The sequence below is a fragment of the Amaranthus tricolor genome, chromosome 2 (genome assembly GCF_026212465.1).
Source record: "Amaranthus tricolor cultivar Red isolate AtriRed21 chromosome 2, ASM2621246v1, whole genome shotgun sequence".
Classification (NCBI taxonomy): Eukaryota; Viridiplantae; Streptophyta; class Magnoliopsida; order Caryophyllales; family Amaranthaceae; genus Amaranthus; species Amaranthus tricolor.
The window spans coordinates 9,260,313-9,328,401 of record NC_080048.1 but is presented as its reverse complement, the minus strand read 5'-3'; the positions used below and the strand labels follow the sequence as shown (position 1 = coordinate 9,328,401).

Here is a 68,089-nt window from a genome sequence, read left to right as displayed (position 1 = left end):
GCGCAAAAATGCCAAAAACGCTTAAAAACCCTTAAAATCGCAACTTAACACTTAATTTCTAGCATATGACTATGATTTACAATTCTAACCACTTCAACTCAATAATATATACCAAATAGTGTTGTCTGCCAAGTTTCGTGCAAAACAAACCAAGTTTAAGCTACTTTATGCGCAAAAGTGCCAAAAACGCTTAAAAACCCTCAAAATCGCAACTTAACACGTAATTTCTAGAATATGACTATGATTTAAAATTGTAACCACTTCAACACAATAATATATACCAAATAGTGTTGTGTGTCAAGTTTCGTGCAAAACAAACCAAGTTTAAGCTAATTTATGCGCGAAAGTGTCAAAAACACTTAAAAATCCTTAAAATCGCAACTTAACACGTAATTTCGAGCATATGACTATGATTTACAATTCTAACCCCTTCAACACAATAATATATACCAAATAGTGTAGTGTGCCAAGTTTCGTGCAAAACAAATCAAGTTTGAGCTACTTTATGCGCAAAAGTGCCAAAAACACTTAAAAACCCTTAAAATCACATCTTAACACGTAATATCTAGCATATGACTATGATTTTTAAAACTAACCACTTCAACACAATAATATATACCAAATAGTGTTGTGTGTCAAGTTTTGTGTAAAACAAACCAAGTTTGAGCTACTTTATGTGCAAAAGTGCCAAAAACGCTTAAAAACCCTTAAAATCGCAACTTAACACTTAATTTCTAGAATATGACTATGATTTACAATTCTAACCACTTCAACACAATAATATATACGAAATAGTTTTTTGTGCCAAGTTTCGTGCAAAACAAACCAAGTTTAAGCTACTTTATGCGCAAAAGTGCCAAAAACGCTTAAAAACCCTCAAAATCGCAACTTAACACGTAATTTCTAGCATATGACTATGATTTACAATTCTAACCACTTCAAAAGAATAATATATACCAAATAGTGTTGTGTGTCAAGTTTCATGCAAAACAAACCAAGTTTGAGCTACTTTATGCGCGAAAGTGCCAAAAACACTTAAAAACCCTTCAAATTGCAACTTAACACGTAATTTCTAGCATACGACTATGATTTAAAATTCTAACCATTTCCAAAGAATAATATATACCAAATAGTTTTGTGTGTCAAGTTTCGTGTAAAACAAACCAAGTTTGAGCTACTTTATGCGCAAAAGTGCCAAAAACGCTTAAAAACCCTTAAAATTGCAACCTAAAACGTAATTTCTAGCATATGACTATGATTTACAATTCTAACCACTTCAACACAATAATATATACCAAATAGTGTTGTGTGCCAATTTTCGTGCAAAAAAAACCAAGTTTGAGCTATTTTATGCGCATAAGTGCCAAAAACGCTTAAAAACCCCTTAAAATAGCAACTTAACACGTAATTTCTAGCATATGACTATGATTTACAATTCTAACCACTTCAACACAATAATATATACCAAATAGTGTTGTGTGCCAAGTTTCGTGCAAAACAAACCAAGTTTGAGCTACTTTATGCGCAAAAGTGCCAAAAACGCTTAAAAACCCCTTAAAATAGCAATTTAACACGTAATTTCTAGCATATGACTATGATTTACAATTCTAACCACTTCAAAAGAATAATATATACCAAATAGTATTGTGTGCCAAGTTTCGTGCAAAACAAACCAAGTTTGAGCTAGCTTATGCGCGAAAGTGCCAATAACACAAAAACCCATAAAATCGCAATTTACCAACTAATTTCTGGCATATGAATATGATTTACAATTCTAACCACTTCAACACAATAATATATACCAAATAGTGTTGTGTGCCAAGTTGCGTGCAAACAAACCAAGTTTTGAGCTAATTTATGCGCGAAAGTCCAAAAAAAGCTTAAAAACCCATAAAATCGAATAATGTTGCATTGTGTACCTTTACTGCTATCCATTTCGGAAATGTGGCTCTGGATATAGATCCCGTTTGTCCATGCACTTTCTTCATTGTGCTGAAACGCATGGGAAAAGTAATAGTATTTATATAAATATATATAACACTTTATGAAATCAAATTGGTAAAATAATTAATATTACGTACGCATTCAACAACGCTTTGAATTTTGTGTTGCGAGGCGGGCTTTGAGGTTTTTGTAATGAGTCGAAGACGTGCACTGTGTTCGTTAAAGGACAAATGACCAAAAGTCTCCAATGAAAACTACAAACGCAAAGTTAAAATCAACAAATTAGAGATTATGTGAACTTAAAAATCAAAAGATAAGTTCAATTTCAAAAATAAAACTTACTCTTCCACATATGGAGCCAGAATGAACGTGTGTTTAGATGCAAGGAACTTAGTCAAAGAAGTTTCAATATTTGCTTTGACGTCATTTGGATCATTTATACTTTTAGTACCCGAAATCGACTCAGGACAAAACCATCCAATTTTTATTAGAGGTTCGCAGGAATTTAGCTCCTCGTAAGCCGCACTAAACACACGAATAAGAAAATTTGGTAATATTTTAAGACGAGTAAGTTTAAGGGAATTATCAGTGCGAGAATGATTTTAAATACACATGACATAAAATATTCTCTATTTAATTTCTCTCCTCTTTTCCTTTTCTCTTAATATAAAAAAATAAAAAATAAAAATAAAACCCTCCTCTTTCTCTCTCACACTCAAATGAACTCAAAAGAATCAGCAACCATTTCGTTCTTCCTTCCATTCGCATAAACCCAAAAATCAGCAACATCACTCCATTAAACACATCAGAATCTCAAGAACCCTTATCTTCCTCCTTTCTCTCGCCATTCCCTTTGAAAATGGCAGTATCACACTGAACTTCTTCAACTAATAGTCGATCTCCTTCCCTTCACGACATTCTCTTTGAATCTTCAAACCCGTATTTCTGTAAATTTCTATGAAGAAAACGTCAATGGCTGCGAGGGCATGACCGTTCTTCTTTCCTCTGATCTTCGAAAGACCTGCGTGCGAAATTAGTGAGTCCTTTTTCTCCCCTTCGTGATTTTCAAGGTAGATTATCTATACTTCTACATTCTTGATTGTTTTGAGTAAATTATGGCTAATTGATCTTTCTTGCTCCTTCCTCTGAAATTCGAAGCAACATCAATTATCTGTTCTTTGGTGTCTTTTAAAAACAGTCACAACAGGTGCAATCTCCTTCCTCATTCATTCCCATGACTTTCGAAAGACCCTAAACAACACAAACCTTTCGATTTGCTTCTCAAAACAGGCGGTAATCAACATCTTGGGTGGGATTTCGAAATTTCGAACCCATTGTCTTCGAATTCTGCCGAAAATCAGGGAAAACCAAAATCAATTTATGTTGGCTCTGAATTCTGCCAAAAATGATGAAACCAAATTCAATTTTGCTTCTGTTTTTAATTGTGCACCAAAATCCTTATTTTGCTTCTGATTCTTGTGAATTTTATTTCAATATGATACCTATTATTAGTGCTCATCAAGATCTTGTAGCCTCATGAAAGTGATATGAAAATTTCAAGAATTAGTATGGGTATGCTTGTTCATATTGAATTAGATGGACTTGTGGGTTGAGATTAGATTAATGGATATGGAGTTTTAATATTGGTTAAGAAACATTTGTTATTGATAAATATAGATCAATGTGAATTGTGGATTCTAATTTTAGTAGAAGACTACTCTAATGACTTAATTTTCATTAGTTTAGTATTCTTGGATGTTTCTTTTAAATCTTGTTGATTGAGGATTAGAACATGTACTGTTAAGATAAATATGAATTCTAAAATATGACCTTAGTTTTATCTATAGTCATAGGAGGAGATGTAATAAGTTATGTGTTAGTAAAGTTGTACCGAACGCTCTTGAGTGATGTTATGATCTTGTTATTCTTCAGGAAACGATTTCTCTGCGCGCTCTTTCTAGTTGATAGCTGCGAATCAATCACAGCTTTTTGAAGCGTCGTCTTTGGTGAGTAGTAGCAGTCCCTTAAAGGGTCTGATCAGACTACATTCTTGAAATAAACTTTTTACTAAAGCTTTTGAATTGGAAATTGTTGAGACAAATGTTGTTGTGAATGTTTATGCTGATATTATGATATAGTCAATGGATTGGGCTTGCGAGCTGGTCATTGACGGAGTTGAGGAACATTGTTCCCTGCTCCCTGTTTTGAAGCGAATTGTCATTGAGATATTGACTAGCTTCACCCGAGAGCGACATAGCCTTAGAGCTATGGGGCACCTCTCAAACTAGACTCCCTGTGCGCACATAGATCTAGGGAACTAATGTTGCTTTTAAACCTATGATTTGGATTGTTACTTCTCATTTAGTTTAATCTGATCCCCTGTTGTTTCCATTTTTTAGTTTGATCACAGATCGGAACCGGTCGGGAACGATGGGTTAACGGTGTTGAATAGCGTTCCAAGGATGTATATTGAGCTGAGCACATAGGAATTTGTAGATCTGTATTAGGATTTTGGATAAATGTATATTTGTTTTGGCTGTGCTGGTTATATCGGACTTGTAGAAGAATTGTATGATTATCTTGTGTTTTATTTAGATGTTGGTTTTGGGATTTAGCTAAGTTAGTCATGTTGAAGAGCTTGTGACCCCTTTGCTTAAGTTTTGGAAGTGTGATTTCAGTTTCTTGGGAAACGAACCCAGTGATGACCCTGGTTACCCAGTCAACGGTAAGTCGGGTTGTTACAAGATCTTTTAGCTCCGCATCAGTCAAAATTGGAGTGATTGGCATCAACTTTGACCCAGTCGACACCTTTGCTGAGGAACCGATCTCTCTCCTAGATCCCTTTGGACTCTTTTACTATTTCAATTTATACAATTAAATTAGTGTAAGCATGCAATTAAAAAAAATAAAAATAAATAAGGTACAAATGATTATTACCATGTTAGTGAATCGGACCCAAGCATATGGCCATGTGACGAAACTACCTAGGGCGTCTGATAGTTTCTCAAGGCTCCATTCTGGCATAGAAACTGGGAGTGAGAAATCTTCAAGCCCCTTTAGAATAGTTTCCACGGTCACACTGATGTGGCCACTTGTAACAGGCATTGAATGCACTGTTTGGCCCTCTTTGGTTGGCTGGGCCACACCATATGCAACCTCAGTTAAGTCGCCATCACTAGTAACACCTAACTGAGGCAGCAAAAGAGAATAAGGAGTCGCCTCCTGAAAATTGTTAAGTTTAGTATAATAAGCATCATAATAAAATATTAAAACGCGTTGCAATTTAAATTAATAAGTGCTTATGTACTTAAAAACTATGTACCTGTACCACTGGCTCCGAAGTTGGCTCCGGATTTTGAGCAACAGAGTACATGGTCTCCGGTGTGGGGTTTTGCCCTTCAGGAGTAGTAATGGGCTGGGGTGCTACGGGGGTAATGGGCTCGGGTGTTGGCTCGACAGAAGCGTTAGGATCCCCATGTTCACTTTGCTGATCCTCGACAATCAGGTTTGCCAAGTCAACAGTGGGTGCTCCCATCTTCTGCAACACGAGTGCCACCTTGGCGAGAACGTCCTTCGTAATTTCTGGTCGGAGGGTTGCTACTTCATCAGGTGGCATCGTTCGGGATTGAGTAGCAGCACACTCTTTGCCGAATGCCTTCTTGAACCCCACGTGGACGCCTCCTTTTCCAACTACCCGCCCTCTATGGTCTTTCCCAAAGACCATATGCAATGCGTCAACATTGCCTCTTGGGGTGAACTCCCCCGTAGCTTCTTTTCCTTCCAGCCCATATGTTCAAATAAAAGTGACATATATAACAATTAGTATATGTAAATCAAAGCCAAAAAATACAAAACAAATCAAGAATATACTTAATAATTTCAAAACTCACCACAGCATCAGCAACCTTCTTCGTTCCCGAATCAGTGATTGTAACTTACCACTTGCATCTCGGGAATGAAATCCGCAATACCAATCCTACACCCGATCTTCAGCAGGAGTATTCAAGGATACGGAGGTAGTCGTAGATGAGGGCGTGGCTGGACTTTGATTTGGGTATAAACCCGCATCCACCCACTCTTTTCGGACCTCATCGTACGTTTTTTGGCCCAAACGATGGTAAAACTTCCTTTTTCTTGCTGATTCAGAAGCTTTACCACGCTTTTCCTAATTAATCAATGGAAATCGAATGTCATATATTAGTTTAATGATTGAATCAAAAGAAGTAAATTCAAATCAAAAGCTATAATATAATATGTAATACTTACAACTTCAATAGGAATTGTTCTTTTGGCAACAAAAGCCTCCCATTCCTTCTTTTATATGTGACCCCATATTTCGTAGGGCATCTTCGAAGGTGCTTGCTTTCCACCTTCGTTTCCCGTTTTGACCTTTTTAGTCGTACGGGCACGCATCTTCGTGATGTAGCCAATTACTAGCTTGGATTTGAAATCTCTGAATCTTTCAGCAACAGCTGAAAGAAACACATTCTTCTTCTCCTCATCGCTCTCGATGTGAAAAAGATTCTACAAAAAATTTTTTTATTTATTAGTGTCAATTAAATTAATTTTAAAATGAAATTAAATGAATAAAAATAGTAAAGTTGCTTACCACAGTATCATTCCATAGAGAGTTCTTCAAACCCTCTGGAACCTCATTCCATGCGTACAATATGGAAATCTTGCGGATACATAGGCCCACTTGTTTTCCATATTGCCTACGCCATTTTCCACAGGATTGACCCAATGCATTGTATTCCAAATGCATGGGTTTTGTGACTTTGAGGTTTTTTGTAGGACCTCGCCCTTTACTTTTCTTACTGGTAGTGGGAGCATCCATTGGTTGGGCGTCTTCAGTCTCATAATCATTGTTAAATGGTGGAGCGTCTTCAATGTCATGACTATTTTGCTCATTATCCGAGGTCTCAATCTCGGGGACAATTTCGTCTCTGAAAAGATGCATTGTATATCAGTACCTGAAAGTGTATGAATAGAAATAAATTATAACACAAGCTAAGTAATATTAAGAATATGACTATGATTTACAATTCTAATACGTTCAACACAATAATATATACCAAATAGTGTTGTGCGCAAAGTTTCATGCAAAACAAACCAAGTTTGAGCTACTTTATGCGCGAAAGTGCCAAAAAAGCTTTAAAAAAACCTTAAAATCTCAACTTACCAAGTAATATTAAGAATATGACTATGATTTACAATTCTAATACGTTCAACACAATAATATATACGAAATAGTGTTGTGTGCAAAGTTTCATGCAAAACAAACCAAGTTTGAGCTACTTTATGCGCGAAAGTGCCAAATAAACTTTAAAAACCTTAAAATTCATACCTTGTGAATCACTTAATTCAAATGTATTCCTTCCGTGTGATCTACACACATATAACCAACATCTACATCATCTTGATCCACTAATTTTGGATTGATAAAGGGCGGGGAGTCTTCAAAAGCTTTCATATTCTTCCTCATCCTCAACATCACCTATACCAAGGTTGCTTCTTTTTCCTGGTACAACAATAGACCATTTTTTATCAGACGGGTCTACAATGTAGAATACTTGCTTGGCTTGTGTGGCTAGTATGAATGGCTCCTCACTATTAGGAAAACGAGCTAAGTCTACAAGAGTGAATCCACAAGGGTCGTCATTTTTTATGCATCGTCGATTATTATCTACCCACTTACATTTGAAAAGACCAATAGTGAAAGTAGAGTTGTCAAGCTCCCATATTTCATGTACCCTCCTGTAGTATACCAATTTAGCATCAACCAGCGCTTGATCCTTGGCACTCGCGTAAAATGTAGATGATGCCCAAATAGAAACCCCACTATTCTGTAGATAAGATGACTTCTTATCTTGACCCTCAGTCCAAAATGTGAAGCCATTGACATCGTAACCCTCATATTTGTTGAAATCATCACGAGGACCAAAAGCTAACCACTTAAAAAATTTTGATACACCCTTGAGTTCTTCACTTATTACTCGATTATGAAACCAATCAATAAACGTCTTGTTATGCAACTACATTAATCCCCTATCCCCTTTACAAGGATATTTTGCGCGCAATATATCTAAATGCTCACTCAAAAAAGGATGGACTTCAGGAATATGATGCAACACATATAAGTGTGCTTGTAGAAGACTGTCTCGAGGAGGTGTGATCGATTTGGAGCCAATTGTTCCTTTTCCCTCAAGCCTTCCTTCATGTCGAGAGGTAGGAAGTCCAATAGGCTTTGCCATGACTAAATACTCGGCTATAAAGTTACTAATCCCATCACTCACAGTGCCTTGAATCATACTCCCCTCGGGTTGTGCTGGATTTCTCACCTTATTTTGTAAAACGCCCATGTGACTTTCAAAAGGATAACACCAACTTAAAAAAACTGGACCCAAAAGCTTGATCTCACGAATGAGATGGACAATAAGATGAACCATTATGTCAAAGAAAGAAGGTGGAAAATACATCTCAAACTTGCATAAAGTTACAATCACGTCGACTTGAAAAACATCAAGTTTAAACGGATCAAGAAATTTACTACAAATTGTGTTGAAGAATGAACATAGCTCGCATATCTCACATGTTTTGGCAGTATTGCACGGATTGCAATTGGTAAGAACACTTGCATCATTACATGGCAATCGTGAGATTTCATGCTTCCCAACTTCAGCTCACCATTTAGGCTCACAAATCTCTTCATGTTGGATGAGTACCCAGACGGAACCTTAATGCCATTTAAAGACTCACAAAATGTCCGCTTCTCTGATTTGGATAATGTGTAGCAAGCTAGAGGCAAATAAACTTTGTCATTACTCATCTTCTTCTTACCGCCCTTTCCCTTTTTACTGCCACCAACTTCATCAGCTCTATTTCTTTTCTTACTCACCTTAACATGTGCCCACAACTCCGGACGAAGACCCTTACATTCAAACCAATCTCGCACGGCCCTAACATCATGTCTTACCCGGAATGTTCATGAGAGTCCCGAATATGACATCGCATACATTTTTACTATATGCATAACGTCAAGACAATGCCTAACCTGTAGATCTCTCCAATATGGAAGCTTCCAAAAGATTGATTCTTTTTTTCATAATCGGTCTTCACCCCCTTGCACTTGCCCTGTTTTACCAAATACAGTCTTAACTCCCTTAACCTGTTCATAAACCTCATAACCAGTCAACGGTCGACGAGCTACACGGTCCTCAACCTCCTTGTTGAACATCTTCTTCTTCTTACGATATTGGTGATCTCGTGGGAGGAACTTTCGATGGTGCATGAATACGTGTTTGCACTTAGGAATCCACGTGGATTCCATGTCATCGATACATATTGGGCATGCTCTCTTCCCTTTGTTCTTATACCCCGATAAGTTGCCATATGCCGAAAAATCATTAACGGTGCATAAAAGCATTGCACGCAAGGTGAACTCCTCATTAGCATATGCATCAAACAAGGAAACGCCTTCATCCCACATCTTTCTCAAATCCTTTACGAGAGGTGCAAGATATACATCTATGTCATTGCCAGGTTGTTTAGGACCCGAGATAAGAAGCGAAAGCATAATGTACTTACGCTTCATACATAACCAAGGTGGAAAATTATAGATCACTAACAGTACCGGCCAAGTACTATGTTGAGAACTAAGATTGCTGAATGGGTTCATTCCGTCCGTACAGAGTCCGAGCCTTAAATTACGAACCTCATCCCCAAAAGTCTTATGCAACCTATCAATACCCTTCCACTCCGGAGAATCAGATGGATGTGTGAGCAAGTGACCTTTCTTCACCCTATCTACATGCCACCTCAAATTTAACGCATCTTTCTTTATAGAAAACAAGCGCTTGAATCTAGGTATTGTTGGAAGATACCACAATACCTTATCCGGGGGCTCTTTAGCATCCCGAACCCCTTTACGCTTGTAGCGCGATAACTCACACCTAGGACACTCTTCTAAGTTCTCGTTTTCATTCCGATACAACACACAATCATACGGACACGCATGAATCTTCTGGTACTTTAAGTCGAAAGGACATATGAGCTTTTTGGCATAATATGTTGACTTTGGAAGTTCATTTCCCTTAGGAAGCATCTCACCTAACGCTTCTAATAACATTGTGAAACTAGCGTCACTCCAATTGAACTTTGACTTAATGTTGAAAATTGTCAACACTGCTGTTAGTTTGGTGAACTTTGTACATCCAGGGTAAAAAGGCTTTTGAGAAGCCTCTGTCAACAAGTCAAAAACACGAGGACGTTTTCCTAACTCATCCTCGACTCCCTCCATCATCTCATCAACACGATCCACATCCTCATCGACATTCTCTTCATCTGTCTCATACCCATCAACATGATCTACTACATCCTCATTGACATCAGCCACATTATTGGCGTCCTCAACAACACTTTTCTCTTTGTAAACTCCCTCCTCACCATGCCAAACCCAAACATGATATTGAGGCCTAAACCCACGTCGAAGTATGTGCTCCCTAAGGATATCAACACTATCTACCTTTGGTACATTGCCACAAGTGACACATGGGCAATAAAAACCAACTCCCCTCGTTCTAACTTGATGTTTAACCGCAATACGACAAAATTCTAATACGCCATCAATAAATTCTGACGATTCAATGCTTCCATACATCCAAGAACGATATTTTGTCATCCTAATTAGTGTGATTAATTAATTCAAAACAAAATTAATACACAACTTTTAAACATATATACTTATTTATAACAAACATATTTAACCCTAAAAATATATACTTTGAATAATTAACATTGTATACTTCATACTTCATATACTTCACATTCTAATTCTATATAACCAAACATATTCTAATTATATACTTCATACTTCAATATTAAGCACTACATTGTAATAAAATCATATCAAAATATAAATAATAAAATTAAATCATTTAACCTTAGAAATATAAGTATTCTAATTCTAATAATTAAAGACAAGTATAACAACAAACCACATTTTTAACAAAATATGTAAATAATTAACAAACCACACAAACCACATTTTTAACTAAATTACTAAATTACAAGTGAAACAATAAAAATATAAACTTGCAAATTTACAAAACAAATAGAAATTACCTTGATTTCGTGGGTTATGTAATAATCTACAAAGAAAAACAATAAAAATTAGCCCTAATTTTCGTATGTATTGAACTTGCAAAAACCTTAAAGGTTTGAGAATTTAAAAAGAGAAATAATACCTTAATTCGTGAGTTTTGAAGATGAACAAGACCAAATGCTTTTGGTTTCAAAGGGTTTTGAAGAATGATGAACAATAGAAGTCATGGGAGAAGAAGAATAGTCGAGCAGATGATGAACAAGTGGGTTTATGAAAATTCAAAGTTTGAAGTTCAGAAGAACAATCGTTTGAAGTTTAAGAAATTTTGAAGGAAGAAGAAGAGGAAGTGTTGTGCGTGTGTTTCTGGTTTATGAAACAGTAGGGTTCGTTTATGAAAATATACGTTAAAAGGCGCGTTTTTAAATTGGTCAATTGCTACGGTCAAAGGAAAAACTGCAGCATATAATCATATTATTTGCTGCAGTCATACAAAGAACCGCAGCATTTGATTTCTTCAATGACTATTTGCTGCGGGCATTATCAAAAACCGCAAAATTTGATGAATTTTTTTTTCCCAATTTTTTTTTCTATTAAATGCTGCGTATAAATAAAACCGCAACAAATGATTAGCAACATATACGTTTTTTTCCACTAGTGAAACATAGCATATTCAGCTGCTTCATCGTGTCCCATGACATACAGCAAAATTGGTGAAAACATCACGCTACATTACGATTCAGAAAATGGGTAAAAAAGTAATGAACACAGATACGGGAATAATATATAGGCACTTGGAAAATATGGTCATATCACTCCTTCTGCAACTGATATAGCGTAGTCTGAATCAGGACGTTCAACGTTGTCAAAATAACAAATTTTCTTGTTAATTAGATCGATGATGACAAGTATGTTGTGGTTACTCCTTTGATATGGCACGAAGAACTATATATTGGATTATGAAAGGTCAGATATTTATAATAACATAAATTTATTCTATGACATAAATTTATAATAACACAAATATATGATATTTTCAAATGTATTATGCTTTAACCACAAAATATTTTATTATACTGCCAACTATACTATGATATAATACTAAATGTGTTATGTTATATCCCCAATTGCATTGTATTATATCTCCAATATTAATATATTATATCCTTAACTGTGATCAATTGGATATATGAAAATTCAGTGTCATTGTAATGAGTAGGGTATATACCATATTGCAACTCTTGAAATTCACGAGGCAATACTTTTCGACCCATTGTGTCCAATCGTTAATCTCTTGCGTCTTCTTATCCTCCTAGGATGTGTACTTGTGATTACAATTGAGAAGGTTGGATAGCCAAAACTGATTCAAAATAATGATATAATTATAAAAATAATACAGTACAATATCCAATTAACTACTATAATAATCCCAAATATAATGTAATAAATAAGCAAATATATTATGATAAACATTGTAATGTAATAAACCCAGAAATATTTTTACTTACACAATGGGTTGTGCCAAATAGGTATACATGGACCCACTTGTTAGGGTTTGCAGCAACCTGGTTTTGTTCTAACGTATTCAAATACATTGCCCAACAATTGCCCAACAATTGCCCAACAATCAAGAACGTTTGTGGCAATTTCTGTTTTGTTAAACATGGTTTGCGCATCCCTTCGATTCCGAAAGATCAGTGTTTTATATGTACATAAAATCTCCCTATGGAAATTAGACAATTTCATTAAAATGTTAATGAAAAGCACATATCACTTGCAATTTAGAATGTTAAAAAATGGCTTACAGTCCATCCATAGTTTCTTTGACCATAGAATAGTCCAGCACTTTTAACTCTAAATCCTTCATACTCTTAACATACAGAAAGTTGGCAGTAACAAACTCAGAAACCGGGAAAAAGTTGAAAGGAACCTTTCCCAAATCCAAGTTACACAACTCCTTTAGAGCTGTGGGAATTGGGGTTTCCACAACAGGAACACTGGGTGGGTTGGTTGGGGGTTGATGGTGGATTGGTAGAGGTTGATGGTGGATTATTTGGTGGTGGATTGGTTGGGGATGGAGCTTTCGACATGGGTTTCTTCTTATTAATCAAAATACTGCAAAACACATCAATGGACGCTAGCCAATCATTATTCTGCCAGATTTGCCGAGTCTGCGACAAAACTACATCGTTTGACACGACCTCATCACCCTTCCCCGTCCGTAAATTATACGCCGCCACCCTCTGACAATATGTATGCGTAATGACCTCCAAGTCTCTCTTGAAAACAGCCTTTTCCATATGTAGATCCTGAGTTAATACATTATAATACAAAATTTAAACTATCAACCATTTATAGAAACAACCAAGGAAATTTTTAATGTCATTTATATACTACAATATATCCAAACATATATAATTATATGTCCAAATATGTGATATTATAAAACCAACTGTATAATATTACAGTTGCAAATATTAACATGCAATAGCCTCAAAGATAGTATACTATAATACCAAATAAGAGCAATTATAATACCAATTATGGATTATCAAAACCCCAAAGATAGTATACTATAATACCAAATAAGAGCAATTAGAACACCAATTATGGATTATCAAAATACCAACTACATGCTACTATATCAACAAATTAATAGACTATTTCTTAAATATGTCTCATGTTAAAATTTGTTACGAAAAAACTTACATTGTAGCTTTTGTAAGCAAGTTCCATATCCGTCTCCCATCACGTATCGAAAGTGCAAGTGAAAGACCTGTCATGTGTTTGATGATCCACATGAACCGACTCATTGGTTTCAAATGAAGGATCATCAAACAAGTTAGTTGGTTCACCATCAGTTTGATCCTTTTCAACCTCATTAACATCTTCCTCGAGAACATCAACACGTGTTCTACACCAGTCAATACATTGTAGGTGCGACACAAAATTACCTCTTCCAAACCCCTTCACTCTTTCCTTGTCAAGCCTATGTTTGAGCTGATCATCAAGCATGTGCTTAGTTAAGGGGAGAGAGTTGGGGTATGGTTTCCCTTGATGAGGGAACCGATAATAATAGTGGACAAACAATATCAAAACACAGCCATTGACAAACTTGGCTGATCGTTCTACCGCTTCACAAAAATTGTCCAAAATATAAGAACACCAATCAAATTTGTTGATTGCGGAAGCATCAACAGTGCAAGGATAAATCGACTTCTTCAATTTAAAGTCTGGGAGGGGGGCCAACAAGATAGCCAATGAGTACAAAACAAATAGTTTTTTAAAATCATCTCCACCTTCAAGGAAACTATTAAACATAGCAAGAACCTCCTTTGCCTTGACGGTCTCAAGCTTAGGGAATTCAATCTTCCCTAGCCATGTATCAACGTCGTTGTCCGCTCTCTTTGACCGAGTAATTAGTCGTTTAGAAGGGTTCAATGACAACCCAAAAATGCCGTAAACGTCATCAGCCATGATAATATAGCTAGGTTGATTCGGCAAACACTGGATGCGGCTTACTACATCAAAGTGGGCAACCAGAAAAGGAATTATACCAGTGTGAAACCTAAAAGGCTTCATTCTAAGAAGGCCTTCAAAGCCAATATCATTAACGTCATCAACTTGTTTGGCAGTTTGCTCCACTTGTTCTTTTCCCTTTATTAGAAATAAATGGGGTTTGCAGTTAGTATATATGTTCTTATCAACACTGGAAAGAACACGCAATTTAATAATGTTATATATCCAAATATAAAGCTTCAATTATACCTTATCATAATTCCAATTGCATACCAATAAAACACCAAACACTTCGTAAAATAATCCCACATGAAAATATCAATCCAAATACATAATGTTATACATCCAACGTCTAGTATAAAATCAAATATATAAAAGCAAATACATAGTATTATAACTCCGATTACATGATATTATAAATCCAAATATATAATATTATAACTCCAACGACAGTGTTATGATCCAAATACATAATATGATAACTCCAATTACATGATATTATAAATCCAAATATATAATATTATAACTCCAACCAACACGAAATCGTACTCCAAAATAAACAACAATTCAACACAACACTCCATAATTTGTCATGCACTCAACGATTTCATAATACCAATTAAGTGGGTCAAAAATCCAAAATATATAATGCAATAATCTCAAATTAGATCAAAAGGATGAACTTACATTTCCTCATCCGTCTTTATTTTCACCAATGAAGTCTGAGGCCTGGGAACCCTTTGTTTGGGGACTTTTTCAGTCGCTTCTGTCACTTGATACCTTTAAGATCAAAATTGAAAAATGTCCAGAAAATGAAAAAACAAAGAATTAGACCGGCCCAAATTAACGGTCTCATCATAAGGTCATTTCATCCAAAACCAGCTAATTTACTAAATTTCCTCTTAATACAATTGGATTTTTCGATTAAGCTTAAAATCCAATAATAATGATAACTAATAATAAACCAATTAAGGAAGCAAGTTAGCAATAATTAATCGCCAACATCCCATCATCTATTTTACAATTGAGGCAAAATAATAGGAATAGACGAAGTATGAATGAATGATAAACACCAAAAGAGCCGTACAAACTTGCAAAGCTCTCCGTTTTGCTTGCTCTCCCTCTTCTTTCTGTTTTTCTTTCTCCTCTCTCTTTCTGTTTTTCTCCCTGTTTTCCGTAGATCAGTTCAATTCAAAGTTCCCTAATCATTACAACACTACCCACAATCATTTCTTAAGGTTTAAAAAAATCGACTTGATCGGTGATAATCAAATCGGTTCAGTTGTTTGTTTTGTTTTTCTGAGTTTGAAGATGAGCGGTGGGTTTAGGTCCTCAACAATTCCTACCAATGTGAGGAAGACGATTCAAAACATTAAAGAAATCACTGGTAATCACTCTGAGGATGAGATTTATGCAATGCTTAAGGAATGTTGTATGGATCCTAACGAAACCGCTCAAAAGCTCCTCCGTCAAGGTCCTTTTTTCTTCTCTTACAGCTTTGATTTAACTTCTCTATAATTTGGTCTTTTAGGTTGTTTTTGTGTTAAATTTCTCTATTTGATAATTTTTTAAACCTAATGACTATGTAGCATCATAAAGTTAAGTTCCCTGGTTGCTGTTTGAAAATTTCGACTCAAGAATTTAAATTCTTCTTCTAGGGGTTTCACTATTTTAGTGCTTCCTGGATATTTGCTGAACTTTGAGCAATATGAATGGGAGAATATGGGGAGTGACCGAGTGAGTATTAGAGAGGGTAGTATTTAGGGTTTATTTAAGATCAAGTACTGATTACAATGTGGAGAGTGCCCAAAGAACTTTGGATATTTCTTATAAAATTAGCGTTAATATGTGGCAGGCGTTGTATTAGGGCTTGCTTTGTTATTTGGATGTTAATTCTTATTCCCTCCGTCCCATTGAGTAGTTCCCTACGCAAGCCCTTTTTGGATATGCAGCAAACTCCATGTTTAGAGAGTACTATTTTGTGGCTGAATTCTGTTTCAGGACTTTTGGATGCAAAAACGTGTTTAGTAGAAAAATGTGGCTGTGATTTAGTTACTGTGAATTTGTTTGGATATGAATTTTTTGATCATTAGTATTTGGTATTATTAGGGTCTTATGGTGTTGATTTTTTCTGTTAATGGACTAGTTGTATGAGTATTGTTTACAGTTACTGCCGTCTACATACTGAGATGCTTGAGCAAAGGCTTTACTCTCATTCTAGGTTTTTTATTTTTGGAAATATTAGAGATGTTGATGGAGCCCCTTTTAAGGGTTGACCCTTGCATCTGCTTCTTAGATCAAACTTCTTGATAAGATTAGTTTGCTGTAGTTATATAATTTAAAAAGATTTTAGATTTGTATTATTATGAGTAAGTGAAGGAATCCCATGTTTAATTCCTTAGAAAACTATACAATTGAAAATGGTCATAATCCTTGCGGGAGATGTAAATTCCTTTTTGGTTTGGTTTTCCGAGACAAAATCAAATTGAACTAAATTAAATTCGATTTTGACTTTTAAGTCCAAATCCAAATCAAATTTTTGTAGAATCAAGGAAAACCTAACTTACTACCAAATATGCAAACTAGTTCGAAAAACCAAATTTAAATTATTGTGATATTTAAAAGGAAAAATTACTTAGAATAATCCAACCTTTTCATGATTTTCCTACAATAATTCCACCTATTGATTAATCATGAATAATCCCAACTTCGAGGGGTATTTTCCTACAGTAAATCTGATAACCAAATGTCTGCTGTAGTAATTTTTTTTTAAAAGATAGAATAAAATAAAATGTCGAAAAAAATGTTACAAAAAATGTTAAAAAAATTCTAATCTTTTTTATCATTCAAAATTTGTGATGTAAAATTTTTAAAAGTTTTCTTTAATTTTACATTAATTTTTAGTTTATTTTTTTTGTGAATTAGCTACTATAGCAGGTCATCGGGTTACCTAAATTTACTATGGGAAAATACCCCCTAAAGTTGGGATTAATCATGGTTCATCATAAAAAAGTTGGATTATTCTAGGTAATTTTTCTATTTTAAAATCTAAAATGATATGTTAATATCTCATAAAAATATTGTAGATTTGAAATGAAAAAACAAAACATGTGATGCGAAGAACAAAAAAAAAAAATTTAAAAGCAGAATCTCTTGAAATGAAAAATAGATATATGTAAAAGATATATTGAAAGATCTAAAAAAAAATTATAGACAAGTCTAGAATAAATATAAACATAAAGAAGATGTGATGAAATGACGGATGAAGATATTGATTAATATGGTTGAAGATGTTGATTAGTACGGCTGAGGATGGATGAATATTTGATGATGAAGACGCAAATATTGAAGCAAAGATTCTCAGAGGAAGGAGGCGTTTTGTAAAAATTGATTGGTGTTGGTGTGGTTATCACTCATCGCCATTTTTGAACGAAGTTCTTAAGCTTTTTGCCGACTCTATCTTTCTTTCATAACACATCAAATTAGTTAACACGTGGAGGCAAAATGTGGAAGGCCTTAGGGTTTATTTGGATGTAGAAAAGCAAATTAGGTTTTGATTACATAAGGGCTTTCGTCTTCTTTCTAACCTCTCACTTTCTTTATAATTTGGCTGTCTAGGCCTCTATTTGGGCTAATAACAAAACAATACTCTTTGCTATTATAATTCAATGTTTTTGTTTTTTTTGGTTTTTTGATTTTCGTTTTGTTAAACCGAATCCAAATTGTCGAAGTTCGGTTTTAAAAATTCCAATCCAAATCCATTTATAAAACTCAAACCAGTTAATCAAACCGAATTTCTTGTTTGATTATGATTTTCTTTTTAGGTTTTAATCCAAATTACTTACACTCTTAATCCCATCATATGGACTCTGCTACATGAACTACTTATTTGATAATAAATTACAAGATATTTCGTTGATTTAATAAGATTATCATTGATGTTGATTTGTTTTGGTTTATGTAGCAGACTCAAGTAGGTTCCAACTTTCTTCAGGGAAGTTATGTAATTTCCTTAGTTACTTGATGCCACATGTCCAAGTTGACTTATGGGTAGTTACCATTTCGAAATCAGTTAAAGTCTTTGAAAACATCATAATATTTAAGGGAAAAATATTTCTACACAATTTCCCCATAACCATGCAAGTTACATGTCTTTGTAGATGAAGGGTTACTCCTTGTAACTTCTTTTAACCTCCCACTTTAGATAACTTCCCTTAACTTTCATCTCCACGTTTTCTTTCCTTCATACATTCAAAGTGACTAGCTTGGCTTAATTTATGACTTTTAAATACTTACGATACTTGATTTTAACAAACTAACAAAACTAATAGTGAAATTATAAAGCTATGATAAAGTACTACTTGGACAAACATTTACAAATGAACTCAGGGTATATTTAGATGGAAGTCATTGAAAGAAAACTAAGGGCAGAGATTTGGAGGGATGAGGGATCCCTTGTTTGGATAACAAAATGGAAGGGGAGGGAAGGAATTTGAAGGGATTGGTTAAGTGATTTTTGTTAATGTATCAAACGTAAAGCATAAGATGAACCAAACCCAAATATTGATTAAGCTAGCCTTTGATTGAGACATGGATATGTTGAATGGATCTACGTCATATTAGTGGTCCTAATCTATTTGTTCCACAATATTTTCTTAATTGTCGTTACATTCCTGGCCCCTTGGTTATGGAAATAAATGCAAGTGCTTTTACTTGTAAAGACAAGGGGAAATAGTTTCTCACGAACAATAATGGTTTGTGTTCAAAATAATACTCCGTCTTTCTTTTGAGATTGCACTTAATTCTATTTTAGTTTTTCCTACTTTGTACAATTTCTTTTTTTGGTAATGACCCCACTCCCTCTCCGTAGTGTAACGACGCGTTTTTTTTACACTTTCACAACACAAGAAATATCAGTTTGTTTATTTTGAAAATCTTTACAACGCGATCGATGTGATGCGATGCGACGTTGTTTTTAAAACTATGCTTTTTTCAAAAATCATCCCCAAACTTATTCTCTCTCTTTACCTAAATCACTCATTTTATACATTCATTTGTATTTTGTTTTATTCTTCAACTACTAATTAATATTATCACTACAAAAGAGAGATGCAACTTCATGGGGACAATAGGTATATGCTTTAGTGGATGTGAGTTAAATGTGTCACTGTTTCATCTGGTATAGGTTTAGCTTTATTCCAAGCAACAATTGCACTACGATGCTCTCATGCCACCTAAGTGGCTTTTGTGGGTAAGAGGGTGCTAAACGTGCACAACTAGTGTTAATCTTCTCGCAAATCATGAATTAGATAAAGCAAATTATAGTCGATTTTGGGTTATTTTAGGCCATTTTGAGTGAATAACGATTCACGAATTCAAAAAGTGAATAAGTTGGTGAAATATGTAACATTTTACATGACCTAACCCTCGTAGAAAAGGTATTTTAAATCAAAACATGATTGCAAATACCATGTAAAACATCACATAATTTAGAATGGCACATGATAAGTCAACCAAAGAACGATTTTATCCTTAAATTCAACAAACATTATCCTTTGTTTTCTTGTTTTAATATGAATTGACTAGCTTATACCACATACATCACATATACGTGTACAAAAATCTTTCTTATCACTTGGTTAGGCTATGGCTTATGATAAGGCAACATTTATTACCGCAATGTCGTTAATGACTTTCACTTTATAGTTTGTAGAGGTGAGATGTATGTTATCATACTCTTTTAATAACAAACAAGTTAATTCAATTTAGCCATGATTAGGGATTGTAGTGGATTTTATACTCGAACTTGTTTTTTTGGATATGAGCCCAGTGAATCCAAGTCGAATATGGATTTTTGTTTCAGATCTGGGTCCCCAAAAAATATCCGGACCCGGACCCGGACCCGGATCCTTGGATCATTGTTTTATGATATAAAAATGAGGCACAAAATTAACTACCTCGAACCTTCTATCTTGTTTATCCTCATTTCACTCAATCTTTCTCTTTCTTCAACATTTTCCTCTCTCTTTCTCTTCAGCCAGACATTGTTGTCTAGCTTCTTCATTTCTGTACATCGAGAATGTCTGATTCTTTATTTCTCTTTTTTCTTTCTTAGCTCTTGTAATTTATCCTTATTTGTCGCAATTATGTTTCGCTTTAGGACTTTTTTGTATCTATTCTTATATAGGTTGTGAAATTGAATCCTAGTGAATGCGAGGAGTCATATTTCAACAATGCTTATTTTGGACACGTTTTTGGACCTGAATTCGATCCGTGAGATCCGTGGTTATGGATTTTGTCCTTATATATTTGGACTCACGGATCCGTGTCTGGATTTGAGTTTTTCCTTAGATAACACATCTAATCCGATGTACACCTGACCTGTTGACATCCTTACCCATGATAGAAAAATTTGTTTTTATGACTTTTGATAATAGCTTTTCAATATTAATGCCATAAAGTGACTCCCATGTAAGGAAAGTTTAAAAGGATAACATGTGACAATAATATAACAATTTTCTTATAGTGACCTTTCACTAAAAAATATTTAAGAGGATTAACATTTTATCCTATTCCTGCCTCATATGTACCAAATGGTAAATAGAATGTTAACATTAGCATCTTTTGTTGTAGTGTTATATTCACATATTTTTGAATTTGTGATTCATGTGTTGTTCTTTTCTCGTTCATTCATATGATGTTTTGTTCTTATGTTTTTTAGATACCTTCCACGAAGTGAAAAGGAGACGAGATCGGAAAAAAGAGGTATGTTGAGAATTTAGTGTATTAGTTGTAGACCATATGCTCTTTTTGTTGAAGAATTATGCATTTTTTGCTCCATAATTATTGTTTCAGTAGCTATCCAAATGTTTAGGAAAAATTACCAGGATTAATACAACTTTCTGTTTATTTCCCTACAATAATACCAACTTTTGATTAACCATGAATAATACAACCTTTTGGGGTGTTTCCCTAGAATATACCTAATATGTTAAAAATTAAACTATAGAAGATTATATGACAAAAAAATTTGGTAAGTCAGTTAATAAACTAAAGTTGGTTTTATTCTAAGAAAAACCCCCCCTAAGTTGGTATTATTTATGATCTATATTACTATGGTTGAAATGAATTCTTGATCAGGGCCTTTAGTTATCGCTCTTTGGCTTAGGAGAAATTAGGCTATATAGTTTTACTAAGTACAATTTTGATTTTCACAAATTGGTGCAGTTTTTTGTGATTTTCCTCTTTCAATTCTTTTTCTCTTAATACTTTTTATAATCTACGATTGAAATTCTGGAAAGTATCAAGACTTGCAATTCCATGGTAGTTTACTGTAATTCTTTCGTGTCTTAATTTTCTTTTTTCTTTTATTTGGACGGTAAACTGTCTAAAGTTCTGAATTTGAATTCTAATTAGAATATGATAAACTTTTATTTTATTAGATTTATATTAAGGAAATTAAGTTCTTCCTTGATATGTGTGCTTTCTTTTTTACTCCTTCATAAGTCATATCCCTATTTAGATTCTGTGCTAGTGTTTTATGAATATAATGACTGTTTTTGTTGGCTAGTGTAGCAATTGTTGGATTGCTATTAGCATTTTGCATTCTGAGTTTTGTTATGCTTTTATTTATATGATTCAGAACCGGACTAGCCCAGAGATTGCAGATTCTCGGTGGAGATCAGGTCCAACAGAACGAAGTGGTCGAGGTGGTAGGGGAAATTATGCATCTCGTTATGCAGCTAATGGTAAATTGAAAGCTATAAATAGCTCTTGTCAATGGTGTTCATAATCTCTAATTACAATTTAGACACAATTTTAATTTAATTTTTAATGATATCATATTTCTTTGTTGGTAATTTTTTATTTCATTGTTATCATATTTCTTTGTCGGGATATGTACAAGAATAACAACACTGTCAAAGTCTCTATCTCAAATGATTTGGGTTGACCAAGACTAGTCGATAAATCAATGATCGTCCATGTTATCTTTCCTTCTCCATTCATTTTGAGTATCTTCCATCATAACGTGTAATTGTAGATTCTTCATTATTTTTTTATTCTTTTCCTCTAGGTCTTCTTTGGTCTTCCTTTCCCTCTTTTTAAATCCCTCAAGTTCAAACATTTTACTTCACCGATACTCCTTCATTGCATATGCCTAAACCACCTTAAAAAATTCCTTTTCATTTTCACTCAATATCTGTGGTACTTAAACATTGCTTATGCTTTAGTTTCGAATTCTATTCTTCAAAATATGTCTACTCATCCATTAAAGCATCCGCATTTTGGCTATTCCTATTTTTCTATAATAATTGCTCCTAAAAGCCCAATATTGTGATCTGTATTTACATGTAGCTGTTCTATTGGTCATTCAATGAAATTTCCTTTGAGCTTTTTTGTGTGTGGGATGGAGGACACCTTGATCACATAATATCCTAATTGCATTCTCTCTACATCTGATTTAGTGTGATGTTGGGAATGTTGATTAACATCATTCAGATGAAAAAAAGTAATGTTTTAATGTAGGGGAGCTCAAAGAGACTACTAATGCAAGAAAAAATCTTTGTGAAGATGCTTTATGAAGAAAAAGCAAGCATTAATAGCTAATTGCTTTTGTATTGAATGCTACTAACATGTAAATTTTACTTTATAAATAGTATAAAGGAACTTTTTGGGCACTTAGGCTACTAACTACATGTCATATGTGCATTCAAACAAAATACAACCGCTAACAAACTATTAAATTGAAAGGGAAATGAATTTGAAGATTAATTACTACTGAAGCACTAATGAGGAAAGTAATTAAAGCAGTAATAAATATATAAAGTACTCCTCTGTCCTAATCATTTTGCATTTCTTATGTGAAAAAATTTTCCCATTGTGATTAGAAATGATGCAAAATGAGTGGGAACAACCTCTATCCCAAAGAAATAGGCACAAGTACCAATGGGTTGAAAATCAAGAAAAGTGTGTGTAAGTGGTTAAAAATATATTTCATGGAAAAGTGGGAAAATGAGTGGTTGGGATAAAAAGATGTAGTAAATTAATTGTGTGAATGAGGATTAAAGAAAGAGTGAGTTATGATCAAAAATAGAAATGAGGCAAATTAAATGGGATGCACTTAAATGGAAATGAGGCTTATTCTTTGGGACAAAGGTAATAAAGAGTGAAGGTAGAGGAGTTGGTTGTCATATGGTCTTGCAAAAGGGAGGTTCTGGTTCATTCATGGGCAACCACTTTTGTTTCGATTTTTTTTTATTTTATAATTATAATATACAAACAAACCCAAATTGACGAGTGCTCACGTATCGACGGTCAAGTTGTCTCATCTAAGACCATCACAAAAGAACAGGCTTAGGGTAACCTTGGAGAAGGCCAATTATAATCAGGAAATCTTTTGTTGCCACTCTACATGTTCTGCACTATTTTAATTTGTTTTTACGAAATACCCTTTTTTTGTGATTCTTTAGTAGTGTATTACTTTTGGTACCTTGATGTATGCCTCTTTAGAATAACAACATGTGCTAGTCCTTTTTCTAACTCTATAGTACTCCACCAACTGTTTCAATAGATGGGTTACTTCCATCGTAGATATCCTTGGCATAAACTATATGCTGCAAGGCTTGTATGTGCAAATCATGCATATTTTTTTTTAGAAGTCAGCTTGTTACCCTTAAAAGTTTCTCATGTATTACTTTTTTTTACTGTTATTAATAATAGGTCCAAGACAATTCTTAACGTTTTCTTTTTGGATTCTTCTTTTACTCTTTGTTAATTTTCTTCTTGAAGTTGCATGATATCTTTTTTTGTTTGTGGTATTCTTGCAATGCAGTAATTTCAACATTGTCATTGCCTCTTTTCCTTATGATATACCTTTTTGACTATTCTGTCAGGCGCTGGGGCTGGAAGAAGTATTCCTGCCAAGGAGAATGGAATCAGTCTAGCTTCTGACAAAGTTGGTTCTGTTTTTTGCCCTTCAGTAGTTCAGGAGATAAACAAGAAAGATGATGGAAGGTCATTTTTTATCCCAACTGTTCCTCATTTTATGCAGCTATTCACATAATTCACATATGATCGTCTTGGTCAGGCGCTTTATAGTTTTGGGTTTAAATGTATAGTCTCTTGTTTATCATCTACAGCTCTGTTACAGAACTTGCGAATGGTCCTGTTGATATAATATCAGGGGTTACTGAAGTTGTAAAAGCCCCAGAAATTTTCTCTGGAAGTGTTACCAAGGAAATTGAGCCACAATCACATAATGGTGGAAACAAGAAATCCAACATGGTGTCTGCAGCAAATGTGGAAATCATCAAGCCAGAAACATCTCCTGGTGTCGATTCTCCTGCTTTAGATCCTGTTTTGGTTCCATCAAATAATTTGCATTTTCCTGTTTCTGTTGGTGCCGTTAAACGTGTAGGAAACTATCATTCCCCTATGGAGCCAAATTTAAATTTATCTCTTGAAAACAAATCTATTGCTGGTAATGATGATTCTATAACTTTAACACTTGTTTGATATATCTTTCTTTGGTTCCCTAAAATTTTCGAAAAATGAGTATTTATATGGATGCTAACTTTCTTTTGGTGGACGTTTTGTACTAGGAAATATGGGTGGCAAGTCACAAGTAGTTGGAAAGAATGATGTGCAGTCTTCATCAATGGGTCCTGGGAGCTCTTCTTCAAGTCGACCTTCTTCTAACTATGGTAGTCGGTACCAACAAGCTTTGGTTTCTCATAAAGGTTATTCCTGTTCCTTTCTCTTTGTTTCTTGTAAATTACCTTTACTCGTCAAATGTCTAGCCACAAGGAAAATGTGTTTCTCTGTGCCCTTAATTTTCAGTTGTGTAGCGCCAGAAGAAACTCGTTAGATTTGTACTCTGGCACTTTGTGCATATGTGACTTGGATATGTACTGATTTGATAAGCTATAGTTATTCTTTTCGAACAGAAAATTGGATACATGACCTACTGGCCCTTTGCTTGATTCTGTGTTGTCATATATTATTAAACAAAAACCGCATAAAAGAGTTGAAGGTTGGAACATTGATGAGCTTAGAAAAGGAAGAGGTAAGCCGGATAATGTCATAAAAAAATTGGGATCTGTTGAAGCATATTACAATAAATAGTACTGAATGGAAATGAGTATCTGTAGATGATTATTTGAATTGATTTTGTTAGTTGTAAATAAGTATTAGACATTATTATCTGGTCGAATTCTCTTTGTTAGCGGTAATGTTTCACTTGTTTTGGTTCATGTATCCGTCCCCATTTTGTAGGATTAAGCTTTGACATTGTTGTTGTCAATTGCTGGTATTGAATTTGTGCATCTTTGGAGGAACCACTTTGTGCTAGTATTTGTAGGACGTGTTTTTTTCATGTAGTGTTTGTTAAAGCGTTTGGGGCTTTTATGAGCCACTCGGTCAGATTTATAAAAAGAAACTCTTTGCTCTACGTTGTGGGCAACATGTTGTCTTACATTTTGCTTACTGATCTATGTTCACCCACACCCACCCAAATTCGTTGCCGTTTTCTGTTAATGGTGTCAAAGTTTTTCTTGAATTGACCTTCCTTATGTTCTTCAGTGGGGCCTAATAAAGAATGGAAACCAAAGGTGATCAATGTAAACACTGTTGAAGGACTGAAAGCACCAGCTGCATCCGAAGGCTTGGCTATTCCTACCGAGGTTTGTGCACACACTCAGTCTGTGGAAAGCAATACTGATTCAACAGTTTCAATCAACAAGCTCTGTAAGGATCTTAATAAGCTGCATGTCAGAGAAGCTCAGCATGTTATCATTCCAAATCACATTCATGTTCCTGATGCTGTGCGAACCAGTTTGAGTTTTGGAAGCTTTGACTCCGCTTTGATTATTCCCTCAAAATCCATGAGTGAATCTGAAACTGAAAACTCGAAATCAATTTCTGAGACAGAGCAGGGAATTGAAGAAATAATGGGGGAGGAGGCCACAAGGTTTGTATGAATTTTTTTGTTACAATTTGTGATTGACTCATTAACCCCTTTTTGCACCTTTTCGGCCTCTTTTCCTTCTCTCCCCCGAATACTTTCAATTTGTGAAATCTCGGGCTCTATTTACTATCTAAGAAATACGCACCATTAGAGGACATAGTGTTACATTTACCTATTAATGTTTTCATTAAGCCGTTCTTGTCTAATTGTACTTGTGCACACAAGGAGAGAATACACAATTCGTTATTTTCTGGAGTCAACTCTGAAAACTTTAATCTTAGTAATTTTTCTTAGTTTTATAATAGGGCGAGTGGAGTCGTGCTTTGTACCCATATCTCTTGATCATATAACATTCTGGAGTTACTAAAACTTTATAGCTTCCTAGCATTTTTTTGTCCATTGCATGCGGATGTTGATTCTTTTGTCAGAGTGAAATGTAACCGATCCTTTCGGTTTCTTGGCTGGAGTGCATATGAATGTACTTTGAACCATTTTATCTTGCCTAACTTATCCTGCTTTTAATCAGCAGTAAAAATAATTTGGCACCTGGAGAAGGAGCTGATTATGCTGATTATTCTCAATCACCCAAGCAAGTAGAAAGCTTATCGTCTGGTGATGTTAGTGCTCCAGCTAGTTCAGTGGTTGAATTTTGTGAGTCTAAGGAGACAGATAGTGGCAATCAACATTCCAGTGTTCATTCGTCTGCCGGTGTTAGTTTTGGTCTTATGCCACCAATGCTTGAAAATCCATTAGGATCAGGAGAAGTCTCTGATAATCAAGAGCGCGATGCTGCCAGAGCTTCTAGCATTGTTGTAAGTGTTTTCTTTTTTCGTTTACCCTTTCTAACACAGGATCATTGCTTTAGAATCCTTTTGTCAGATGGATGTTTCATCAACTGATCCTACTATCCAGTTGATTGTAGATCATAGATGTAGGGGTGAGTGGATCATGGATGCGAGTTTTTGAGTTGTTCCAGAACAGTTAATAGCATGCATGCTGCTGTTAGCATTTGACAGTTTTATTTCTCGGCTTTCTTTTCATGTTTGTTTGGTTGAGGTTCTTGATGTCCTTATCTAATTTATTTTTGAAGGTACAACAACCGGTGGATCCTTCAATTTTCTATACCCAATATTATTGTTCTGGAGCGGATAGCGATGCCCGTGTTTCTCCTTTTCCGATACATGAAGTTGCTTCCAAGTACAGTGGGAATGTTGCAGTCTTGTCTTCACAACCTCCCACAGAGGTTTGTATGCTCACTCTAGTATTTGTGAAAGATTTTATATCATAATAAGGGTCTGCTTGTAGAATGTAGAACCACAACATGGTTTCTACTATCTTCTTCCCTAGTGATCATTGGACCCCGATGTTGAGCAGAACTTTGAATCTTGAACCTAATGTATGTTTAAAGATATATGTGAATGGATCTTTGAAGTATACTATTCTACTCCTCTCATCATATTTTCCAATAATTGGTCAGTTTAACCTTATAAAGTTTACTTTATGGAATTCATTTCTCCAAATTCTAGCTAGCTTTCTACTTCTGGTGCTGTTGCTGCTCCGGTGAACGTTGTAGTTTTTTTCCTTCTGGAATCAAACAGTGATAGTAAGTCTCATAGAGGAGTTGACACCTTTTTTTTGGTTGTTGGACTGTCCCAAAGATTTATTTTGCTTCTTATTTTCACATTGGAAAATATAGATTTTGTTTTTGCACAGTTTACTTGCTTTTTAAAAGCTTGATTACAGTGTCAGTCTGACATAAGATTGATACTCTGTTGATCAGATAAGTGTCTAGGTTTGCTTTTGTGCAAATCAATATGTAGTGTATTGGTAGTTTGTGAGTTGTCTGATAGCACTAAACATCTCACTACCTGGTTCATTAGGAAAAAAATTTGTTACAGAAGCTTTTAGTTTCACCTTTGAACATGCTAGGTAAATGATGAATGAGTATTACTGCATATATGTTTACCCTCTTTAGAACTTTGGTGAAAGTGGTTAGTGTATGAAAATGCAATGGAAATGAGTATTACTGCATCATGATCTTATTGTATGATAGCTCCCGCAGTGCTTAATTTTTCTTATTTGTCCCAGTTGCAGGGTGGAAATCCTTTAGTCTTGCCCACAGCAGCTCAAACGCCACTTGCAACTCAAGCTGCTGGGGTGATGCAAAACTCTATAGCTGTTACTCAACACCCTATACCTATTTTCCGCCAACCAGCTGGAGTTCATTTACCCCATTATCCTCCAAATTATGTTCCTTATGGACATTATTTTCCTCCATTTTATGCCCCACTTCCTTCCATGCCCCAGTTTCTTGGTAACAATGCTTTTCCTCAGCAAGCACAGGAAGGCAGTGTATATCCAGTACAACCTGTAGTGGCAGTTACTCCTACAGCAGTTAAATTTCCAATGTCTCAGTGTAAACCAGCTGGTAGTGCTGGGAACTCTATGCACATGGGTATGACTGGAGGTTATGGTCCATATGGAACTTCCCAAGCTGGTTACAATTCTATTTCAGTTACTGCTGCTGGGAACTCAACTGCAAATGAAGATCTAATTGCATCTCAATCTAAGGATAACAACTTGTATATCACTGGGCAGCAGGTTAGCTACTTAGTTTACTCTTTCCCTTTTCTACTTTGTTTAATTGTATTTATAAGTGAACTTATAAGAATAACTTTTATAGCTGTATGGTATGATATGGTCAATCTACTATTGTATGTGCTTCAGTTCTTGGGCAAAAAAATGGGTGGGAATGGATAGGAGAGAATGTTTGAGGGAAATTGATTCTTCAAGATCTATACTTCCAGTATGAGCATAGTGCATTACAGAAGAAAGCAGTCATAGCCATAGGATCAAAATTTCATGAGTTTAAAGTTTATTACTAACCTTTACATCATTTTTCTTTCTGTACCATCAAGTGACCAAATGCCATAGACCATTTGAGCATTTATCTTTCTGTACTGACAAGTAGTAAAGTGTGATATGCTTTTGTATTTTGCATGCCTTTCTTTATTGTCCATGTTGAGCCACGTTGGGACGAAATTGACTATGATTCGCCGTTCTTTCAAGTTCTGGTTTATTCTACCAACTGATTGAGATTTTAATTAAATTCAATATTTACAGTTGATTTTATTGGGTTGGATGTGATCCATTTTTTCTTTCCATTAACATAACTCTACAGGATCCACTTTTAATTGCTTTCACAATGTTATTTATTTTTAATTGCTTGTGCTTTGCTGAGTTAGAATTCTGTTATATTGCAGAGTGAAGGTCCAGCTGTCTGGATTCCTGCACTAGGTCGTGACATTTCCAGTTTGCCAGTGAACTCTTTTTACAATCTTTCTCCTCAAGGCCAGCATGTTACTTTTGCACCTACACAGGCAGGTCAAGGCACCTTTGCTGGTTTATACCATCCTGCTCAAGCAGTTACAGCAACAACTGTGCATCCCCATCTTCAACAGACGCAGCCCATGCCTGGTGTTGTTGACATGATGGGTGCAACAGCTAGTGTTTATCAACATCCTCAGCATGCACAGATCAACTGGCCGAATAATTTCTGATTTGGTGCAATGCATTTTTCTTGTAATTTACACAAGAGAATCCTTCATTATTGGGACTGTTAAGTTTGGAGTAAAACAAAGATTATACAGGGTTTGACTGGGATGTAACTTTATAAAAGCAGATCAAAGGTTAAACCAAGGTATCGTCTGGTGGTGCTAAAACAAGGTATAGAAGAATCTTCTATTGACTAAATATTGCAAATATTAGCTAGCTTGAGGTGATATGAGCAGTTTTATTTTCTCGCTGTTGGTATGAGTACCCGAGCAATTTTTCAAAGCTTTTCCCTTTTCAAATCAAAGTTTTGTACTAGAATTTACTCCGAGTGACTGGTAGTAAAGTATTTTCATTGTTAATGAAAGTTAGGATTTTATAAAAAGGCTAAGATTTAGGTTAGGGAGATTGTCCCCTATATGTGCAATTTATTCTATCTGCTCCATTATTTTGTAAAGTGAATTTTGATGGAAGGAAAACCAATGTATTGAATGAACTGAAATAGTTGTACTGGGTATAAGCAAAAGCAGCCCTCAATTGTTTTAGTTTATACATGCTCTCTCTCTTTACCATCTCTTTTCTTTTTCGGGTTTAGGCTGTTGTAGGCTCAAGGCTGGTGTATGGATGCTGGTTTGTGCTTTGAGTTTAAAACTTTTGTCTATGATTCAGGAAGACTAGATTATTGAAGATCTACTAGATTATCCCAAGAGTAGGCATGGCCACGGGGCGGGTTACCCGGAACCGAACCGGTCCCGAACCGCTTGGAACCGGAACCGTTTGCGACAGGTTCCGAACCGCCCCAAACCGTGGAACCGTGAAACCGCCGGAAAAAGTTGCCGGAACCGTGAAACCGCCGGAAAAATACTTCATGAACCGGAGCTAAAAAACCGCGGTTTGGAACCGGAACTGGTCCAACGGTTCCATGGAACCGGAACCGGAACCGGGACCGGTCCGGGTGAACCGGCTTAACGGTTCCATGGAACTGGAACTGCGAAAACTAGCTGTTATGTAGCCGTTGCATTTTCCCCTATAAATACTCATCACTTTCAATCATTTTCATTCAAAACTCATCTCTTCTCCTACTCTCTCTACTTACTCTCTCTACTTAATTCTTTAATTACGCAATTATTCTCTTAATTACATAATTAGTCTTTTAATTATTTCTTAATTTAGTTAATTACATAATTAGTCTATTAATTTTTTATTCATTTCTTAATTCTATTATTATTTCAATATTATCAATCATGTCTTCATTTTTGAAAAAAGCCTCAAAAAAAGTTACTAAATTGGCAAAATCATTGGGAGGTTTCAGCTCCTCCAAAAGAAAGGCCACTTCTACTCCGTCGGTATCAACAACACCTTCCATTAGTAATTATAATTATGAACCAAATTATCCAGAAGGGTACGACCCAGAATTACATAATTATGCAGAAGAAGTGGAAAGAGAAATACAAATTGATGAAGAAGAACAACAAGAAGAGGAACCAACGACCCATATTGGGATACATATATCTCGACAGTCATCAACAAGATCACATGAAGAACAACAACAACAAAGACAAGCTCGTGGTAAACGAGTCAATTTCCAAACTATCGGTTAGTTTTATAATTTTATTCTTCAAATTAATTAAATTTTAAATTATTTATTTATTTAATTATAGTTTTATAATTTTAAATTATTTATTTAGATGAAGATGAACCGGTAAGACAATCTTTTCCGGCAATGCCACCTCCTAGTGGTAGAGCTGTTTCACATGTGTGGTCGTATTTCACAAAAGAACCAACCGAGAATCCAGATATTTTCTTATGTACTTGTCAAATTTGTGAAAGTCAAGGAGTAAAGCCCTTAGTTTCATACAGTTTCGCACGAGGTAAATACTTTTTAAGTTTTTTATACATACATAATCGTAATGATGGTGGTACGATTTTATAAAAATTTATTTATTGTGTTTTGTGAATACGTGTTAGGTGGTGGTACGGGATCTTTTGACAAACATTTGGCAAAGAAACATGAAATCACAAAAGAAACTCATGCAGCAAGCGGCAGCGGGACCACAAGTGGAACTGGAAGCCGACAGACACAGTGGGACATTCCCAGCACAGGTATGCCTTTTAGATATAATCGTAATGAAATGATTGATGAATTTTCTAGGTATGTAATTTGTGATGAATTGCCTTTTAACCACGGTGAAAGTAGGGCATACGAGCGTTATGCTAGAAAAACTATGCAACCACAATATAGAGCAATCCCTAGGAGCACTCTTAAAAGACGCACAATTAAATTATATGAATCAATGCGCTATGAATTAGTTGAAATGTTTAAATCTTTTAATGGTAGGGTTAGCATAACAACTGACATTTGGTCTGCTCCCTCACATTTAGAATCTTATATGTGTGTAACAGCACATTGGATAGATCAAAATTGGATTATTCAAAAAAGAATAATTGCTTTTGAGACAATGCCAGAAAGACATACCGGTGAAAACATAAAATATAGATTAGTAGGGTTTGTAGAGAATAGAACTTATTAGATAAGATATTTTGTTGTTCAACTGATAATGCAACCGCGAACATTAAATGTCTAGAACTTTTGTGTAACGAACCTGCATTTAGTTTTATCCTTGGGGGTAGCTTATTACACATACGTTGTTGTGCGCATATAGTTAACTTATCTTGCCAAGCTGGCATAAAACAATTAAGCGATTTATTAGAACCAATTAGGGATATAGTGAAGTGGCTTAGGATTGGAAAGATAAAGAGACGATACAAACAATTATGTGACCAATATCAACTTAAAAAAGTGTATTGGTCATTGGATACTCCTACACGTTGGGGCTCAACCAACGATTTATTAAGAAAGACGATTGCTTATCGTCCAGTTATAACACAACTATATAGTGAGTGTACAGATAGTTACATAGCTGATGACACTTGGGAATTAGCTATAGGTGTACATAACATATTAGAAGCGTATGACCACGCGACAAAGATTTTTTCATATGTTTATGAACCGAACATTCACTTAGTAATAAGTGAGTGTGTTACTATTTTTTATCATCTCCTTAAATATACGCATGATGATACTAACCCATATTTGAAGCCGATTCTTGTAGATATGATGGAAAAATGGAAGACATATTTTACCGAATTTCCTTATATTTATGGAATCGCAACCATTTTGGACCCATGTTTTAAAACTGAGGTCCTTACTAAAGTAATAGGATTTTACTACCAATCGTTAGATCGCCCGCCTACTGATGTACATAATTATGTAGGAACATGTAAAAAATATTTAGCAGAACTCTATGATTATTACGCTAGTGTGTATAACCCAAAACGCGATACGTCTAGGCGTGCTAGCGTTTCGGCATGTCCCTCTTACTATAATTCGGTAATAGCTAATATAATGAGTCAAGATGATAGTTTTGTAGGATCATCTTTTTCCTCGACCTCATATTTAGAACTAGATAGTTATCTTAAACACCACTTTGAAATAGACCAAGGAAGCTATAATATTTTAGAGTGGTGGAAAGAAAAATCTGTAAAATTTCCCATTTTATCGAGAATTGCAAAGGATATCCTTGCAATTCCCGCGTCAACAATTGCGTCGGAGTCTGCTTTTAGTGCAAGTAGAAGAGTTTTGGACGAAAAGAGATCTCGTTTTGCTCCACAGAGTATTCAAATATGTGTTTGCAAGAAAGATTGGGATCAAGCGGAGATTCGAACACAAGGACTAAGGAATGATGATGATCAAGACGACGACGATGATCCATGGATGATGATGGATACATCTGCATCATCGTCAGGAGGAGAGTCAGCGGAAGCATCTAACCAACCACATGATGATGACGAAGACGAATAGGATCAATCCGACAACGATAAATCAACATTCAACAACTATAAATAAAAGGTATGACAAATAACTACGTGGGCTTTGATTCCTTCGGGATACGTAGGCAGCTTAGTATTCCTTTGGGTACTAGGTTCAAGTCCATTTTCTCCCTTTTTTTTTTTATTAATCATCTTTATCGACATTATCATTGATTCGTTTGTTATTAATTTATTTTTTTCATTCTTTTTAGTAAATATTTCAATAACGATGACAACTTGACATGCAATGAATTTCGCTAATAATCAAGTAATCATCAAAGGTACGTCCGCAATATTATAGTATTTTTTTATTATATAAATATTTAAAGAAAAAATAAAAATGGAACCGATGGTCCGACCCGCCCGTCCCGTGAGTTAAAACCGCCGGAACCGCCTCATGAACCGCCAAGGAACCGTTTGGAACCGCGCGGAACCGGAACCGTTCGCGACAGGTTCCAAATGGAACCGGAACCGGAACAGAACCGGACCAACCCGGACCGTGGCCATGCCTACCCAAGAGCTAGTTTAATTTATGAATGGCTCCCTCTTTTTTGCTACAAATACCATCAGGTTAGTTATATATATGTGTGGGAAAAAGCTGTGGCATAGTGGACTGAAGTGTTTTCATACTCTCTTTGGAATGAGTACAAGACTCGCCAAATTTGTTTGTAGAATATTTTGATGTGTTTTCATACTCTCTTTCCTATATATACTAGTTTCTCCTTTCAAATACTAAGCAAGTAATATTGGATAGTAACATAGCGCATTTGAGAGGCTTGCACTCTCCCAGGATTGAGTATAAGACTCGCCAAATTTGTTTATAGAATATTCTGATGTGTTTTGATACTTCCTCTTTCTTATTAAAAGTCATGTATCCTTCAACATCCAAATAAAGCTTCTTTATAACTCGATGATTATCACACCATTCCCTGATCTGCTACCAAAAGTCATAAAACAATCTTGTTGATAGAATTTATCTCCACAAATGAATTTCTCTTTCTCCATAACCTATGATAAGATCCATTAATATATAGAAAATTCATCGATCACATCAATGTTTGAACACTATTCAACAACTCAAACTATAAGCCTTAATAATCATCTGAAGACGACGCTATATTAGAGTTCAAATGACGTGTTTCAAACTCTAATATCACCAAGATCGAGTGTATGAAGTCTTGTGATAAACAAATTATACTTTCAATGAAAACGATGTTTGTAAGAGAAATAAATGCAATAAAATGACACAAAGATTTAATGAGGTTCACTCAATTAAGGTTACGTCCTCCGGTGTGTGTTATCTCAATTATATTATCACAAAGGAGTTCAAAGAACGCTCAAATTGGAGAATTACAATAGAGAAGAGATATAGGCTATGTGTTTAGGTTTGAGGTATTTTTTGGATCTGTTACAATGGCATATGAGACCTTGTTTATAGAGGTTTGTACATTAATGAGTATTACATATTAAGGCTATGGATTAATGTACAATAAACAACTTCAAGGAATATCAAGAGTCAAAAACCGAATCCAATGCTCGATCAAGGAAATGCTTCATTACTTGGATGCCTCGTACAAAAATCTTCACCCTTTATTCTTCTCATTAACTATCATTCATCATACCATAATTCTTATGTTTAAGTCTTTCCTTAATTCCGACATAACTTAATGAATTAATTCTAGCACTTAAACACCATCATCAATCACACATTAAGTTACATACTACTCACTCATTTAATCCATTCATGGGATTCCCTTTCTATGCACTCACTAATGCATAGAATTGATTTGGTGAATTCAAATCACCGTTTAACACTAACATCATCTTTTGTTCATCCTTAGGCTTTACTAGTGTACAAATGATTTGATGTACTTTGTCTTCACTGACTCTCCTTCAATGTCACAAACATTCTTAAAGTTCAACTCACTTATAACAAATGTACACTATCGATACATCACAATCATATGAGATATGACTTTGCTTTCTTGTACCAAAATATAATCATAATCGTGGATCAACAAAATAAAATTTTATAATAAAGAGCTAGCAACAAGTAAGGTGAGATGATCCATAATCCTAGAATATAAATATTTTAGCTACTAAAACAATAATCGAAAAGGAACTATAATAAACATAAAGACATAAACATCACCAGAAAACATTTCAAACATTGCAATGATGAATTGAATCTTCTTACCTCCACGATCAATCATTAAAGCGTTTCCGATTTTACCTTGTAATCCTAACTTCTCACAACTTAAATGTCCTAAGATAACCTACCTAACTTACACACATAGGTACAAATCATCAACTATTGTTTAGTCATATCCTAATCTCATATCTTAAGTGTATATGTCCTAAATTCTTAAATTTTCATACTCCCAAGATTGTATCCCCACTAGGTAGACTAACCCTAAGTATTAGCCACGAGCGCAGCTGATACCAACTGTAAAAACTTACTTACTTATAGTCTAAGTAAGAGAAGTTTTCAAAATAATATCCTATGAAATCGAATCTTAAATTCCAAATCATCGTCTATGAAAGCTAGTATCAAGTTCAACAGCTATACCAAGAACCAAACATATATAACATGGAAGTATAGAGGCCCACAAATCTATAATTTACTCTATTACACAGTTCTATGAAATTCTAAAAGATTTATTACACTTAAATAAATAATCAAAACTCAAACCAAAAGAGGTCTTCAATACAATCTCTCATCACCTTGAACTACCATCCTTTCCGATTGGTATCGAGCTACGAGCGATCTAATAGAATAAAATAATAGGGATTCAGACTTAACTGAATGAAGAAGAAATCCAAAACAAAATAATTGGCACCTAACAACGAATATTGAGGTGAGTAATTATGGTCCTTTTTTTATATCTAGCTAGCGTGTCCACGTTATATTTTCTTATGTGTGTAATTTAACAAATAACTAAATTTCGTTTCTTGGAAAACTAATGATTGATTTGTGATGTGGAGTGATATTTAAAAGACTATGAGTCTATTCTTCCATAATATTATATTGTGAGCAAGAGACAATTGGGTCTCTGCTATGTTTTGAGGCGAGTTGTCATTGGGGTATTGACTAACATCATTAGAGAGAGACATAGTCTTAGAGATATAAAGCATCTTCTCAACTAGATACTTAGTTCGCACGAAAGTCTAGGATTTAGTTTCAAACTTGTATGTGTTATTCTCTTCTCCCTATTTATGAAAGTATGTTTTAAATTCAAAATAAGTGTTTACGAGGAATAAATCTGCTTGCTCAACTTCCCGTGGTTGACACTTATCTGTTTTGGTTTTAGGTGGCAGGTAACTAACAGAAATTGTCAGACTACAAGAATTGGTTACATCGAGAGAGTCGAATAAAAAAAAAGTCTAAACCTTTAATAATTGGTAGTTTAGTTGGTATACCCAATTATTGAATTTTGTATTTGACTTTTTGGGTAAACTTTTATTGGATTTGGGATGTAGTATACCTTTGATGTTACTCTGTTTTACATCTAATATTAATAGTTATTGATGAGATTATTTATGAGGTTTATTCTTACACTAACTAATTAAGATGTTAAATTGTAGTAATCTTCACTTGCACTTTTATTAGTTCTAACATAACTTATGACTTGCATATTGTCCTCCTTTTGAGAAGAAATCTCTTCTTTCACTAAAAACAAAACTACCATTAAGCTTCCTACTTACAATATTAGTCTCATTCTCACTGTGGATGCCCTCAAACCTTGTTAGTTGCCTCACTAAACTCAACCCTTACACTACCTTCTCTAACTTCACTAAACTCACTCACTTCTGCTCTTTTTTCAATATTAAAACCATGCAAACCCAATTTTTCAACCCAAAATTCATGCAAGTCATATTCATTCTTCTAACCTACCAAGTGTGCGACCAAATGTATACCCACAACAGAATAGGGTATCACGTGTGCAGCCACGTAAGAAAATGGGCAACATATACAACCACATCAACAAGTGATATGATGTTTTGGTCACTAATGGCCCGTTTGGTAGATAGTAATTAACGGTGGTAAATGGAAATGAAAAAAAAAAGTGTAATTTTAGTTGGAAAATCTCTTGGTTACCTTGACGGTCATGCTTGTCCAACTTCAATCATCTCATTTTCTTCATAAAATTCATTCCAATGCATTACCATTGGAAGATGTGATATTAGGTGGTCATGGAAATTCATTCCAATGAAAAAACTCTTTTGTGAACAAAGTTTCATTACCATGCGTGATATCAAACTTTTGATGAAATTTTACACTATAAATATAACAACCGTTTTTTTTAAATAATAATAAATAAATAAATAAGTAAATTTCAGAAATTTAAAAAAAAAAAAAATAACTCCCCATCAACAATAACTTCTCACTCCTCCCTCTAAACCTTATAACCAACTCACTTACCTATTATAAATTAAACCAATTACCCTTAATTTCATTCACATTATTACTCACACTCCCTTTTTCTCCTACAAACTCTTCCTCCATCTCCCCATTTGCTTAAAAAATTCAAGTCAAGAAAACGCAAGATTTCGATATTAAAGACAGCGGATTCGTAGACAGAGATTATTAGGAGCGTACGTTGTCTAGGATCGCGTGACAAGGTAATTTTCAATGTCCATGTAATTAGGACTATCTCGTTAGTATTATGTGCTAAGTGATAATTAATGTGTTTAAATAGGATGTTATGTTTTATATATTATCAAATTATATATACTATTATTTTTATCAAAGTTGAATTTATAATTACTATTTTGATGAAATTTATATTATTATTTTGATAACGAAATTTGATATGATTTAGTTGAAAGAGAAATATTTATAATATTATTTTGATGAGAGTTGTATTATTATTTTAATAATGATTTTAAATGCGATTGAATTTGAGAGAAATATATTATGGTATTAATATTGCAATTGAATATTCTTGAGATATATTTTTGCTGGAGAAATTTATGATCCTAAAATAAAATGTATGATGTATGTTTGATTATATGTTTGTGTGCACGCGACTAATTATTAAAATATATTAAATCACGTAAAGTGTAACACGAGGGAAATGAAGCTCTTATATTTGTTGTGATCCAAGTATAAGGGTGATGAACAGGTTGCCCTGTTTATTTAGTATAGCTGCGGACAGGTATTATTATTTCTGATACTTGATACGATGTTTGGTCTTCCTTCTATTTGTTGTGATCCAAGTAGAAGGGGTGTGCACACTAGGGTTCCCTGAGACTACTCTGCTGGCCTTGAATTATTTGGGGTGACGACCTCTTGATGAAGTAGGTATAGGGGTAAAGCCTCGGCCTACTGACGTTCTCGTTCCCTCAAATTAAAAATTGATTATGTGTTTGTCATTATTAATTATCAAATTAACAAATTGGTTTATGTTATATTATACATATTGTTTTCTGAAATTGTTTTTCTTTTAAACTCAGCTATATATTATTTTCTAAAATTATTTTCAATTTGAATATATTTTATTTTCTTAAATTATTTTCAAACTTAATCGTTTTACGGGATGGAGTTGGAATTACTCAATTTCCTGATTTTGGGAGATTTTCCCTTGTTTTTCTTGCATTCTTATGTTGCAGGTTATTGATTGCGTGGGAATCGTGGAGTGAGGATCACCTAGAAACATAGCTTTTGTTAGAGTCGTATTTCAGTTTAAATTTTACCTTAAGTTGTTTAAATTTTATATGGACATAGATTGCGTTTCAGTTTTCTCTTATGTTGTAAGACCCTTTGTTGGATTTAAAGTTATTAAGTTATTTCTTAGTCGTTAAGCCTTACATTTATTTTATTAGAAATAGATGTGGCGGTAACATTCCCATGAGTAGGTTTTGGCTCATGTTTTTCATTAAAGGTGTTTTCAAAAGTTCGACCTATTCTGAGGGTGTTACAATAAATCATTCCCATTACCAATATTTAGTACCACTAATCAAACATGCCGTAAAAGATAAAAGCCTGTTGAATACAAACTAAGTTTAAAGTTATCCAAACAAACACATATTTAAAATTCGACCTTATAAACTATCAGCTAAACTATAACCTTTTGCTTGCAATTTGTTTCTTATAAAAATAATCTCATCTTTAGATTATTTTTTAATAATCCAACCTTTGACTTTAGTTTGCTGTCAGCATACTAATAGGGTATGTTAATAGCAAACTAAGGGCAAATGTTGAATTATTATAAAATTAAAAATTATACTGCTACCAAACTAAGGGGAAATGTTGGATTATTAAAAAATAAACTAAAAGTGGGATTATTCACAGTAAATGGATAAAAAGTTGGATTATTAATATCAATTTTTCCTATTGTTTATTACTCTCTCTGTTCCTTAATAAAGTTTCCTTAAAGAATGTTCATAAAAATTAAGAAAAATAGAATCCATTAGATAATAGATGTATTATTTTATCGAATAATAAATTTGAGAATGGAAAAGTGAAAACTATAAACATTTACAAAATATTAAAAGAAAGTTAGTGAAAAAAATATGGAACAAAAATTAATAAAAATATATTTCTATAAAGTTAGTACAAAACATGTGAGAGCCATCAAGAATATAAAAATGTTAAAATGAAGTTAGTCGAGAATATGTGGGGACCATAAATATTATTAAAATATTAGAATAATGATGAATAAGGTTATTTTTGTCCAAAATTTATGATACTCCCTCCATTCTTTTTTGTTTGTCCAATTTACTTTTTCACGTATTTGAAAGCAATTTTTGAGCTTCGATATCTCTTGTAGTACGCATAATAAAAAATTATAAAAATTATATATTAAAATTCTTTGTATCAAGACGAATCTAACAAGATCCCACATGCAATATAAATGGATTGATTTTTTATGGAAACTACAATTAAAACATTTCTGAATGATAATTGAGAACTTCTTGACGAAACTGAAAAGTACTATTTAGGGCGTGTTTGGTATCCATATTTTGAAGGTCACTAACGGAAACACATAACTCAATCTGTTACATATTGTTTGTTTCGACTCTAAAGTAATCGTTTACGTTGCTTTCAAGAAATAGAATCCTCTAATTTGTTACTGCTCGTAATAGTGTTGTAACAAATTCCCTTAGGTAGCGTTTGGGAACCAAGAATTGAATTGAAAACTTAGAATTCAGTTTTGAATTTTTAAATTTTGAATTTCAATTTCAAATTTATTGTTTGGAAAATCTTAGAATTTACAATTTCATAATTACAAATCTTAAAATTTGTTTGGAATCAATGAGATTTTCAATTTCTAAGATTCAAATTCTAACATTGTTTGGCAAAAATGAAGAATTACAATTACAATACCTATTTAAAAAAATTACTAGATAAATATTATAAAGATCAAAAATACAAGTTATTTATATTTCTATTTATTTACTATAAAAAGTATCACAAGCGCTGAAAATAATATAAAAACCAAGGGCCGAAAATAATGCAAAAAGGCAAAGACAAACAAAGACTGAAAATAAGGTGGTGAATTTTAATAGATGATAATATGAAATTGAAACTAATTAAGAACATTACTAGCAAATATTTAAATGAAGTCAATTTATGAGATTGTACCTTACAATAGACACTCTATTCCTCGTGGTCTTCAATTGGGATAACAAGCATTTTCTTATCATCATCCCACTTAAACTTGGTGTAAGTGCGAATATCTGTGATAACTGAATGATCTTTCTTCCATACTTGATTCGATTCTTTACATGTTCAGTGGTAGCCAATAGACCCAATTGGTTCCTTAGGTTATCAGCAACAACTTGATATGCTTGTGGTTTGAATTCTCCATCGCCCTTATTTCCTTCACTGATTTGCTCAAACATAGTGGAGATAAGTATAGCATCCATTTGTTGGTTCCAAGTAAGATAAGATCGTTTTGGTTGTTTTTGTGGTACCATTGGATCTTTTCCGGATCTCTTCATGATGAATGCTAAAAGTATGTCTCAGCAAAGGCAATCAACATTAACAAGCATGTCCTCAACAATATAAAGACAAATTACTGAATATGCGATGAAACAATTACATATGAACAATTACGAGTAGCAGTGCAAATAATGAAGCCATATGATTTTAAACAAGTCTTCATGTACCCAACAAAACAACCTACTTTAAAGGCTTTAATGCAAATACAAATACATAATTAAGTTGGTCTTTCAAATAATACTTAAGAGAGTAATAAGACTTCCAATCTAGCTTAATATCTACAAGCATTTAAGACATTGAGGACGAAGATCTCCTAACTAAAATCTCAAGTAACATATGTCCTTCGCTATTGATATTCTTCAAACATCTTTTGAGCAAGATTATTTTTACTAAACACTTTCCACTCATTACTTGATTGCGTACTAAAAATGTAATCATCTTCTACATCTTCTTCATCAACTGTCTCTATATCTACTAAATCTTCATCTACCTCATTAATAAGACTTGTTTCATCCATAATTTCATCCCTCAAAAAGTTATGAAGAATAAAATAAGCGTTAATAATTCTAATTTGAGTTTTTTTCTCAAAAAAACTTGGATCTCTAAGTATACTCAAATCGCTTTTTCAATAACCCAAAAGCCCTTTCCATTGTGTTTCGAGCTGAAGAATGTTGTAAATTAAAAACCTCTTTGTAATTTGTTGGAGTGGTGCCTCTCCACAAATTCAAATGGTACCTCGTACCTCGTACCTCTATATGGAGCTAGAAAACCTTCAGCATTAGCAAATCCCAAATCCACAAGAAAATACTTATCTGCATTATTTAATTATTATACATATATTAGCATTTCATTTTACATTTGGTGTAAATTATTCGGTTGTTGTTACACATATAAAGTCTTACTTCTAGGAATCTTCAAACCATTAGGCCTTTGAAGAGCATCACGAAGAATGCGTGGATCCGAAGCAGAACCTTCCCAACCAGGCAAAACGTAAGTAAAACGAAGATTTGAATCACATGTAGCTAAAACACTGGTGCTTATGTCCCCTTTCTATCTCGGTAGCGAGCTCGATCCTCAATAGGCACAGTCATTTTAATATGAGTCCCATTGAAAGCTCCAACAATGCCCTAATATGGTTTATGCTAGTTAATACTACAAATCAAACCTCCTAAGAAAGTAAAGACATCGATTTATTTTTAACACTATAACTTACCTCAAACCTATTCCACTTTGTATCATTTGTGTAATTTCTCTAGTAATTACATGGTTTATATAATACTTTTCAAGCTTGAGTTGTGCTTTAAGGACTATGTGAAATTGTCGACTAATAGTCTCTCCAGAACGAGCAAAGGTTGCTTGTATTGTTCTATTTTTCAAATCATGTGCAAGAACATGAAGAAACATTGCAACAATTTCTTTAACTGTAACATATCTTTTAGTCACTAAATCACCCTTGGATTGTAAAATATTGCACAATTTCTCATAACAACGTTTGTCTAGACGTAATTGCTCCTTACATATTCTATCATTCATCAGCGTATTCATCCACATTGTTCGTCTATTCGTACGTTCTTGTTAATTTCATGTTATTTCCTTTACTCCACACCTCAAATCAAACCAAGCCACAACAACTGTTATGAAAAACCTACAACCGCCATAACAACTTTCTTATTTTATCCACATTCTCCCTTGCACATTTTCTGGATTCTTGAACACTAAGTTGATCAGGCATTTTTTGTCTTCCCACAAAAAAAAAATATATTTGTCACTTAGGATACATGGTAGTATTTTGCAATTAATAAGTACTTACAAATTGTATAAATTATTATTAACATTAATAATCTTTGACACTTCTAGTAGAAGTATATGATTTAACTTTTAACCCCTTAATAATGTAAATAGAAGAGGGACAAGATTCAATAATGAAGTGATGAGAAAATAAAGTTCATAGAATGACGAAACTTTCAAATTCGACAGTACACAATTTATTTTTCAAAAAAAAAACCAGAAATCATTAAATACTACAAACGCCCAATAATCATGATTGAAATTCTTAAATTACACTCAATCTAACAACGTTACAACAGTCGAATCATCACAATCCAGCTCATATGAATGTCCATTTTCAGCAATGTGAATCAACAGCTTCCCTCTGCATATGTACCCTTTGTGTAAGCATGTAAAGTGTAATAGTAGTTCTATTTTGGCATATGATGATTATCAAAAAGGTTTTTGGTAGAAAACTAACTCTACTATCATTGAACACAATGTTTTTTTCTTCATGGTAAATCATATAGGAATACAACATAGATCAACATCAAAAAGGTTTTTGGTAGAAAACTAACTCTGTGAAGCTCTTCATAAAGAGATGAACATTACTCAACACAAATACTTTAACAGCCAATTTTTGTCGGTATTAAATAGTGGGAATATTAATGGAAAAATAGTAATTTTGATAGGAAAATCCATTGATTAGTTAAATGATTATAATTGCTTTACTTTAATCATCTCAATTTTCTTCATAAGATTTATTCCAATACATTATCAAATAGAGAGGAGATATTCGGTAGTGACATGGTACGCATTTTATGAAAATTTAAGTAACAAATTATTCCTATTACTATTATTTAGTCCCAACAACTAAACAGGCCGCATGAGTCAAGGATTCACCAATTGGAGTACTGCTATATTTTTATAATAAGACCTAGAAATATATAGTTACAGACTTACAGTAGAAAATGTAGCCCTAATGAATAGTTGTGATGTGAATCCAGGGAAGCTGAGCTTTTTTAATTTATAGGCTTATAGTTACAGGCTTGCCAATATTCCCATTTGGCCTTTGTCTTGGATAAATAATAATAGAATATGGATATCATGAAAGTAAAAGCATGTAAAGTGTAGTAGTAGTTCTATTTTGGCATATGATGATTAATGGTCTTCTTCTAGTTCAAGAAGAAAACGAGTGATGAATACAGGAAGCATGAGTGATGATTAATACAGAAATAACCCTAATATCGGAATTAAACAAACAAAATACACAACTAAGCAACTTAGAACAAAACTAAAATTTATAATCCAGAAAACACAAATTAAACAAGCTGCTTTAAACCCACAATCAACAAGAAACAATAGAATTCAGACTAACACCGAAAAGCCCACAAAAGATTATCTTTAATTTTCGATTCCCAGCAACAATGACGAAAAGAGTATAAAAACAGCAACAACTAATCGCCTACATTGGTGTTATCGGTACCGATCTCAATAGAGACATAGAAATTAAGAGATGAAGCATACCTAAAAAGTAAGGATGAAAAGCTTTAGATCAATGAACACCAACAACAATGGAGGATCGAGGCAGATTGGATTGGAATTGGGAGAACACAACAATTAAAGAGAAAGTGAGAAAGTGAAAGATGAAAATAGGGTTTTTGAAAGTGGGAGAGGCAGATTGGATTTGAAATGTCAGGTAATGGGCTGTCATTTTACGAAAATTTGAAAAAAATAAGATTTTTTAATAACTTTAATCTAAAAATAAGCTTTGGCCAAACTTTATTCCCAAAATAAGCGTCTTTGGCCCCAAAGCTAGGCCCGGTACGTAATGGCTGTTACTAACAGCGAGTATAAAGAAATGGTCAAAAAGTTTAGTCAAGGGTAAAGTCGTTGTTACTAACAGCGACATATGGGTTGACTGGTCAACTATAAAGTCGTTGTTACTAACAGCGACCTTATGCATGTCTAAATACTAAACCAAAGGTGAAATGAGGAAGGAGGAAGAAGACTGCTGTATTTAGGACGTATAAGGTCGCTGTTACTAACAGCGACTTTATAGTTGACCAGTCAACCCATATGTCGCTATTAGTAATGACTTTACCCTTGACTAAATTTTTTGACTATTTCTTTATACTCGTTGTTAGTAACAACAATTACGTACCGAGCCTAGATTTGGGGCCAAAGTCGCTTATTTTGGGAATAAAGTTTGGCCAAAGCTTATTTTTTGATTAAAGTTATTAAAAATCTTTTTTTTTTCAAATTTCCGTCATTTTACCATGGGCTATTTTAAAGAGTATTGGAATTATATTGGACTTGGGCCAAATTCTAAAATTGAATTTTATGACATCTCAAACAAGTAAAATGAGGCAATTCAGGATTTACATATCAAATGCCCATTCCCAGGCAAAGTATCCTTCCCAAACAAGTAAAATTGAATTTTATGTTCATTTTTCAACATCACAAACAAAGCAACTAGGGGTGCACGCGGTCCGGTTTGGTTTGGTTTGATACTAAAATCAGACCAAACCAAAAATTCCGGTCTGAAAATTTCTCATATCGGACCGAATCGTTTAAATCACCAGATCGGACCGACCAAACCGTTCTACGATTTTTTTTTTCAAATTAATATGTATGTTTATGAAAATATTTTGCACCTTTACGAAATATAATAATTTAAAATTAGTTGATTACATCAACATTATTCAAGCATATAAAATTACAAAAAAATAACTATTTTTCGAAATATCTAGGTATCTACCTATTATTTTAATTTTAGAAAACTATGATTTTCAATTTTCGTATGGTTTACGGTCTGGTCTGGTCTGAAAAATAAAAAATCGGGATTAAATCGTAAACCGGATTATTTTTGAAAAAAAATCGAACCAGACCGTTTAGACCGTATACCAAATCAAATAACAAATCTATAATTTAGTCCGATTGGATTTACGATTATTTGTTTAGCCCTAGTCAAAACCTAACAACCCACCCTACTGTTAAGAAAGGACACTAAGAAAAACCCTAAAACAGCCCTAGAAGAACTATAACAAGCGACCAAGCCCACCAAGTTCAAGCCCCAACCGTCTAATTCGGAAATCCAAAATAATAAACCTAATCTCTCTGTCAAGTGTCAACCTTTATCACCAATTCAAGAATGATTTGCTAAAATAATAACAAAACATAAATATTCCCACATTGGTGTTCATTTTAAAATATTTCTCAAACTATTGTTGTAAGTAATAAAGAGCTATATATTTTTGGTTTAGAGACTAAAAACCTAAAACTTCTAGCTTTTTTATAGGAGAAAGCCTCTATATGACAATTTTATACATGTATTATAAAATTACAAAAAAAAAATTGTAGATTAAGAAAAGTTGAACATTCATCGACTTTTTTCTCACCAGTCACCAACAATTAAGGGCGGAGCAAAAATTAATAAATTCTTAAAAGACTCTGTTTAATTCTTTAAAATTATGATATTTTTCTAACATTTATATATTTTTTTAATCAAAAAGTTTTGGATAATAAAACGAGTCAGAAAAAATTATAACATTTTTTTACGATATTTTATTTTATTTTATCTTTTATTTTTAAAAAAATAAAACTTGTTATAGCAAGTCAGAAAATATTTTCTAAAGTTTGGATTATTTATGGTTAATCAATATGTGAGATTATTGTAAGAAAATCACAAAAATGTTAAATTACTTTAAGTAATTTTTCCTTATCTATATAATCAAATTTTTGGGATTTGAGATAAATTATTTTGAGTACTTTTAAAAAAACAAAAGGCTTAAAGTTTCAAAATTTATAAAAAAAAATAGCTTCTTACAAGAACACTGTTTAGAGATTTCAGGTTTGTAGTCTTCAAACCAAAATATATTGCTCCTTACTATTTACGACATTAGTTTGAAAAATATTTTTCAATAAACATTAAAGTAAGAATATTTATCTTTTCTAACTCCAATTTAACAAATCATTCCCAATTCAAGCCGAAAATCAAGCCAATATTTAAAAATAAGTCAAATTCTTTATTAACATTGTTTCATCATTAGACAACTTTACATGGGCTAGTCCAATATTTATTTTTTGAAAAAAAAACTAAAATAAATTTCATTTACTTAATTAATTTTTTAAAAAAATATGTATTAGCCTACTTGCATGAACTCGTCTCATAGTGAAACAGTCTCATACAACACGTGCTGCGAAAATAGAGCCCATACTTCTATCTTACAAACCAAAAGAGAAAAATATAATATCCTTAAAAAATAAAATGAGAAAAATAAAATTGTCTCAAGTAATAGCTTTGCTTGCCTTGCAGATTTTAGTAATTAAATTTTTGACAATGAGGCCATAGACACCCTAATATTTAGGGGTGTTTGGCAATTGATTGTTGATTGTTGGTTGTTTTGATTGGCTTGCTTGATCAGATGGTGATGTTAGCTGTTTTTGTTAGTTTTTAAGTTAGTCAAATAAACTAACTATTTGTGGAGATGTTTGGTAAATTTGAGTATTGTTTATTAGATAAAAAGTGGGTCAATAAGCCAAAAGTCAACTAAAAAAGCTAGCTGGAACAACTTTTTTATTTTGGCTTAAAGTAAACTTTTCAGCTACTTTAAAAACTATTTATCAAACATTTTTTTTTTTGACTATTTGACCAATTAATAAGCGAAAAGCCAAAAGTCAACCAAAAAGCTAATATCCAAACGCCCCTTGATCTTAAAGATTTAGAAAATACTAATTTTTTTTATTAAGAGTCATACAGACTACCAATGGAGAATCGGTTAATATTGATAGTGCAAGATAAGGATGGTCATGGGTCAAGGACACTATTAGATCCGCCCCGGACCCGCTCAATTTTTAGGGGTCTCAAGTTTAGATCTTACTTTTTGAGACCCATTATCCTGATTGAATTTGGATCTAAAAAATGATTGATGGGTCCGGATCCAGGGGTTCAAGTCGGGACCTGAACTCATACGCGACCATTAGACATTTGGATTTTAGCGTTTGTAGTATGTACGTGTTTTCATTCTCAGATTCATTTCTGTGTTGTCATCTGTAGCCCGTAGGTTAGCATTTTCTAAATATCTTGTTTGTTGTTCTTATTTACGAGATCCCAAGACCCATTTCTTGTTTGTTGTTCTTCATTTTTTGGATTCGTTCTATTTAGGATTTGTACTTGTTTTTTAAAGTTGATTATTGTTTTTTTTTTTAAGTAATTATTCTGTTATGTTCATCATATTCTAATGTTGAGTCTGAAAATTTGACAAATTAAAGAGACTTTTTTTAGACCCATTAAGAACTCAAACCCATCAAATATGAAGGATCTAAGTCTGGATCCAATTTTGAATCTCTAAAAACAAAAGTGTTCGAGTTCGAGTTTTTTTGAACCCGCGTCATGACCGGAAAAATCAAAATCACTCATAAACTTGAATTGAGAATTGTCTTATGGTTTCGAATTTATCGGACAAGCTTCTTTCAATCAATCAATATTGACTCAAGAATTGAAATGTCATGTACTTATGCTTGATAATGGATGTATTGTCCTAGATGTTTAGACAAGGAAGATAATTAATCATGGTACTGAAAGAGATGGTTTATACTATGTTGATGATGTTGTTCACCCTAGTCATGCTATGTTGTCTTGTAATGACTTTGAAAAGAAACTTTGAATGTGGTATGTCTTCTATGTCACCCCTCATTTACAATAATATATGCATACATAATAAAAATACTTGTTTAGGTTGTTGAATATACAAAGTATAATTTTCAACTATAACTAAGTTGCATAACTAATGTATTATTTTAGATTTTTGAAAATCCTGCCATACTCTCAAAATGATTTTTTTTTCAAATTTTTAAGGGAAATTCAATGTGGTAACTTTGAAATTTTGGCTTTTCCATGTGGTAGACAAATATTTTTTTTAATCTACGTGATGACCTTAACGTATTAACTTTTCCATGTGGTAGAAAATAAGGAAGTTTTTTTGTTAACTTTACGCTATTTTTACCTAACGTAATGACATTTTTCTCAAAAAATAAATATCATGATCACTCTAATTGACCACATTGTTCGAAATTCAATCGAAATAAGTAGTTAATTTAACCAAAAACTTAACATTTTGTCTACCATATTAAAAAAATTGAAAGCTCAAGGTCACCACACAGATTTAAAAAATATTCATGAAAAAGCCAAAAACTCGAAGTCACCACGTAGAATTTTCTAACTTTAAAATATAAGCTTGATTAAAGAAAAAAAAGCCAAATAAGATTAAATATTTATGTGTAATAAAAATGCAATTTTTTTTAAATAGCCAAAAAAATGAATCTAAGGTATCTAATTCGAATTTAGACCTTGGAAAATAATTTTCATTATTCGAAATACTGAATATTTAAATTTCCGAATCATATCCGGTTTTGAACGTGCAATTACTGCAACGGGCAATTAGCCTTTGCCTTTCCCCGTGCCTTTTCCTTAGTTATTGCTCTTCAAATTAAATGGGAGTTCCCCGTTTATATGGCTTCCCATCATTTTTTGGTCTTGTTGCAATTTGGGAACCTGAAAAGCCTTCCAAACTTTAGCATTTAGGGTGCTCTAATATGAGCCGTTTCCACACAGTGGGCCTGTTAGAACCGTTCCTAACTATAAGCAAGATAAAACATTTGCTCAGGACCCTAAGTTAGAAAGGGCCCTAAAATTAGAAAATGTTAGTTAATGAAGTACACACTTAAAAATTTACAATTTATGAGTAGTTCTTTTATCATTTAAGAATTATATAGCACGTCCACATTTTTAATTTTAACTATAATAGTATTTGAATTTGTTATTTTTTTTCAAACACTCGTTTTAAGTTCAGAATAGACCATCCACATAAAGGGCATATTTCTTTCAGTTTGCCTAGGGCACATACAATGCTAGGAACGACATTGGCGCCTGTTTCACTTCTTTTCTAAGTAAAGGTCCTAGAAGTTGTAATATGTAGAAGTGTATAACTAATTTTGGCTAACAAGAATATCAAGAACGCACAATAAAGTTGCTGTATTTCACAATGAACAAATAAAAAGATATGGAAAAATGTATCTAACACAACTTTAACCCCTATCCTGAAACTGAATCTGCATTGTTCTCTGATTATCAATATTACAATCACCTTCACCTTGAGGATTGACAGGATTATGCCCAACAAACAAAGCAACATGTCCCATAAGTTTATCCTTTCTTGAAAATGTAGTCCCACATGAACACTGCCATTTCCTATCCCCACAATGTTTCTCATGTGTCCTCAAATCCGACAACACCGAAAAATTCTTCCTGTTACATCTCTTACAAACATACATCTTTGGACAATGACTTCTCTTATAATGATTTTTCACACAAATTATCGACTTTAACGGTTGAAACTTCACATGATTCTTATTCCATCTGCACCCCTGTTGTGGACATGAGTACTTCCTCGGGGGTTTAATCTCGTTATTCTCCTCGTTCGTGACCTCCTTTTTTAACGGATTTGTAAGCGCTGCATTAGACTTGTACTCATCCCCATGCGCGCGCATATGCATCCTTAGATTGGCATCTCGTTTGAATCCTTTACCGCATACTTGACAGTAATGGGTGTACTTTGCTAGCAGATCTGCCGCGTCAGGCTCAACAAGATCGTATGGCTCGCTCATCAATGCTGTCGACAATCTTTTCACTCGGGCCTTTGAGTTGGGTGCTGTAGTCGTTACAGTCGATCTCGAACAACTCTCTGCTCTCACAATGTTGTTCACGTAACTACTATTGTAACTATCATTATTATACCAATTAAACAGATTATGATCTCCATCTAAAAACCCTTGATGGGTATTATCAGCAGTGATCTTACTAACCCCACAAGACACAAATTGGTTTGGATTAGTTTCAGACTGAGCCTGCACATGTCTATTGTTATGACCTGTTTGTGATGACCCAATTGTCATTTGTTGACAATTGAACATCATAGAAGAAGCATTCACCACAATTTCTTGTATTAATGAGCTGATGTTTGCAAAGGGTTGACCTTGTTGATGGGTGTCATGAGACAAAAACAAACCAATCAATGATTCAACTTCATGTACTTTCTGCTTCAGAACAGTAAGACTGCACAGTAAGGATCGGAACTGTGTGTCCGACCCAAGAACTGCGCCATCGAAGCTAGCTTCGATTACATCATGGTATAAATCGGTATGGTTCGGTAAGTCATCTGGGTCGGACGTGCTAGGAAAACATGGGCCTGATCCTGGAATCATGTGCACCTAAGTTAGGATGGTTCTTTAGGGTGTTTTTAGAATCTTGTTGTGTGTTTGGTGTTGTTGATAGAGCATTGAGAGTAAAAGCTTAGCAAACGTATAATGTATAGTTGTATATATACAATCCATGTATGTTTACAAGAAGGAGAAGAGATTATAAGAAGTCAACTATATTAGTACAATATTAATAGAGACTAGTATCAGTTAAGTACATCCCTAAATGAAACCTTCCTCAGATATCTCAATAGATTGCCAGAATGACTCAAGGATTTGTTTAAGGGTTTTAGTACTAGCTACCTGTTTCATGAAGTTGTTTGGGGAATCAGCGTTTGTTTTATTTTTTAAATTCTTTCTCCGTTCGGATTTACTTGCATCTTTAGAGGGTGACATAAAAATTTTAAAAAGTTACTTTCAATGTATTTTTTGTCTATTCTACCCTCATTTGGATGATAGCTGACATGACCGTCGATTATCAAGGAGAAAGCAGGCTGTCTATCAGGACGCTAAATTTTTTTAAGGCCTAAAAAACAAACTTTCAAATACAAGGTCGTTGATATTGACATGAATTACATTTAGGTATAATTTACTTTTTGCCTATGTGCTATGAGTTATTAGGGATATTTTATAAAATAGTTAAAATATGAATAATACAAAACAAAATAAGTATTACATTATTAATTATGCATTAAATTTTTAGGGGCTCTTTTTATACTCTAGGGTTCAAAAATGAACTAGACGGCCCTAGTACTTGAAAAATTAATGATGTGATAAGTGAGAATAAAGTATAGGTAAAATAGATAATTACTAGTTTAGAAGTCCGTGCATACATGAATTTAATTTGTTAACGATTTAAATTAATCATTTGGTTTTAGTTTTAATCTAATTCAAATAGCATTTAATAATTTAAATAAAAATATTTTTAAAAAAATAAATTTTTACATACCTATAAAATGTTTTTCTGAAACAATTACTTTTTTTAAGATTCTTATTTAGGAATAAAGAATTAATGTAATGGAATCTTTTAATATTTATCTTATTTAGTTTAAAATTTATTTAGAAAAATAAATTTCCACGCAATTAATTATAGTCTTACTAAAAATACTTATCTAATTTAACTTTAAATTTTTTTAGAAAAATAAATTGTCACACAATCAAATATAGTCCTATAAAATTAAGAAAAAATTGAAATTAATAATTCAACCTTTTACTTATCCGCTGTGAATAATCCCAAATTTGAATTATTACTACCTTTGTCTTTAGTTTGCTGTCAGCATACTAATAGGGTATGATGACAGCAAACTAAGGACAAATTTTATATTATTATTAAATAAAAGGGTGTACTGATATTAAACTAAGGGCAAAGGTTAAATTATTAAAAAATAATTTACATGTGTGATTATTCACGGTGTATGAGTAAAAGGTTGGATTATTAATATCAATTTTTCCTAAAATTAATACAAATGGCAAAAATCTAAAAAGTCCTCATATGTTATTTTCCATTTCTTTTATTAGTATTTATAATTAAAATTCTTTTTACCAAAGCTGAAAATTGTGCAAAAATTGTAAACAACCGAAAAAGTAATAATTGCAAATATTTTACAATGGAGGACAAATAATGTTGTTTGTTTAATATTTAATTAGCGTAGACATAATAAACAAAAAACAGGAATGATGTATTAATCTACAAAAGATAAATGTAGAATTTTTATATCGTGGTTGTCTTCAAATGTCTTTTTCAAATACGTTACACAAATATATAACTGGAAATACACAGGTTGTTGGGCGTCATCTCTCACGTATTTGGAATAGTTTAAGTGTGATAAGTTCAATAACAGCCGTCATTGAAGAGATGACAAAACAGATGTTAGTTGACATACTTTGTTTTTAATGTTATCTTACACTTAAAACAAGCATGCCTCCATGCTTTCTTATTACCAGTGACTTAATTCTTAATGGTTTATTGGCTTAGATCCGATAGGATCTAAGCATGGTGATCAATCCAGTATTCTCTATGAGTCTATTATGATATCATATATCTTTATTATTTTACTTCGACTTATGCCGTTTAAGTCATTTTGAGGATTGACTGTATGGTTAATTCATTGTTGTATTTGAAATGAAAGCTATTAAAAGCCTCACACAAATGAAGAATAAGATAGAAATACAACAAAAATAATAGAAGAAAGAATAACACGAGGTATCTTAGATATCTCCTTCTTAATAACTAATGTTTATTTTATTATAATTCAACAATACAAAAAATAACACTACAAATAAATGCGAAAAAGGAGACAGCAAAACAGTCTTTGCTATGGGCGATAGCCAGGCGATGGACATCTTGTCGCCATGTGAAGTCTGAAAAAGGATAACGGCTGAGGTTAGTCGGCAGCTTGTCGCCACTTCAAATGCGATTTTTAAAAATTTAAATTTGACCCTGGTTGTCGCCATATTTTGTTTAAGTAAATCGGCTAGTTTACTTTCATTGTAATATTTCGAAGGCGAAAGCGGAATTGAAAAAGGTTAGTAATTCTAAGCTTTTATAATTTCGTATTTAATTTATTTGTTTTTTCATTGTCATTAATATTTGTTTATTTATATTTACATATTACTTGATTAGTTAATTGAATAATTATAATATTATAATAGGTGTTAAAAACGAATGTTAGTAATGAAAGAAGTTGGATGTACAACAGACAAAAGAACGGAAAATTTAGTTTAAGATTTATAAGAGGTATCAAAGAGTTTTTGTATTTTGCTCGCATGAATAGTTTGACTTCTGATATTAGATGTCCTTAATAAAGTGCATAAATCGTTTTTATAAGGAACCTAATGAAGAGAACATCTATTGAGAAAGGGTTTTGTTGAAAATTACAATGAGTGGAACTATCATCATAACGCAGAGGTAGGAACAAGTTTTGATGTTATAGGAGTACTAAGAGAGCAATTGTCAAACAATCCAAATCCTTACTCATAGATGGTGTATGATGAAGCTGCTAGTATATTCTCAGACACTTACATCATTATTTTCCCCCACAGTCTGATGTTGTACCGTGAGATGATGAACCACCAATACACGTTGACATCCTAACCCTTATTCTTGACAGTGCTGTGAAATATTGAATTCTACATATAGTCCATTATAACAAGGTTATAAGAATCACACCAAGATGTATATGATTGGTCAACTGACAAGCATGAAGACAAACTATTGCATTCTGGAGAGATGATTTCATCTGATGCTCAAACATTGTTGAATTTTAACGACACACATCCGAACTTTGCATTGGAGACTCGAAATGTGTGACTTGGTCTGTAAACTGATGGTTTCAACCCCTTTGGAAATTTGGGGCTACAATATTCAATGTGGCCTGTGATTGTTACACCTTACAATCTTCCACCATAGATGTGCATAAAGAAGTCATGTATGTTCTTGACGGTGATTGTCCTTAGGCCGAGTAATCTCAAACACAATATTGACTTATATCTTCAACCGTTGATACAAGAGTTGAATATGTTATGAAAGAAGGGGATTTACATATTCGATGTCTCAAGAAGGAAGATTTTCCAACTACGAGCTTGTTTAATGTGGATAATCAATGACTTTTCTGCTTTTTCGATGTTGTCTAGGAAGCAACGCATATTGTTTCCCACTACTTTGAGTCACATATCCGATGCAGGATCATAGACTTCATAGGAATGATGATGGAAGTTACAATAACATATTAGATCTGGTCTGTTGTCAATTTGCACTCATCCGATCACATTTAAGGGAAAGGGAAAAACACGTATTTTTGATGAAATTGATTACGAGATTTCCCACAAATACGTGTTAATGACTTGTAGAGATGAATTTAATTGTGTTAGAGTTTAAGAGTGCACCTTAAAGAGAAAAACCGAATTGGTCAAGTTAGAGGCTTGAACCTTTTATGCAAGAGAAATTTACAGATGCGTTTAGAATAGAAGTATGTTTATAATTTTCTTTCTTTTATGTCATATCTTTACATTATTGTAATTTATAATATTGTTTCTATTTATTTCATAGGCCAAACAAGGAATGTTTAATAGCCATGAGAACAGTGATATTTTAAAGTAAATGGCTGAAGGACCACTTAAACATGCTTGGAGTTACAATATATATGTTATACGAATGGCTATAGATTCCACACAGTACTTCATACAATCAATAAATTTGTAGACAATACTGGAGTGTGCATGAAATTTGCTGATAACGGTCCTGATGAAGATGATTTTTACCTCTAACTTATTGAAAGTATAGAGGTTTAAGAGTGGTTTTCAAAGTTAAACCAAACAAGTTTGACAATGCAATACAACAAGTAGTGATATTGCTTTTCAAGTAGAAAATAGGAAAAATATTACAATTGAAGAAAATGTTTTTCGTACACCGCTTCGTGATCCATCTAGCAAATTGTACAACAAATCAAGATAACGATGAAAATGTTAATGTGGATCTTGTACTGTCAGAAGACGAAGAACCCCTAGATGAAGTTGTTAGACATATAGTGATGACAAGTAGCTTACTTAATATAGGTACTTATTTAATATTTTGTAATATTTGATCCAACATTATTATATATATATATATATATATATATATATATATATATATATATATATATATATATATATATATATATATATATATATATATATATATATATATATATATATATATATATATATATATATATATATATATATATATATATATATATATATATATATCTTGTTTATTAATTAATATTTTCATCCAAAATAATAATAATAATAATAATTATAATAATGTTTATGATGATGACAAACTAGCCGTTGAAGAGCCTTTCTCTCTTGCGACTAGATGGGCAATTGAAGGAACCACCAAATCCACTGACACTTTCACCAAGAAATTAAAAAACTTAAATTAACAAAAAAAAAAGTAATTATTTAATATATAATTAAAAAACTAACAACTAATTACCAACAAACAAATACAAAAAAATTCAAAAACTAACAAAAAAATCTGAAAATAAACATTTGGATAGAAAATCAAAAAAATCTGAAATAAAAAAAAATAAAATAGAATAACTATTAGTAATTAACAAAAAAAATCTACCAATAACAATATAAAACGATGTGAAATAAAAGAAAAATCAACATATAAACAAAAAAAATTAACAAAAACTATCATACAAACAGAAAATTAACAAAAATCTACATATAAACAGAAAAATTAAAAAATCTAGCATCAACAAAAATTACCAACATGTACAACAACATACAAAATCAAAAATTATCAAAAATAAAAAAAACTAAAAAAACTGAAAGAAAACATAAAGGACAAACTGAAATTTGCCAACAACAGCATACAAATCCTAAACAAATCTACATATAAACTATCATCAAATAACAACATATGAACCAAAAATACTAAAAAATGTTAGAAAGCGAACCGAAAATGGATGATGCTGATTGAATAAATATTGAAGGTTGAAGGTTGAAGGTTAAGAATAATAAGTGTAAGAGATTGAAGATTATTAAAGGTGTAAGTGAAAAAATGAAAGTGTAAGTGAAAAATTTATAAACCTAAGTGTCCTCCTTCCGCGAATTTGAATTCTCACAAAATATTAACGGCGATGGGATGGAGACGAAAAATGTTCATAGCCAATTTTGAAGACAGAATGGCGATGGAATGGAGACGGAAAATATCCGTAGTCAACTTTGAAGACAAAATGGTGACGGGATGAAGACGGAAAGTGCCACTAGCCAACCTTAGCAACGGGACTTTCCTGTCTCCATCCCGTAACCAAGCTCAGCGACAGATTGTCTCAATATGAGTTTATTTTTGTAGTATAGCCTACGATCACATATACACATACCATAAATTAGTAAGCACCTCCTATTTCATTACTGATTTAAATTTTATGTAAATTTTGTATGAATTCTTGGCTGAATATTACTTGGCACATGCACCACAATCCAAGATCCAAATTGTATATGATTGAATGCAATTTGCAAAGAATATAATAATATACACAGATACTTTACTCATGCAAGGAACAATTATATGAATCATAATATAATCTTTTCCAACTAGAATATTAATGTACTTCATAATGTCTCTTCCATCCATTCAAACACAGTAAATATTACCAAAAAATAAAATAATAAGACGAATAATATAATCTTTTCCAACTAGAATATTAATGTACTTCATAATGTCTCTTCCATCCATTCAAACACAGTAAATATTACCAAAAAATAAAATAATAAGACGAATATATAGATATACTTCTATATATAATAAAGCTAATATTACTCCTACTAATTTTATATCTCCCACTATTCATTCTAGATAGCATGAAAATTAACTAATTAATTTCTATCAATTTCTTTTTTTTTTTTTGCAAAATAAAACATAAAATTAAATTAGTATAGTTATAAATCCATGATATATAAAATCATGGACCGACCTTTCCTTCGTTTCCTGCAAGCATTAAGTACTTATCTTTGCGAGTAAGTGCAGTGCACTCAAAACCCAACACATTGGCCAGTTGTCTTTGCAAATAATTAGCCACTTCAAACCCTGATTTCCCACCACCACAGCTCATCTCCTTAGCCAATTTTCCCAGCACATGAATGTAGTAAATAGGCCTTGGATTCATCAAGAAAAATATTGGATCCAAACATTTTAACCCACTTGCTGTTGTACCATAAAACATGCTCACTTTTGTGTCCAATGCAACTGGCACTATTTCATCCGCTAACTCTGCAAATAATGAGCTAAATCTTAGTAAATATGGTTCCCTACATGTAGTCCCTTCAGGGCATACCACTAGGTCTCCTTCTGATAGTAGCTCTTGCATTGTTTCTCCATCGGTTTTCCGGTCCCTTGTCAGTCGAACTGTCTTGATTGGCGCGATTATTTCGGATGTCTTGCTTAGACTGTATGTGACCGCAGTTAGAGGTTTTTGAAGAACCGCCCCTAACATTACTGGGTCTAAAAGAGTCCTATGCGTGCAGACGTATAGGACTCCTTTTTTTTTAGGGAATTTTTCGTGGTTATTATCATTTTCATCTTTTAATAATCTTAGTCTGATGCCACTAAATTGACCTAACATAAGGGAGAGCTTAAATGGACAGTAAATGCCTACAAAGAGCCTAAAAATAGCAAGAAGTATGCCTAAAGGAAGCCACATGAACATGATTAGGGTTGCTGAGGGAGTAGGAAGAAAGGCTAATCTGCCATCATGGAATATTAACGGTTTTGGATATTTGTCCCTTGGCATGATTTTTGTTGTTGTGGGCCCAGTTGTGTTGCAGGTTTTGTCATCTTGTTGCAGATCTACCACATATATCTCCTGCACCCAAATAAATATCATAAATTCATCATTTAATGCTTGTTGTATAACAGTGGATTTTTCACTCCAACTTTATCAACATAATATATTCATGCAAAAGAAAAGTGTCCCCTTCAAAGTTCAAAATACTATAATCATGAAAGAAAAAGTCAAGTCAATTTGTTTTCTTGGTCAACATCAAAACCGTCCATGTCAAAACCTTCAAACTGCTATATACTTCATATCATATATGCATGATTGTTGGTACTTTTTTTATGAACATGAACCGCCACACCAAACCCCCAAAAAAAGTACATAAACATAATTTGCATTCTCAAAATTTATATAACTACTACTAAAAATAGAAGTTTTTAAGAAAAAAATATGTGGAAGTGTCACGATTTAAACCCCATTTTCATTTTTTATTAATTTTATTATGAGTGACAATTTTATGAGTTCATTTTGAGTTTATTTTGTGTTTTACCGCTAACTTTTCCCATGTTATCTTGGTGCTACTCAATTATCATTTAACATGATTTTCTTTACCTAGCCGGGGGTTTGAATTAATTTTGCGTATTTCACCCGCCTTTTCCCTCGAGGGCCGGGGTATAAATATGATCCGTTTGTCACCACTCCCCCGGACACTGACTATTTGCAGAAGACTGCTGGGTTGATTACCATGACCTTGTTTGAGACCTATTTTATTTACTTTAGTTCATGCATTTATGAACAAATATTATAGAATTCATACTATAAATTAAAAACAGTCGGATGTAGTTGTGAGGTCTACACTGGCACTTTGATTTTAAAAGAGAAGGTTGTTCCACCACACTTATATATGACATTAACTAACTAGTCCAATTATTCATTTTTTTTTAAATAAAGCAAGTGTAACAAGGGTAGGTGGGCGTCTCTGTGCTTTACTATCTACTAGGACATAGGTGTACATAGAGTATGTTGGTAGTAGGACATCTTGTTTGTTGTGATTACGATGAGAGTCAATTTTTTAGTATGAAATTTAAAACGTTGACTAAAAAAAAATTACTACTTTATTCTTTTTATTTGTATCAAAGAAAAATTACATTATTTTAAAGAAAGTGGTAATAAATGAAAAAAGCAAATGAATGTGTAAATAACATTAAAAAAGAGTTAAAACATATAGATGAGAATAAAAAAAAAGTTATAAGACGGACTAAAATGAAAATGTTGTAATTTCATTAAAACTAAATTTATAGTTGAATATATTGAGTAATGAGCTAAAATTATAAGTTAAAAAATAAATATTTCAGAAAAAAATTAAGTATCAATTATATTAATTTTTATGTAATTTGTATTGAAATTATAACACTTATTTTATTAAAATAAATATGTTGATATGAGTAAAATTTTATTAAAATAATAAGATAATTTAATTTTTGAACATAAATGTAATTATTGTTTATGGCCAAAAGAGTTGTACAATAATTTTCCTTATAATGTATTTTTTTAATTTATAATCAAAATTAATGTTTTAAGTCATTAAGTATATAAATATATTTATTATCAAATTACCATAAAAATTTCTCATCTCATAATAAAATAATCAAACTAATAGAGAATTCTTGCTGTTTACTTTATAGACTAACTAGTGTTTTTGTAATAGTTGTAGCATACAAATGATTCTTTCTTGCTCAACATTAGACCCATAGTGTAAAAATACAAAAATAGTCGCAATCACAATAGATACGGTGACGGAGTGATATAATTATCATAACATTTAAATACTAGTTAAATCATAAGTTATCCTTTGATATGACTCAAAATATGTTTTTAGATTTTTATGACACGTAAAATTTAAATTTATTTATTTTGAAAACCTTCACAATACGGAGGAAGTGATAGAGTCTTGTTCTTAGTTGTAGTTTATGGGCAAAACCACCCCAAATACAGTCAAATAAGGAAACAAAGGGCATCTAAAGAAGGTAAAGATTTAAAATAAAATAGAAAGAGGGAGAATCATAGTTGCATGATTAAATAAATATAAATATGTTATACCTTGCAGAGAGACATGAATAAGTGATCAACAAACATTGAATTTCCAATACCAACATCAGCCCTTTCAAATGTAAAATATTCTTTAAAATCCCTATCCTTAACAAACAACCCATAAGAAGATAATAAGCCAGTATAATAATCTTCATAACTATGTAACTCAGTCCCCAATACTTTATCAACCTTCAAATACTCTTTAAGAAACCCTTCCATCATCACCGTCGGTGCACGGCTAATCACAACCCTAGATTTTGACCTACTTAATACTTGATAAACATGGTAATTTATCTCCTCGAGATAAAACTTGGGTAAAACTGTTCTTTGAATATTTTTCATATTTTTCAATTTAAGCCCACAAAAAGTAACAAAAATCATTAATTTAAGTTGATTATCATAGTTTAACACCCACAAAAAAGGGTAACATAAGAGCAAGAAAAATGCCCTTATTAAACCCCCACCTTCAAAAGCAACTAACATGAAAAAAGGGAATAAAGATGGGGACCTTAATAAACTTCCCTCAAAATCACAAACCATAGAGTTGAATTTTTGATCCATGAGTAAGCTTAGGTTTTTTGATAAATTAGGGTATGAAATAGGAATTTGTGGGTGTTGGGTTATGTGTAGATTATTATCTTGATGGTTTTGTTTGAAAGAAGGGGATTTGAGAAGATGGAAGCCATAGTTTCTCATTTTTCTTGCTGCTCTAAAACAAGAATTGCCTAAAAGCTGGTAGATTAGCCATTCTAGAACTCTAGATAGGACGGTAGGGAACAACATGATTGTTTTCTGCTGTGTAATACAGAAAATGTAGAGAGAGAGAGAGAGAGAAAGAAAATATAGTGAGAATGGGAAGAAGAGATGATAGGTATGAAGGAAACGAGGCATTGAGTTGGGAAGAGAATTTATAAGGAAGGAGAAATGAGAATGTAAACTTAGTAGTAAATTAAATGACAGCATTTGGTTAGACACACCGCATGCATTAATTGCATTTTCTAAACGTCTCGAATGTTTTCGAACTTCTTAACTGTGTTTAGGTTCATTACTTAGATATTCCAAATCGTGGGGTTCTTGCCTTTTAATTCTATAGGTGTTTGAGTTGTTAGATTGTTTTTGAACGTATGTTATTCGATTTCGATTATGAGATTGATTTTTTCTTTAATTTTTTATATTTTTTTTGTTTTTTAGGGTCCGTTATAATTATAAGTTATATATTAGTTAATCTTAATTTTCAGTATTTTGTATACTATTCAAGAAAAAATTTTCGCCTATTTTTCTTATGGTATCAACATAACTTTGGATAATGTGTTGTATTAGTATAATTGTTGTTAAGTCTTAATTAATTTTAGACTTTGTATTGTTTTTATTAATTTTTATAATGGTTATTCCCATGACCAAATTACATTTCTATGTCGACAATGTCTATTTTTCGCCGTAAGTTATCAACTAACAATAAGAATTTAAAAATATAGTTATTTACTTAATTATAAAATAAATAATCATTTAGGTTGGTCAAAGGTCATTTGGGTTGGTCAACAGTCACTTGATCTGAATGGTGTTGATTTTGGCGACAGTTATTCGCAAAAAAAAAACTTTGAGACTGTAATTCGCAAAAGTCCTAAATTTAAAGGTTGTTATTTGCAAACTACTCTAAAAATAAACTAAAATTTGATCAAGTAGGTTGATGGAGACAAATTTATCAAAATTCCACATAAATATGTTTTTCTATATAAATTGATAAAAATTTATAATTAAAATTTAATACCAAATTTATAAATTATATTTGAGAAAACCAAGTATTACATTTGAGGAAGTGGGTTGATGGAGAGGGGAGTTGGACTAGTTATAGAAAAGGCGGCAACAAAAATTTCTTGGCACACTTAGGAAAGCGTGCAGAAATGGTAGTGTTAGCAAGTAAATTAAATAGTCCAGAGATAAGCATATTTACTTGCGTTGACATCTTCCCACAGATATTCAATTCCGACACTGGCTGTTTTCCAAGGCTATTTTTTATACCAACAAGGTCAATCTTATCTTTTTTTTTTTTTTTTTTTTTTTTTTTGTTTTTTAAATTTTAAATTTCAAATATGATATTGGTTTACAAGTCAACGATAGGTTGTATAACAATTCATGAAAATCGATCAATACCCTTGCTTCTTTCTACTCTCCCTAACACCAATTTACTCTTCATATTTGATTTGGAAACCTATATATATATATATATATATATATATATATATAATATTTAAAATTAAATAAATTTTGTTCAAAAACTACTTAAGGATAGAGCATTAACTTTACAAGGAAGAAAATAACAAGGAATGATTTGGTGAAAAAAGATAAATAGAACTAAGAAAGAAATATACAAGTTAAATGCACTAAAAGTAATTAGTTCAATTCAAACATAATAGAGTTTTGAAAAGGAGACCTAAGTTCAATTCAAAAATTTATGTTAAGACATTTTTTGTCACTAGTTGGTGGTATTTTAATTAAAATTTTGATTTATAGAAAAAAATTAATGTACATGTTATAAGTCAAGTGATCAATTCAAGTTTAACAAGTCGGTTGATGTTGTTTGTCCACTATGGAAGTTACGAACGATGTTGTTGCGGATCCATTGTGCTGTACATTGAGGTAGAAGGGTACCTATTACTTGTAGGACGTTATTGTTGAGTCGTTTGAAAAAAATTAAAGAAAGTAAATATGATAGAATGATAAACGTTGTTTATATTTCGTTGTTGTGTTTGTTCCTGTCAGTCGTTTGGTAGTTAGTGATCATTTATCATTATCATTGCGATGGTGCTTTTGCGTTGGGATGGTGTTGTGTGGTGTGTAACTTAATGCCTACATTTAACTCCAACTACAATTAAACAATACAAATGTATAATTATAGGTTGACTGCGAAGTAAATAGGAATTTTATTTTAACTGTAAGCCACTATGTACGAGTAGCTAACTGGTCGATCATAGAAAAGTTAGGTTAGTTATTTTACTAATTTTAATCATTACGCAATAGAGAATAAAATAAATGGAAGTATTTTATATCCAATAAATCTACTATTAGAGAACTAATTACTAAAATTTTTACTGCAAAAAACTAAGTAGGAAATTCAATTCTAAACAATAATAAAAAAAGTTTTAGGATATCCCAAATCATCAATTTTAGTATGAAAATCAATTATTTTCTTGCTCATATCCTCTTTTGATTAATTTATTTGTGATCTAACTTCATCGACCATACATGGCATATCCTCCCTTGATTAATTTATTTGTGGTTTCATTACTTGATCTCTTTTAGGAAAACTTGCATCCGCTTGAGTCCAAATAAAATTTTTTGTCCACCTTTTTAAGCTAAATGTCCAACATTAGAGATACTTTCCTTATAGATGATAGTACTCTGTTGATTTTTGATAATTTGATGAATTCTGGTGTTGATTTTTGTCGGTCAGTCAGTTAACAAAGGACTTAAACTGTACTGTTTTTTTAACCTCTAATCATTGTGTTGTACAGGATGCTCGGACGGGGACGATCATTGGGCGTGGTACTGAACGAGGTGGCCTATACTATGTTGATGAGGTAATTCAAAAAGGTGGTGCAATGCTTGCTCATGGATCTCCTGCTCACCAATTGCCTACTTGGCATCGGCGTTTGGGTCACCCATCCTTAGGTTATCTAAAACAACTATTTCCTTCTCTCAAGAACTGTATTGCATCCCTCGATTGTGAAACTTGTATCTTAGCGAAGAGTCATAAGCAGTCCTATTTTCCTAGAAATACTCGTGCTCCCAAACCCTTTGATGTAGTACATTCTGATGTATGGGGCCTAGCACCACATACTGACAATCATGATTTTTCATATTTTGTGTTATTTATTGATGATTATTCTCGAATGTGTTGGGTTTATTTTTTGAAGCACAAATCTGAGGTTTTTGATGTCTTTCTCCAATTCTATAACATGATTCTCACTCAGTTCCATGCAAAACCAAAAATTCTTCGCTCGGATAATGGTGGTGAATATATCTCAATGGCAATGAAACAATTTTTTCTTGACCATAGCCTTATCCACCAAACTTCCTGCCCCGACACCCCACAACAAAATGGGGTGGCTGAACGCAAAAACCGTACCCTCCTTGAGGTAGCACGGGCCCTAATGTTTGACACTCATGTGCCTGTACACTTTTGGCCTGAGGCCATTGCTACTGCTACCTATCTTACCAACCGGCTCCCCACAAAAACCCTCCACTTCCAGACCCCTCTTGCCACACTCCATTCGCATACTCCTGTTCCCTCTTCTCACTCCCTTCCTCCTCGCGTCTTTGGGTGTGTTGTGTATGTCCATCTTCCATCACGTGCCCGCACTAAGTTCGACCCCCGGGCAGTAAGATGTGTATTTCTTGGGTATGGCACTACGAAAAAGGGCTATCACTGTTATGATCCTATCCATCGCAAGCTTTATACCACCATGGACTGTGACTTCCTTGAACACTCCCCCTACTACACCCAACCTCGATCTCAGGGGGAGAGTATGAGTGAGGATCTCAGTTGGTTAACTCATCCCTTGGCTGACAGTCGAGATCCCAAGGAGCAAGTAGGCACTACCACCGATATTGCTACTGACATTGTTACTGAATCATCTCCTCAGACTACTACTCCAGTCCTTGAGCATCCTGGCCCCGAGCATCCAGCCGAACGAGAGGTGACACCGAGTTCTACTTCTCCTTTCATTGATGTATCCACTGACTCTATTGTGCCAAGTAGGGTTGTTTTTCCCAGGAAATCTAATTTGCCCCCTCGAAGTACAAGAGGAATACACCCAAAGAGATATGATCCTGAGTATGAATCCCAGAGATCCCGATATCCTATCGGTAGACCAGATGATGAACAACTATCACAAACAGCTGTTGCCTTCAATGCATCTCTCTACTCCAGTGCCATTCCGAAAACCATTGAAGAAGCCCTACAAGAACCAAAGTGGAAGCAAGCTATGGATGAAGAGATCATGGCTCTCCAGAAAAACCGAACGTGGGAAAAGTGCAGATTACCAGGTGACAAGAAGACGGTTGACTGTAAATGGGTTTTTTCAGTCAAGTATCATGCTGATGGATCCATTGAGCGGTATAAAGCTAGGCTTGTTGCTAAAGGGTACACACAAACTTACGGGGTAGACTACTCGGAAACATTCTCACCTGTGGCTAAAATTGATACCATTCGAGTCCTCTTCTCAGTAGCAGCAAATAAAGATTGGCCTCTGTTTCAATTTGATGTGAAGAACGCCTTCTTACATGGAGAGATTGAAGAAGAGGTATACATGAAGCCACCACCAGGGTATTCAAATGAGTATAGCCAAGGAGAAGGGTGTCGACTTAAAAGAGCTCTGTACGGCTTAAAATAATCCCTAGAGCATGGTTTGGGAGATTCACTACAGCAATGAAGAAATTTGGCTACAAACAGAGCAACTCAGATCATACTCTATTTCTCAGGCGAAGTGGAAAACAAATTACATGCCTCGTGATTTACGTAGATGATATGGTGATTACCGGAAACGATTCCAAGGAAATTGATCGTCTTAGGAGCAAATTATTCCAAGAGTTTGAGATGAAGGATTTGGGACAACTAAAATACTTCCTAGGAATAGAAGTCCTAAGATCAAGGAAGGGGATTTTCATCAATCAGAGGAAATACATCTTAGATATCTTAGCAGAAGCAGGCATGTTAGATTGCAAGCCAGCAGATACTCCTATGGTAGCTAATCATGGTCTACGAATTGTTGAAGGGGCAGAAGCAACAGATCAAGATCGCTATAGACGGACAGTGGGAAAACTGATCTACCTATCCCACACAAGACCAGATATTGCCTACGCAGTAGGAATTGTAAGCAAGTTTATGCATCGACCTCAAGTGGAACACATGGTAGCAGTTCTGAGGATCCTGAGATACTTAAAGGGAACTAGTAATAAAGGAGTCTTCTACGAAAGAATGATAACCTTGACCTTATTGGTTACACAGATGCTGATTGGGCTGGTGATCGGGACGACAGGAAGTCAACTTCGGGATACTTCACCCTTGTAGGGGGTAATCTAGTCACCTGGAGAAGTAAGAAACAGAAGGTGGTTGCTTTGTCTAGTGCTGAAGCAGAATTCAGGGGGATAGCAAAAGGAATTACAGAGGTCCTATGGATTAGGAAACTCCTAGGAGAGCTGGGCTTCCTCCAGGCACAGGCAAGCCCTTTATATTGTGATAACAAAGCAGCAATAAGCATTTCTGAAAATCCAGTCCAACATGACCGAACGAAACACGTAGAGATTGATCGACACTTTATCAAGGAGGATGGGTGCGGTTAGTAGGATGGGTGTATACAAAGTCACTGGGGTCGAATGTCATCGTATCTGTTGCCCCACAATCAAAGATCCATTGAGAGTCATTGTTATGTCCAAGAAGACATTTGGGATTGTTAGTTTGTGGGCTGGAAGTGGAACTGGGCTTGGGTTTTGATTCTGGGCCGGATTGTAAAGAGCTGGAGGGGTGTAAGGGGGGTGTTAGGGTTTGAGGGCTATAAAAGGGAGGTGGAGGGGTATTTTGGCATTTGACCTTCCCTTTCCCTTCCCTTTGGCTGACGGCTCTTCTTTCTCTTTCTTCCCACTTTTGATTCTCACCATTTTTAGATCTATCCTCTGAGATTACTGTTACTTCTCCTTCCTCTGTGCGCCATTCTCCTAGTTCACCTGAGTTTTGACATTATGTCGGCTGATCTGTGGTACTAAGGTTAGCCTTGCCGCCGGTCCGGCTAGCCGGTGCCTTG

At 33.5% G+C, this 68,089-nt stretch overlaps 4 protein-coding genes across 7 annotated transcripts; 1 reads left to right on the top strand and 3 right to left on the bottom strand.

The window, feature by feature from the left end:
- The first annotated feature begins 15,590 nt into the window (after positions 1-15,590).
- Positions 15,591-30,665, top strand: LOC130805347 (GBF-interacting protein 1-like). 4 transcript variants are annotated; one of them, XM_057670112.1, is made up of 11 exons: positions 15,591-16,037; positions 21,285-21,328; positions 22,206-22,311; positions 24,457-24,577; positions 24,703-25,043; positions 25,165-25,302; positions 26,144-26,531; positions 27,058-27,340; positions 27,619-27,771; positions 28,623-29,129; positions 29,792-30,612. In XM_057670112.1, exons 1-11 carry the CDS (start codon positions 15,626-15,628, stop codon positions 30,086-30,088), a joined length of 2,790 nt encoding a protein of 929 aa, XP_057526095.1. In that variant the 5' UTR covers positions 15,591-15,625; the 3' UTR covers positions 30,089-30,612. The 4 variants fall into 4 exon arrangements, with proteins under 4 accessions (XP_057526095.1, XP_057526094.1, XP_057526093.1 ...); XM_057670111.1 differs by having other exon boundaries at positions 15,602-16,037; positions 27,055-27,340; XM_057670110.1 differs by having other exon boundaries at positions 15,603-16,037; positions 28,617-29,129; positions 29,792-30,665.
- An 11,911-nt stretch (positions 30,666-42,576) lies between these two features.
- Positions 42,577-43,630, bottom strand: LOC130805483 (uncharacterized). Its single transcript, XM_057670258.1, has 5 exons — positions 43,548-43,630; positions 43,162-43,456; positions 43,064-43,066; positions 42,801-42,948; positions 42,577-42,710 (listed from the first exon to the last, which is right to left on the bottom strand). The coding sequence occupies exons 1-5, from the start codon at positions 43,628-43,630 to the stop codon at positions 42,577-42,579; spliced, it is 663 nt and encodes a 220-aa protein (XP_057526241.1).
- A 6,822-nt stretch (positions 43,631-50,452) lies between these two features.
- Positions 50,453-52,070, bottom strand: LOC130805346 (protein SENSITIVE TO PROTON RHIZOTOXICITY 2-like). Its single transcript, XM_057670107.1, has one exon. The coding sequence runs from the start codon at positions 51,928-51,930 to the stop codon at positions 50,755-50,757; it is 1,176 nt and encodes a 391-aa protein (XP_057526090.1). The 5' UTR covers positions 51,931-52,070; the 3' UTR covers positions 50,453-50,754.
- A 6,038-nt stretch (positions 52,071-58,108) lies between these two features.
- LOC130805345 (glycerol-3-phosphate acyltransferase 1) lies at positions 58,109-62,150 on the bottom strand. The gene is made up of 2 exons (XM_057670106.1): positions 61,299-62,150; positions 58,109-59,285 (listed from the first exon to the last, which is right to left on the bottom strand). Exons 1-2 carry the CDS (start codon positions 62,070-62,072, stop codon positions 58,386-58,388), a joined length of 1,674 nt encoding a protein of 557 aa, XP_057526089.1. The 5' UTR covers positions 62,073-62,150; the 3' UTR covers positions 58,109-58,385.
- Between the last annotated feature and the right edge of the window lie 5,939 nt (positions 62,151-68,089).

What these genes read in the sequence shown, in the direction of transcription:
- LOC130805483 (XM_057670258.1), bottom strand. Translation starts at nt 43,630, where the DNA reads ATGCCTGATCAACTTAGTGTTCAAGAATCCAGAAAATGTGCAAGGGAG. An exon ending in AGAAAGTTGTTATGGCGGTT is followed by an intron (nt 43,457 to 43,547) that starts GTAGGTTTTTCA and finishes ACGTACGAATAG; the next exon opens with ACGAACAATGTGGATGAATA. An exon ending in TGGTTTGAAGATTCCTAGAA is followed by an intron (nt 42,711 to 42,800) that starts GTAAGACTTTAT and finishes TAAATAATGCAG; the next exon opens with ATAAGTATTTTCTTGTGGAT.
- LOC130805347 (XM_057670109.1), top strand. Translation starts at nt 15,626, where the DNA reads ATGATAAACACCAAAAGAGCCGTACAAACTTGCAAAGCTCTCCGTTTT. An exon ending in AACAAGAAAGATGATGGAAG is followed by an intron (nt 24,578 to 24,702) that starts GTCATTTTTTAT and finishes TATCATCTACAG; the next exon opens with CTCTGTTACAGAACTTGCGA. An exon ending in TGTATATCACTGGGCAGCAG is followed by an intron (nt 29,130 to 29,791) that starts GTTAGCTACTTA and finishes GTTATATTGCAG; the next exon opens with AGTGAAGGTCCAGCTGTCTG.
- LOC130805345 (XM_057670106.1), bottom strand. Translation starts at nt 62,072, where the DNA reads ATGTTGTTCCCTACCGTCCTATCTAGAGTTCTAGAATGGCTAATCTAC. An exon ending in TATTCATGTCTCTCTGCAAG is followed by an intron (nt 59,286 to 61,298) that starts GTATAACATATT and finishes ATTTGGGTGCAG; the next exon opens with GAGATATATGTGGTAGATCT.
- LOC130805346 (XM_057670107.1), bottom strand. Translation starts at nt 51,930, where the DNA reads ATGATTCCAGGATCAGGCCCATGTTTTCCTAGCACGTCCGACCCAGAT.